The sequence below is a fragment of the Nicotiana tabacum genome, chromosome 8, assembly GCF_000715075.1.
Source record: "Nicotiana tabacum cultivar K326 chromosome 8, ASM71507v2, whole genome shotgun sequence".
Lineage (NCBI taxonomy): Eukaryota > Viridiplantae > Streptophyta > Magnoliopsida > Solanales > Solanaceae > Nicotiana > Nicotiana tabacum.
Genome location: NC_134087.1, coordinates 77,107,163 through 77,179,251, shown reverse-complemented (window position 1 = coordinate 77,179,251; position 72,089 = coordinate 77,107,163). Strand labels below are relative to the sequence as shown.

General features: G+C 40.0%; 3 protein-coding genes across 3 annotated transcripts; 1 reads left to right on the top strand and 2 right to left on the bottom strand.

The window, feature by feature from the left end:
• Positions 1-7,306: 7,306 nt before the first annotated feature.
• LOC107794849 (uncharacterized) lies at positions 7,307-12,112 on the bottom strand. The gene is made up of 9 exons (XM_016617387.2): positions 11,794-12,112; positions 11,150-11,354; positions 10,427-10,517; positions 10,184-10,329; positions 9,661-9,904; positions 9,463-9,567; positions 9,111-9,293; positions 8,750-8,954; positions 7,307-7,926 (listed from the first exon to the last, which is right to left on the bottom strand). Exons 1-9 carry the CDS (start codon positions 12,011-12,013, stop codon positions 7,442-7,444), a joined length of 1,884 nt encoding a protein of 627 aa, XP_016472873.2. The 5' UTR covers positions 12,014-12,112; the 3' UTR covers positions 7,307-7,441.
• Positions 12,113-41,562: 29,450 nt separating this feature from the next.
• On the top strand, positions 41,563-43,534 carry LOC142163175 (uncharacterized). The gene is made up of 5 exons (XM_075220435.1): positions 41,563-41,887; positions 41,993-42,240; positions 42,406-42,508; positions 42,564-43,015; positions 43,070-43,534. The coding sequence occupies exons 1-5, from the start codon at positions 41,563-41,565 to the stop codon at positions 43,532-43,534; spliced, it is 1,593 nt and encodes a 530-aa protein (XP_075076536.1).
• Positions 43,535-47,308: 3,774 nt separating this feature from the next.
• On the bottom strand, positions 47,309-51,623 carry LOC107816048 (uncharacterized). The gene is made up of 3 exons (XM_016641722.2): positions 51,139-51,623; positions 50,996-51,072; positions 47,309-47,664 (listed from the first exon to the last, which is right to left on the bottom strand). Exons 1-3 carry the CDS (start codon positions 51,621-51,623, stop codon positions 47,309-47,311), a joined length of 918 nt encoding a protein of 305 aa, XP_016497208.2.
• Positions 51,624-72,089: the final 20,466 nt, after the last annotated feature.

The window sequence follows — 72,089 nt, the reverse complement described above, 5'->3', positions numbered from 1 at the left end:
TGTACTATATTCTTGAAGTTATGTAATAATGGTTCGTGCATTATCACTATTAGTTGAATGATTGCGTCAAACCAATCAATCTTTTTAAAATTTTCTCCTTTGTTCTATTCCACTTTGTCGTTACAAATAGTTACATGATTGTTCCTCGAATCTTCTCCTTCCAATGTACATTTAGTTTATTTTTTCCATCATTTTGTTGGTTTTTGGTGAATTTTTGGTTTTGATGTTAGAACTGATGTTTGATAATTGATAAACAACTCTAAATCGAAAGTTTTCAATTGTGATTTTTGTTTAAAATGTCTCATATATGATCATTGGTTTATGTCTCATGTATGATCATTGGATTAAACTCACTTACGAATATTGTACAAGTTGTTTGAATCATTACATTCATCATATAAAATTGGTTAGGTATTCTAACCCATATCAAGTTAATAAATTTAAGATTTTATCACTCTATGGCTGATATATATTTTTAATTACCAATTATTATTCCACACTCTACGGTTGATATATAATTTTAATTATTAATTTTGATACCAGCTGAAGTTCCTCATATTTGTGATGACCCGAAAGATCATCACTTGTTCTAGAAATAAATCTTGTGTCCCGAGGCCTTAAAACCTCCTTTTTACCTCATCTCGTTTTGTGTACGTGGTCCGAACCTATATCCGGAAAGTCTTTTTGTGAAGATATGAGAAATTAAAATTTCTAGAGTTAAAATTTGAATATGATTGACTTTGGTCAACATTTTGAGCAAACGGACCCGGATCTGTGATCCGACGATCTCGGGAGGTCCGCAGTAAAATATGGGACTTGGGTGTATGCCCGAAAATGAATTCCGAGATCCCAAGCCTTAGAAATTAATTTTTGAAAGAAATTATTTTGCTGAATTATTTATGAACTAAATAAAAGAATTAATGTTTGAAACCATTGGTATCGGGCCCGTATTTTGGTTCCGGAGCCCGGTACAAACTTGTTAAAGTATTTAAATGATAATTGTGAAATTTGGTGAAAATGAAGTTTATTTGACGTGATTTGGACCTCCGGTCGAAGAATTATGAACTTTAAAGTGTTCTTGATGAAAATGATGAGTTTTGGGGTTTAATTCATCGTTTTACATATTATTTTCATGATTTGATTATACGAGCAAGTACGTATGATGATTTTAGGTTGGTGTGCATGTTTGGTTTGGAGCCCCGAGGGCTCGGGTGAGTTTTGGATAGGACACGGAGTGGAATTTAACTTAAGGAGTTGTAGGTTTTTTTAGCTGGTATGTTGCAGGTCTGTAGGCTTCGCAAATGCGAAGCCTGGCTCGCAAATGCGAAAGTCTATCGCAAATGCGAAAAGACCTGGTATGCCTTAGGGTCGCATATGTGGCTCGGTGTTTGAATTGTCAACAGGTTAAGTACGAGCATCAGAGTCCTGGTGGTTTGTTCCAGAAGATTGAGATTCCTGAGTGGAAGTGAGAGCGTATCACTATGGACTTCGTTGTTGGACTCTCACGGTCTCAGAGGAAGTTCGATGCAGTGTGGGTTATTGTTGATAGGCTGACCAAGTCAGCTCATTTCATTCCTATGGCAGTCTCTTATTCTTCCGAGAGGTTAGCTAAGATCTATATCCGGGAGATTGTTCGTCTTCATGGTGTGCCCGTGTCTATCATTTCAGACCGAGGTACGCAGTTTACCTCACATTTCTGGAGAGCAATTCACCGGGAGTTAGGCACACGGGTTGAGTTGAGCACATCATTTCACCCTCAGACGGACGGGCAGTCCGAGCGGACTATTCAAATTTTGGAGAATATGCTCTGAGCTTGTGTCATTGACTTTGGAGGCTCGTGGGATTAGTTTTTGCCTCTAGCAGAGTTTGCCTACAACAACAATTACCAGTCAAGTATCCAGATGGCTCCTTATGAGGTTTTATATGGTAAGCGATGTCGGTCGCCGGTTGGATAGTTCGAGCCAGGGGAGGCTCGATTGTTGGGTACGGATCTAGTACAGGATGCCTTGGACAAGGTCAGGATCATTCAGGATAGGCTTTGTACGGCCCAGTCCAGGCAAAAGAGTTATGCCGACCATAAGGTTCGAGATTTTGCATTCATGGTCGGTGAGCGGGTAATGCTTCGGGTGTCGCCTATGAAGGGCGTGATGAAACTTGGGAAGAATGACAAGCTTAGCCCTAGGTTCATTGGCCCGTTTGAGATTCTTGATCGGGTGGGAGAGGTGGCTTACAGACTTGCTTTGCCGCCGAGCTTGTCAGCCGTGCATCCAGTGTTTCATATGTCCATGCTTCGGAAGTACCACGGCGATCCATCCCACATGTTAGATTTCAGCACTATCCAGTTGGACAAGGACTTGTCCTATGAGGAGGAGCCGGTGGCTATTCTAGACTGGCAGGTTCGTCAGTTGAGATCGAAGAGTTTCCCTTCTATTCGTGTTTAGTGGAGAGGTCAGCCTGCTGAGGCATCGACCTGGGAGTCCGAGTCCGATATATGGAGTCGTTATCCCCATCTTTTCCCCAACTCAGGTACTTCCTTCTTATGTCCGTTCGAGGACGAACGGTTGTTTTAGAGGTGGAGGATGTGATGACCCGAAAGGTCATCACTTATTCTAGAAACAAATCCTGTATCCCGAGGCCTTAAAACCTCCTTTTTATCTTACCTCGTTTTGCGTGCATGGTTAGGACCTATATTCGGAAAGCCTTTTTGTGAAAATATGAGAAATAAAAATTTCTAGAGTTAAAATTTGAATATGGTTGACTTTGATCAACATTTTAAGCAAACGAACCCGGATCTGTGCTCCAATGATCCCGGGAGGCCCGCAGTAAAATATGGGACTTGGGCGTATGCCCGGAAATGAATTCCGAGGTCTCAGGCCTTAGAAATCAATTTTTGAAAGAAATTATTTTGCTGAATTATTTATGAACTAAATAAAAGAATTAATGTTTGAAACCATTGGTATCGGGCCCATATTTTGGTTTCGGAGCCCAGTACAAACTTGTTAAAGTACTTAAATGATAACTGTGATATTTGGTGAAAAATGGAGTTTATTTTACGTGATTTGGACCTCCGGTCGAAGAATTATGAACTTTAAAGTGTTCTTGATGAAAATGATAAGTTTTGGGGTTTAATTCATAGTTTTACATGTTATTTTCATGATTTGATTGCACGAGCAAGTCCGTATGATATTTTTAGGTTGGTGTGCATGTTTGGTTTGGAGCCTCAAGGGCTCGGGTGAGTTTTGGATAGGGCATGGAGTGGAATTTAACTTAGGGAGTTGCAAGTTCTTTTAGCTGGTATGTTGCAGGTCTGCATGCTTCGCAAATACGAAGCCTTGCTCGCAAATGCGAGCCCGTAAATTTGAAAGTCTATCGCAAATGCAAAGAGACCTGGTATGCCTTGGGGTCGCAAATGCGAAGGACGCATCGCATTTGCGAAGTGGCCTGGAATCCCTCAGTGTCGCAAATGCGACAATCCTATCGCAAAAGTGAATTTGCAATTGCGAACTTTTATCGCAAATGCGATGATAGTAGACTTCTGAAGGGTTCGCAATTGCGAACCCTGGTCGCAAATGCGACATCTGTGACCTGCAAATTCATAACTTAGCCGAAAATCATTCACTTTTCAAACCCTTTCAAAACCAAAACACTCTTAGGTGATTTTTCAAAGACAAGTACTCTTCCAAATCGATTGTAAGTCATTTCTAACTTGTTTTTACTAATCTTTAACATCTTTTCTCATGATTTCAACTCTAAATCAAAGGTTTTCATAGGGGAAATTGAGTGTTTTGGGTAAAACCTAGGTTTTTCAAATTTTGGGGATTTGGACCTCGATTTGAGGTCCGATTTCAAAATAAATTATATATTTGGGTTTGTGGGGGAATGGGTAATCGGATTTTGGTTCGAACCTCGGGTTTTGACCATGTGGGCCCGGATGCGATTTTTGACTTTTTAGGAAATACTTTAGAAAACCTATTTTCATGCATTGGAATTGATTCATTTAGCATTTATTGATATAGTTAAGTAACTTGTGGCTAGATACGAGCGAATTGGAGGTGGAATCAAGAGGTAAAACAATAGTTGAGACTTGAATTTTATTCGTGGCATCGAGGTAAGTGTTTGGTCTAACCTTAGCTTGAGGGATTAGGAGTTGTGTCCTATTTGCTATGTTTTATTTGTTGAGTACGACATATAGGTATGGTGACGAGTATTTATACGTTGGTGTCAAGCATGACCGTGAGTCTTATTCTATGACTAATGTGACTATGTTTGTATTGTCATGCCTTATGTGATGATTTCTATTGTGGAGCAAATCTTGTGGAAGTAATAGTGGAATTTGAACATTGAGGAGTGTTGGCTCAAGTTGTATAATAAATTGTGGAAGTATAATTGGCAATTGAACCTTATAGAGCATTGGCTCAAGTTGTGAAGTGAGTTGTGAAGTAAAAGTGAAAAAGAAAAGAGAATTATCATATTGCCTCCATTGCCGGGATGTTGATACTTTTGATATTGTTTCCTTGCCGGGATTTGATTGTTCAACTATTGTTCCCTTGCCGGGATTTTATTGTAATTTTATTTATTCCCTTGCCCTATTATTTGTGATTGTTGTTTGGGTGAGGTCTGTGTTAAAGCACGAAGGGTGATGCCGTGTAATATTTTGGTGAGAGAGTGTTAAAACACGAAGGGTCATGCCGTGTATGATTTTGTGAGGAAAAGTGTAAAAGCACGAAGGGTGATGCCGTGTCGCACGATATACCATTCTGTGCTTTTATATGAGTGATAATGCACGAAGGATCATTCCTTGTCATAATTATGTGAGGTAAAAGCACGAAGGGTGATGCCGTGCCATTTATATTGATTTTATGGTGAGGACGAGAGTAAAAGCACGAAGGGTGATGCCGTGCACTTGTCCCTGATTTTCCTGATTCTTGTTGATAATTGAGTTATGGTGTCCTTTACATTTATTTACTGATTTTCTGTTGTTACTTGACTTTATTGTAATGTTATTGATTCCCTTACCCTAATTGCTTTGTGATTGTTGCTTGGGTGAGGAAGAGTGTAAAGCACGAAGGGTGATGCCGTGTATTATTTTGGTGAGAGAATGTTAAAGCACGAAGGGTGATGCCGTGCACTTGCCTTTGATTTCCTAAATTTTTATTGATAACTGAGTTATGTTTTCTCTATATTTAATTGTTGGTTTCCTGTTGATACTTGTTGTACCCCGCAGCATGATTCCCCCTTCATATTTCAATTGAACTGTGGTGATCCTCATATTTATTTGTTGTTCTTATGTTATTATTCGATGTCCCCGCAGCATGTTTCCCCCCTCCCATCCTTAACTGTACATTTCTGCTTTTATTTTCCGTTGTATACGCTATATTGCACAGGTTTATTTGGTAGTCTGGTCCTAGCCTCGTCACTACTTCGCCGAGGTTAGGCTAGGCACTTACCAGCACATGAGGTCGGTTGTGCTGATACTACACTCTGCACTGTGTGCAGATCCCGGCGCAGCAGCTTTTGGACCTTAGCTTGGGTGGTTGCCTTCAGTCCATACGAAGATCCAAAGTAGTCCTGCATGTGTCCGCATGCCCTGGCGTCTCCCTCTGTCCTTTCATCCTGTTTCATTTATGTATTTCAGAAACAGTATCGCATTTATTTTTCGGACCTTGTTTGTATTATTCCTAGACCGTCTGTGAAGTTGTGACACCAGTTCTGGGTAATATTTGTTTAAGAAATGGTATTGAAAATATTTAAATGGTTTTATTTATTTCTTCCGCTTGTTTAAATTCCGCTATTATAAACTGTTGGTTCCTAATTAAGGATTAAAAATGAGAAAGAGGTAAATTGTTCAAACGGTTGGCTTGCCTAGCTTTCACTAGTAGGCGTCATCACGACTCCCGAATGTGGGAAATCCAGGTCGTGACAATATTTTCTCACAAAATTAAATTTGGCTACCTCTTTTAATTGACTATAGTACCATATCACAATTTTAAAATTGTGTCTTAAAGAATAGCCCTTGACAATTGGCTTCGTTCAATCTACCCAAAATTTTGACAATTTTTAGTGGTTCAGGTGAACAATTCTCCTTATCGATCTCATAAATAATATTTTATATAATTTTCTTGTTATCATGTAATATATTATGTTCTGAAAGTTATGTAGCTTTCTTACAGTTCAACTATCATTTTTATGTTACTCTTTAAAATCTGAGAGATATTCTGTAATATCAATTTACATAAACTATATGCTAATTTAACTGCTTTAGCTTTATTTAATATTTATGCTACTATTGAAAAGTTGGTTTTACTGTGCATAAAAAATATGCCTGATCAATGAGTTGTGTTCTTGTATATGTCATAACAATTTTGAGACGTGTTCTTGTATGTCATAAAAAGCTTATTAATCCTCAATTTTAGTAGTAGGCACATTGTGGTTGGATTAAAATGCGTTAATACATTAGGTATTCTTATTATTGGTCTAAATAATTCTTTTAAATCTTTTTTTAAATAAAATTTTTAAAACTATGAATATCTTCTATGAATTTAGTACCCTTTTGATTACACATAGTTCATTCACGTGATAATAATTTTCTTATAAACAGATGTGGATTACATGTGCAACACACGTGTATCATTAAGTGGAGGAGAGGGGATTAATCCTTTTGTAAACCAAATTAGATTCACAATATTTTTTTGGTTTAAAAAAAGCAGCCGTTTTTTAAAATTATTACTATTATTCTAATTGAGATGTTTTTCTTAAAAAATATATAAGAATATAAAAAATATCTAATATGGACCGTGGTCGGTGGGAGTATTTCCTCCATTTCACCACAATGAATACAATGGTGCTTTTCCTTGTCTTTTACTACTACACTTTCCTCCTAAACATTATTACTTTCTCTAACAGTAATATTTTTGTCAATTTCATAATACCACTTTTTGTTATTGTACATATCAGTCTAGTGACAAACGGTGGGATCGGATCAAATATTGTTCGGATCGGGTAATAAAAAAAGGCATAAATTATCCGACCCGATTCATATTTAATACGAATAAAAAACGGTATAGGTAACTATTTTATCTATGCATTCTTGCATATGATCATTTTTGGAAGAATTCTTAGTTTCCCTAACTTGAGCAACCCCAAATTTGATGCTTTATGTAAAAGTTAAATCCATTGATTATCCATTGGTTACCCATTGATTATCCATTTTCTAAATAGATAATATGGTCCTTATCCATATTTGACCCGTTTTTAAAAAGTTCATTATCCAACCTATTTTTTAGTGGATAATATTGGTGGTTAACTATTTTCTTTTAACCATTTCGCCACCCCTATTCTTTTTCTTCTTCTATTCTTGGGGAAAACTAGAACTGTTCGATACAAGGCATAAATAAAGCTCTACGTTACAATTGAACAGCAAGTGAAAGACAAGAGGAGGAGATTAGTTCTGGACAGGCTCAGTTGTGAGACCAAATCCAAAGGGAAATAGAGGATCATAATGCGGATCGCCAACATTCATGGGAAGCTGGTCAACTGACTTGAACCAAGTGCGCGCAAGTTTTCCTGTGAATCCATAGTCACCAAATAAGACATCAGCGACACCTTGGCCTTCACTTCCCGGAAGCCATGCAGCTACGAGGGCGTCTATATTTGCAAGATACGGCTCAATCACAACTGGACGCCCCGACATGACAACTACCACACATTTCACGACCCCACAGACGTTAGTGATGGTACTCGGACCAGGTTCAGCTATAGCAAGTTTTGCACTATCACCAAACATCTCCGCATAGGGTGTCTCACCCACGACAACAATGGCATACGAAAAATGGCTGGACTTTACAAAGTTTGCATCTGGGTTGTCCTGGTAGACGACTTGCGTAGATGGATGGACTGTGTTTTTCACAGCAGATAAGATTGTGGTTCCTGTATGCGTCCAAATATATGAGAGCTTGTTTGGTAATCACTAAGCATAATCTCAAAAATAAAAACCAAATAATGCATTAATCCTTACATGCAACTTTATTAACATGAGAGGAAAACGGTTTAGATCATTCTTCAAACAGTGCATAACTCGGAACTCTTCCTACAAGCCTAAAATATATGGTCTAAAGTTTGTAGAAATGGCCAGGCAATATTCAAGTCCCGCCAAGACTTAAGTTATCAAAACCTATATTTAATTCACCTTCCCAGTTTACTTCATCCCAATTTACATTATACTTCCCTAAAGGAAAATCTTGACAAGTCTAAGAATAAAATAAAAGATAAGGCCATGTAGTTATACTGTTGATGTCACCTTTCGAGAAAGTACCAGTCTCACCCATTCTTTACCAATATTTAGACATTCTTTAATTAATTCAACTAAAACAAATGGTGCTAAGATTCTTTCTGAATCTCGGCTCTAATCAAACAGCCATTAAGTCAAAGTTGTTCTTTAATTTATCACCTGGCTGAAGCCACGTGTATGTGTCCAACAGAGTTCTTAGGTGTCAAAATCAGTTGAACTTTGATGTGCACTGCTCAAAGCGCACAGAAGACATTGAATTTTGTTTGTACTGAATAGAAATGTCAGAGCGACAACAAATAGAAAACTGTCACGGCCACCTCTAGAGGTTGCAAAGCAGGAGTCTCAATAGTTCACAATAACTGCTAATCAAGGTGCTATGTTGAGGACAGGATTTTGATTCACACTGGCTCATATACACTGGGTAGAGTGAAGAGAAAGAACCGTTAGGAATCAGAAAGATACCTGTGGTAAGATCGTTGCCTCCAATTCCCTGCCACCCTATAGTCCAGCCTCCGCACTGGTAACCCAAATTGTCAGCGTGACTGCCAGCCACAAGTATCTTCGCCACTTTTTTTGGAAGAGGAAGTAGTGGCTGGCTAATAACTTTTCCATTCTTCAAAAGTACAAGCGATTTCCTCACTGCTTCTCTTGCTAATCCTCCGTGTTCCTACAGAAATAATTTAAGTTGAAAAAAACAAGGAACTAAGTCAAGAAAGAACCAGGTGAAGAGAACCGGAATGGAAACTTATGATTTTGACAGAAGTTGTCTCGCATCCCCTTGAGCGAAGCTTGTCATGATAATTTTTGTGAATGGGGAAATTACCTGGCTTCCCAGTTGGTTCGCTAAGCTGAGATCAGCCAATGGGTTCTCAAAGAGACCCATGACAAATTTAACCCTTAATATTCTTTTAACTGCATCGTCAATCCTGCTCATGGGAATGATATTGTTCCTGACTTGGAAAGCCAGATCATCAAGAAATTCGGTCAAGTTTTCCTGACCCATAATCTGAGACAATCAATTACTAAATACATTAGGAAAGTAATTTGATTACAACTTGAGTTGACTAATAATGATCTAATTGTGTCAGTTTGACAAGATGACAATTTAGAGGGAAAACAATGGGTAATTACATATTCTATAACAGACAATTTTGGTAGTCATCCTTTAGACTGACCATGTCAATTCCAGCAAGAACTCCAGCCTGAATAGAGTAAGAGTAATTGGCACGGGGTGGATCAGTGATCTTGTCTATAGCCTCCCAATCTGAAATGACAAAGCCCTGAAATAAAGGCCAGCAGAAAATATGATGATCAGCAATCTCGCCACTATGTTCCAATCAATTGAACTCTTAGAAGAGAGCCAGCTCTTTTACCCTAAACTTGAGCTTTCCCTTGAGAAAGCCAGTGATTAGACCACGGTTAGCATGCATCTTCATGCCATTCCAGCTTGAGTAAGATACCATTATTGTCGAAACTCCCTTTACAATGGAATCAATATAGGCAGGCATGTGGATGTTGATTAGCCCATTCACATTGATAACAGTGTTATTTTCATCAATGCCCTTGTCAGTGCCACCATCGCCCACAAAGTGCTTAGCACAGGCTGCTACTTTAGTCCTTGAGCACATTTAGATATAGAATCATGTCACTGGATAGCAAATACCAGATAGAACGGCTAAATATGGCTGAGAAAGTGTAATGAAATGAAGAAGGTTACAACTAGATGCAAGTTAAATCACAATTCTTTGCAGTCAAATAAAGTTACAATTTTCTTCAATTCGACCATCCAATTTCCTTTAGACAAGAATATTTAATTCTAGTCTTAGCTGGTCATGCCAATGAGTTCACCAAACAGAGTCAAAAAGGACAAGGATGTGAAAGACTAGAGTTCCTTACTTTCCTGCGACAAAAGGAACACCCTTACGGGAGTTAGCTGGAATATCTCCTTGTAAACCAGGAATGATCTCAGTCATTGCTCGAACAATTCTATGGTCTTCACTGTAGCTTTCGTAGCACCGACCCCATCTTGGATCTCTACAGACCTATGATAACAATCAAGCAAAGACAAACTCATATTTATAATGGAAGCTATCAAATAAAGACAATATATGGGATTACATATGATGTTACGGTACTCACTGCGATGCATGGTGCAAAAGTATAAGGGATCCCTGTGGCTCTGACTTCAAGGGCAGTCGCAGCCCCAATCCGCTTCACAAGCTGCGGGTCTCTATTGCGAAGTTCAGATAATTCCAAGTATCAGCAAATGAGATGAAAGGACTTCAAGAGCAAATTGTAAAATAACCAACTAAATAATCAAATTTTTTCTGCATTAAGGAACAGGTCAGTAAAATATATCTTCAGATTTCCCTTATTTGACTATGATCTTACCAAATTTCCTGCAAAGAACATTTAAGGCACAATAAAGTTCTATCCAGAATTTTGAAGACATGCTTCCCTCTCGTACGGATCGGTATAGGGCAGGAAGTCTCAGCATCACCCCCGTTTATGTAATACTGGTTAAAGGTTCAAGGACACAAATTTCCAACACAAGATGTAAATTCAATTTTAGTCAATATTAGGGGTCAATTAGTCAACCTCTCGAAACTGCTCCTAGTGATAGATGTTTCTAGCAAAATTTCCTAAATTAAAACGTCAGCCATCTCTCAGCCCCTCCTCCAACACTCACGCAATGTGAACTTAAAGAATCCCCGGCATATAACCATAAAGACAGAAGACCAAATTTTCAAGTTATTGGGTCCAAAGTTGAAGCATTAGACTTTATATCACAAGCACTAACCCTGTAAAGTATGCTGCTCTAGTGAAGACGTCGAGAATAAGCGTTAACATAATTTGCTTTACCTTGTGACTCCAAGGCCAACATTGTGTGGAAAAATTGTAGCTTTGTAGACATTGTTGTGCCCATGGACTGCATCAATTCCATAAATCATGGGAATACCAAGGCGTGTTGAAAGAGAACCCTTCTGAATCTCATTAACCATCCTTACCCAGTCCGCAGCAGTAGCCTTAGGCACTGGTGCACTTCCTCCACCACTCAGTACACTCCCTGCCAAAATAAAAATTATTCACACTTCACTAAAACCAGAAAAAAGGTAGCCTTTCATTCAACCACCACAACGACGGCCAATCCAAAATTTTAAGTCTAAGAATGCAGAGTTACACGTCACCTACTTAGTTTACTACTCTTTTGTAGCAATTGATGCCTGTCTGCACACACACACACCCCCCACACCACAGGCTGATGGACATATTTTCAGTGGGTTTAACAAAACCCAGTATTTTTTACCAGAACATAGATAATATGCACGCACTAAAATTTCAATAAATACTACTAATTTTGAACTTAAAGATTGAACCATCAAGTTCAAATCCTGGATTCGCCTCTAAAATACACAATAGACACACATTTAGTAAAATGATTTCACCTTAATGATAATGTAAAACCTCAAGATTTTTGTAAAAAAAAATTAAAAAAAAAAACTTACCAATGAAGTATTTCTTCATGATCTCAGGTGCAGCAACATGTCTTTCAATCTGGGTCATCTGACCAATTTTCTCTTCAAGACTCATTCTGTTCATTAAATCCCTTATTCTAACATTCAATGGCTGTTTTGGGTCCTTGTACTTCATGTACACTGCTTCAGTAACACCAGCACACAAGAACAAAAGCAGAAAACTCATCATTGTTGCTGCAAATTTCCCCATTGTTAATCTCCCTTGGTGAGCTTTCTGTTAATGTGAAGAGCTCAAAATGAGTAGCTTTAACAGTACGTCAAAAAGAAAAATAAGAAAGGAATAATAGAATCATAATTGAGTTTGCAGGAATTGTTACTTCTCATTAATTGTTAAATAATACTCCATCTAGTCTACTTTAATTAATTTTTTGATTATTTTCACAGGTATTAAAAAATTCACTTTTTAGTATTAATTAATAATAATATTAATTATATTAATCTTATTTTGTTTCTTGAAAATATAATAAATACTTTTACACTCTTAACTCCAAGGGCGACAACTTTATAAAAAAAGATACTAATTACTTCTTAATATTTGAAAAATAATAGTGTGGACTACAAGAAAAAGGTCCAAAAATTAATTAAAGTAGATCGGAGGGAATAAAAGTTTTACTAGTAACAGTTTTCAAATTATTTTAATTTTAAAAATTACTTCTCTTCATTTTGAAAGAGTTGAGAGGTTAGGACTTGGGAGTAGGAGAATATGTTGATTTTATGCTTAAAGTAATATTATATAATTAAAAATTAGATATAAGTACTACTATAAATTAATTTTTATTATTAAATTGTTTCATGAACTAAATAAATAAGATACGATAAAAAAATATTTGATTCTTCAAATAATATTGTATAAATAGAGCTAAAAAGAGTCATATCTAAATACATTATACTATCAATCAACTAAAGGATATTTTCTTAATTTTAATATTATAAATAATCATAAAGGCCTATTTTCTCGAAGTTTGATTATGTTCGTCATTCGACGGACTATCATACTACAATTACTTTTGGGAGGAGCTAATTTATTGGAAGTTTGCAACTCGTTCATTTACCTATTTTACGTACTGTACTCTATACAAACTGGTAAAGTCCATACTATAGTTTCATTATAAATTTTAATTTTTAAAATAAAAATACTATACTAATATTCAAATCCGCATTAAAAAGTAAGGAATATTTTGAATTTTGTATTACGAAACCGTAAAGAAGGTGTAGTAAAGCAGAACAAGGAACAGATCTGAGTACGGTTAATTGACACATATACAGCTTTTCTCAAAATGGAGCCCACCGGGCCCCGCGGAATTTTTCTTTTTCCCGGGGGAGGGGCGGTGGGTGGGAACTGAATGAGGTTTTTGTTTTTTTGCTGGGTCCGTCAGACTATAATTTAATATTTTGTAATTACGTACTGTTGTGATGTGAAATGTGAATCAGTAAAAATAGTGAAAAGTATGGTATACCCCCTCTAGTGTAAGAACTGGTACATTTTGCCCCGGAAATTTCAGTTTATACACTTCTTTCCCTTTATTAAATGTCAATTGTCAACTATAGCAAAGATTTACATGTATGAGTTCATAAATATAGATGTTAAATGCAAAATCACGTTAAGTTCCTACTTGTCTAAATTATCTTTAATTGTAATCGTGTCCAATGCAAGTTAGTTAATGCAGTTTTACTAGTAAAATAACATCCTTAAGAATCATGTCAAATCTTTAGAGTTTGGTCTAAGTATTTGATCTTTGAATTTAGTTTATGTATATAAGTTATATACTAGGTAGAAAAATCATTTCTCTTGGAATTAAGAATATTAAGTCAACTCTTAGCAAGATAAGTTTTACTACTAGATATGTTCTCGTTTATTCGTTGCTTATTTTTTGCCTACTATTCTTTTGCCTTGTGACATTAGTGATAAGAGGCACAATTTCATTGGCAAAGCTTTAGGTGGCCAAAAAGTATGTTGTTTCAGTATTATCTTGCTATGAAATGGTGGCTACGTGAAGCTTCTAAAATCTTATACATTTATACTGACATTGGGATCGTAGGTGATATGTGAAGAAGGATTAATTAGGCCAAAAACCAAAAAGTATGCTCATCTTCTTAAAAGGAATTTTTAGCTATACATGCTAAATAATTGTCACGACCCAAAACTAGCCAGTCGTGGTGGCGCCTAACGTGGTACTAAGCAAGCTGACATTTACGAATTTACGCCAACGCTTTTAATAGAAATGGATTTAAAACATTTTAAATAGTAGACCTTCTCATAAACAGGATAGAAAATTCAAAACACAATGCGGAAACTCCCAACATCAGGGTGTCACTGAGTACATGAGCATCTAAATATCACAAGTAGGGAAAATACTGTCTGACATAGTCTGAAACTAAATACAATAAACGAAAAAGATAGGGAAGGAGAAGCAAGGTCTGTGAAGCGTCGAGCAGCTACCTTGGAATCTCCCAAAAGATCAACTATGCAATGCAATCAACACCTACCGTGTCCGAAAATATCTGGATCTGCATACAAAGGGCAGGGTGTAGCGTGAGTACAATCAATCCAGTAAGTAACAGGACTAAATAAAGAACTTAAAGTAGTGACGAGCTTTGCAATTATAGTTCAATATCAATAATTTCAACATAGGAAAGTAGGCATGTTTTCAAGTTCGACAATTTCAGGTGAAGTCAGTTACCTCATGCCAAGTTCAAGTAAAACAGAATAATATATCTTTCAGAAACTTCAAGCCAGTGATATATGGAAGCTAAGTACATCAATAAGGAAATCAAAAGCATCCTCTCGGAGCGACAGTCACTCAGTCTCTCTCAATAGCTCAGCACTTGACACTCACACTCAGTAGGTACCCGCGCTCACTGGGGGTGTATACAGACTCTGGAGGGGCTCCTTCAGCCCAAGCGCTATAATCCGTACGGATAACTCACGTGCTGCACGGACAACTCACGTGCTATATATAAATATCTGCATCTACACGGACAACTCACGTTCTATAGTATAAATATTTGGATCCGCACGGACAATTCACGTGCTGCATGGACAAAGCACGTGCTATAGTATCAATATCTCACAATCAGGCCCTTGGCCTCACTCAGTCATCAATCTCTCCAGTCTCTCGGGCTCTCAGAAATCATAAAAATCATCCCAGACAGAAACGATATAATGTATCAACAAGGAACAATAGAGACTGAGATATAATATGCAAGTAAAACTGAGACCGAGTACAACACAACAATTTTAGCATATAGATTAACATGTACACGACCTCTGAGGGCACCTTCAGTACCAATACATTGCCTAAACATGATTTCTAACAGGGTTTGCTATTCAATTACTATATCACATGAAGAATTTACAGATACCAACAGATTAATCATCTATACAGTTCTATGGAATGGACCAAGTCCCAGTTCCTACGGTGCACGCCCACACGCCTGTCACCTAATATGTGTGTCACCTCAGAACCAATCACATGACACATAGTTTGGGGTTTCATACCCTCAGAACCAAATTTAGAACTGTTTACCTCAATTTGAGCAAATCTCTACTCCGACACACATTTGCCTCGCGAAACGGCCTCTGGATGCCTCGAATCTAGCCATAAATAATGCAATACAATCAACACGGGCTAAAGGAATCAATTCCATAAGGAAATACTAAGTTATAAATAAAAAGTTAAAAATCGGCCCAAAGTCGGCCCCGGGCTCACATCTCGAAATCCGATAAAATTCACAAAACTCGAAAATTCATTCAACCACGAGTCCAACTATACCAATTTTACCACAAAATCTCGATCAAAACCTCAAAATCTAACCTAAGAACTTTTCTTCATTAGTCTAATTTTCCATCCCAAATCATAAATTTAATGATGGAATTAAAGGCTTAATCGTGGAAATTAACCAAAATTAGGTAGGAATCACTTACCCCAAACACCCACGTGAAAATTTATCCAAACATTGCCTTTCACCGAGCTCCCAAATTAATTTTTGTGTTATGACCTCAAACCCTCATTTTTGAATCTTATAATTCTGCTCAGGTGCGCCTTCTTCGCGAATGCGGAAATAGCCTAGCGTTTATGAAGCACAAACTTGAATGCCCGGAAAAACTCTCTTTAGCGAACGTGAACTCCACCTCGCGAACGCGATGCCTTGCCTAGCTTGGCATACGCGAACGCGTCCACCTAGCTGTGAACGCAACGATTTAGGGCCTGGTGTCCAAGCCTGCTTCGCCCTTCTATGCGAATGCAAGCTTTCTCTCCTGATCGCGATGCACATCAACCCCCAACATTCACAAATGCGGCTCCCTCTTTGCAAACGAGAAGAAAAACTCCTGGACTTTCCCCGGATACACTTCACGAACGTGAGACCTTTCTCGCGAACGCATAAGAGGAAACTAGTAACAGCAAAACCAACAGTCTTCAGCCATAATGCCAAGTCCAAAATTGATCCGCTAACCATCCGAAACTCACCCGAGAGCCCTCGGGACCTCAACCAACATACCATAAAGTCCCAAAACATCATACGAACTTAGTCGGGTCCTCAAATCACCTCAAACAATATAAGAAACACGAATCGTGTATAGATTCAAGCCTAATGAATTTTGAAATTTTAATTTCTACAAACGACACTGAAACCTATCAAATCGCGTCCGATTGACCCCAAATTTTGCACACAAGTCACAAATGACACCACTAACATACTCCAACTTTCGGAACTCCAATCCGACCCCGATATCAAAAAGTCCAGTCCCGGTCAAACTTTTCAAAAAATCCAACTTTCATCATTTCAAGCCTAATTCAACTATAGACCTCCGAATCACAATTTGGATACGCTCCTAAATTCAAAATCGCCCAACGGAGCTAATGGAACCATCAAAACTCCATTCTAGAGTCATTTACACATAAGTCAACATCCGGTCAACCTTTTCAACTTAAGCTTCTAACTTTGAGACTAAGTATCTCAATTCATTCCGAAATCTCTTCGGACACGAACCGACTAACCGGCAAGCCACATAACAGCTATAAAGCAAAAAATAAGCAGTAAATGGGGGAACGGGGCTACAAATCTCGAAACGACCAGCCGATTCATTACATCTTCCCCCTCTTAAACAAATGTTCTTCCTCTAACGGGTCTAGAAATGTACCTGGAGTCTAAAAAAGGTGTGGATATATGCTCCGCATCTCTCGCTCGGTCTTCCAAGTAGCCTCTTCAACTAGCTGACCTTTCCACTGCACCTTCACTAAAGCTATGTTCTTTGACCTCAACTTTCGAACCTGCCGATCCAAAATGTCCACCGGTTCCACATCATAAGTCAAATCACTATCCAACTGAACCGTGCTGAAGTCCAAAACATGAGACAAATCACCGACATACTTCCGGAGCATAGAAACATGAAATATTGGATACATAGTCGACTAGATAGGTGGCAAAACAAGCTTGTAAGCCACCTCTCCAACCCTCTGAAGTACCTCAAACGGCCTGATATACCGAGGTCTCAACTTTTCCTTCTTCCCGAACCTCATAACACCCTGCATGGGTGAAAACTTGAGCAGAACCTTCTCCCCAACTATGCAAGCAACATCACGGACCTTCCTGACAACATAACTCTTCTGTCTAGACTGCTCCATACGAAGCCGCTCCTGAATAAATTTAATCTTGTCCAAAGCATCCTGAACCAAGTCAGTACCCAATAGCCTAGCCTCACCTGGCTCAAACTAACCCACCGGAGATCTGCATCGTCTCACATACAATGCCTCATATGGAGCCATCTAAATACTCGACTGGTAGTTGTTGTTGTAGACAAACTCCGCGAGTAGTAGAAATTGATCCCATGAACCCCCGAAATTAATGACACAAGTGCGTAGCATGTCCTCCAATATTTAAATAGTACGCTTGGACTGTCCGTCCGTCTGAGAGTAAAATGTTGTACTCAACTCAACCTGAGTGCCTAACTCCTGTTGTATTGCTCTCCAGACCCGTGATGTAGACTGCATGCTCCAATCTGAAATGATGGACACTGGCACACCATGAAGGCGAACAATCTCGCAGATGTAAATATCAGCCAACAGCTACAAAGAATAAGTAGTCCCAACTGGAATAAAGTGCACGGACTTGGTCAGCCGATCCACAATCACCCAAATAACATCGAACTTTCTCAAAGTTCGTAGGAACCCAACTACAAAGTTCATAGTGATCCGCTCCCACTTCCACTATGGAATCTCTATCTTCTAAAGCAATCCACCCGGTCTCTAATGCTCATACTTCACTTGTTGGCAGTTAAAGCACCTAGCTACAAACTCCATTATATCCTTCTTCATCCTCATCCACCAACAGTGTTGCCTCAAGTCCTAGTACATCTTCGCGGCACCGGGGCGAATGGAATACCGTGAATTGTGGGCCTCCTCAAGAATCAACTCACATAGCCCATCCACATTAGGCACACAAATTCGGCCTTGCATCCTCAATACCCTATCATCCCTAATAGTCACATCTCTAGTATTACCATGCTGAACCTTGTCCTTGAGGACAAACAAATGAGGATCATCATACTGGAGCTCTCCAATGCTATCAAATAAGGAAGACCGAGAAACCATACAAGCTACAACCAGACTGGGCTCCGAAATATACAATCTCACGAACTGGTTGGCCAAGTCCTGAACATCAACTGCAAGAGGTCTCTCACCAGCAAGAATGAATACAAAGGTACCTATACTCATTGTCTTCCTACTCAAGGCATCGGCCACCACATTGGCCTTTCTCGAATGATACAAAATGGTAATATCATAGTCCTTTAGCAGCTCCAACTATCTTCGCTGCCTCAAATTTAGATCATTCTATTTAAATAAGTGATGGAGACTCCGATGATTTGTAAATACCTTGCAAGACACACCATAGAGATAGTGCCTCCAAGTCTTCAATACATAAACGATGGCAGCCAAATCCAAATCATGAACAGGGTAGTTCTTCTCATGAGGTTTCAACTAACGCGAAGCGTATGCAATCACTCTACCCTCCTATATCAAGACACACCAATACCGATTCGAGAAGCATCACAATACACTGTATAAGAGCCTGAAGCTGAAGGCAAAACTAGAATTGGAGTTGTGGTCAAGGCAGTCTTGAGCTTCTAAAAGCTCTCCTCACACTCATCCGACCACCTGAAAGTAGTACCCTTTTGAGTCAATTTGGTCAAAGGCGATGCAATCGATGAGAAACCCTCTACGAAGCGACGATAATAACCGGCCAAGCCGAGAAAGCTCCGAATCTTTGTAGTCGAGGATGGCCTGGGCCAACTCTAAATCACCTCTATCTTCTTCGGATCCACTGAATCCCCTCACTAGACACCACGTGCCCCAAGAACGCTACTGAACTAAGCCAAAACTCACACTTGGAAAACTTGGAATAAAGTTTCTCCTCCTTCAACCACTGTAACACAATCCTCAAATGCTGGGCATGCTCCTCCTGGCTACGAGAGTATACAAGGATATCATCAATGAACACTATGACAAACGAGTCGAGATAAGGCTAAAACAGATTATTCATCAGATGCAGGAACGCTACTGGGGTGTTGGTCAGCCCAAAAGACATCCCAAGGAACTCATAATGACCATAATAGGTCCTGAATATTGTCTTTAGAATATCCGAGTCCTGAATCTTCAACTGGTGGTACCCAAACCTCAAATCAATCTTGGAGAACACTTTCGCTCCCTGAAACTGGTCAAATAGATCATCAATACGTGGCAAAGGATACTTGTTCTTGATTGTGACTTTGTTCAACTGCCTATAATCAATGCACATTCTCATAGTACCATCCTTGTTCTTCACAAACAGAATCCGTACACCTTATCAAGGAGTTCATGAAGCCGCTCATTCAATTTCTTCAACTCAGGTGGTGCCATACGGTACAGTGGAATAGAAATGGGCTTAGTGCCCGCCACCAAGTCAATGCCGAAGTCAATATCCCTGTCGGGCGGCATGCTTGGCAAGTTTGCAGGAAACACATCTGGAAATACTCGCACCACCGGAACAGAATCAATAGTAGGAGTATTGGCACCAACATCCCTCACAAAGGCCAAATAAGATAAACAACCCTTTCTAACCATCCGTTGGGCCTTCAAATATGAAATCACTCTGCTGGGAACATAGTTTAGCGAACCTCTCCACTCAATCCTTGGCAACCCTGGCATCGCCAATGTCACGGTCTTAGCGTAATAATCTAGAACAGCATGATATGGAGACAACCAATCCTCACCCAAAATTACGTCAAAGTCTACCATACTAAGCAATAAGAGATCAACTCTAGTTTCAATCCCCCAATTGTCACTACACACGACCAGTATACATGGTCCACAACAATAGTATCATCCACTGGAATAGATACATAAACATATGAGACTAAGGACTCATAGGGCATATCCAGATAATGAGCAAAATACAATGATACATAAGAATAAGTGGAACCAGTGTCAAATAATACAGAAGCATTCCTGTGGCATACTGAGACAATACATGTGATCACTACATCTAAAGCAACGATGTCCGGTTTGGCAGGAATATCATAGAATCGGTCCTGACAGCCACCTAATTGGCCTATCCCTCTAGGACGACCCCTAGCTACCTGGGCCCTACCCCGAGCTGACCGAGTAGGTGGTGTAATTGCTGGTGCTGGCACCATCAGTCGAGAACTCTGCTGTAGAGCCCCACTCAACAATTTAGGGCAATCTCTCTTGATATGACCCAAGTCCCTGCACTCGAAACAACCCCTCCTATGACAGATTGTTGCTCCTAATAACCCGAGGAACTACTTGTAGAAACTTGAGCGGACGAGGCATGGTGAGAACTCTGGATGGTAGTGCACTAAATAAAGACTGGCCTGAGCAAGAACTGTAAGAACCGTAGCTAGCTGATGCACCACGATGAGCTGGATGAGCCATCTACGCGGGCCTATAAGGACGACCCTTGCTATGGTTGGACTGCCCCTAGAAGGTACACCACCGAAACCACCCAAACCTCACCATGCTCCTGGCTACAGACCATCTCTATATGTCAAGCAATGTCAACTACCTCATCAAAAGTAGCACCAGATACCCTCTCCCGAGTCATAAACCACAATTGATATGTGAGGCCATCAATGAACCTCCTAATCCTCTCTCTATTAGTGGGGACCAACAAACTACGTGACGAGCCAACTCAGAAAACCTCATCTTGATGTAACTGCTCAAACTATTTGCGCAGCTCCTCTCTATGAGATTGCAGCACGAACTTCTCCAAGAAGAGAATGGAGAACCCCTACCATGTAAATGGTGCTGCACCAGCCGACATGTACCTCTTATAAGCCTCCCACCAGCTGAAGGCAGCGCAGTGAACTGAAAAGTAGTGAACGAGACCCCACTACTCTCTAAAATACCGGCCGTGCAAAAAATCCGCTGACACCTGTCCAAAAAGCCCTACATCCTTTGACACTGCCCCCTTGAAAGATGGAGGTTGGAGCCTCCCAAATCTTTTTAGTCTCCTTTGCTTATTATCAGTCATAGTAGGAACCACATGGGCCTGAGCAGCTGCAACCGGCTGGGTTGGTAGTGCCTCCCGGTGTTTGGAGTTCCTGCATCACCTGATCTGGTGTACGGGCGGCGGGAGTCTGAGCACCTCCCCCAACTTGAGAAGTGGTTGTTGCGGCCGGAACTGAGATTGCCTGAGCAAGGCTAGTGCACATGGTCAGAATCTGAACCAAGGCCTCCTGAAGGCTTGTAATCACACTGGGCACAGCTGGTGCCTGAGCTGGCCCCACTGGCTCAACTGTATCTAATACCAGCTCTTGATCTGGAGCGACTGGTAGGTCTTAAGGTGTTGCCCTATCTGTTGTACGAGCTGCACCTCTGCCCATACCGTGACCTCGGCCTCTTGCGGCCCTAACTGGTGGTACTGGTGGTTGTCCATCCTGCCTGGTAGCACGCGTCCTCACCATTTGTGAGAGAATAAAATACAGAAGTTTAGTTACTGGAATCAACAAACCTGCACGACAAGAATACAAGAATGCAAAATTTCCTAAGGGTTCGGCAGCCTCTCGAAGATAAGTACAGACGTCTCAGTACCGATACGCAAGACTCTACTAAACCTGCTCATGACTCGTGAGACCTATATAACCTAGGCTCTGATACCAACTTGTCACTATCCAAAACTAGCCAATCGTGATGGCGCCTAACATGGTACTAGGTAAGCCGATATTTACGAATTTACGCCAACACTTTTAACAGAAATGGATTTAAAATAGTTTAAATAGAAGAACTTCTCATAAACAGGATAGAAAATCCAAAACACAATGCAGAAACTCCCAACATCGGGGTGTCACTGAATACATGAGCATCTAAATATCATAAGTCTGGAAAATAATGTCTGACATAGTCCGAAACTAAATACAATAAACAAAAAGGATAGGGAAGGAGAAGCAAGGTCTGCGAAGCACCGGGCAGCTACCTTGGAATCTCCCAGAAGATTAACTGTGAGATGCAATCAACACCCACCGTGTCTGAAAACGCCTGAATCTGCACACAAAGCGCAGGGTGTAGCGTGAGTACAACCAACCCAATAAGTAACAAGACTAAGTAAAGAACTGAAAGTAGTGACAAGCTTTGCAATTATAGTTGAATATCAGTAATTTCGACATAGGAAAGTAGGCATGCTTTCAAGTTCGGCAATTTTAGGTCAAATCAGTTACCTCATGTCAAGTTCAAGTAAAACAAAATAATATATCTTTTAGAAACTTCAAGGCACTAATATATGGCAGCTAAGTGCATCAATAAGGAAATCAAAAGCATCCTCTCAGAGCGACAGTCACTCAGTCTCTCTCAATAGCTCAGCACTCGTCACTCGGCACTCATACTCAGTAGGTACCCGCGCTCACTAGGGGTGTGTACAAACTCCGGAGGGGCTCCTTAAGCCTAATCGCTATAATCCGCACATACAACTCATATGCTGTGATAAGTAGGATTTTAACATGTTTTATACCCATACTTGCCTGCGCTTTGAGTGTAAATTGCTACAAAATAGTCCCAAAAAGCTTACAGATTGCGCTTGATTGCATATTTGAGCTATAAAGTGACAAATCGTCAAAGATCAACTCAAATTGGAGTGAAACCTGCTCAAGTGCCAAAGATCAGTAGAGTGAAGACATTTAGAACTTGGTGCGGACTGCACCATCTTATCATGCGGCCGCACCATAGAAGTTCGGAGACTGTGAACTTACAAGCCATGCCCCATGCGGCCGCGTCCCAATTCATGCGGCTCGCGTCTCACTCATGCGGGCGCACAATTTTGCTATGCGGTCGCGTCCAATAAGTTCAGAAAGTATTATATTCCAATAGCAAACCACGCGGTCGCGTCCAACTTCATGCGGCCCGCGCTCCCTCCCATGCGGCTGCACTCTATGGTCACGCGGCCTGCATCAGCGAAGTTCAGAGAAGCTGCAAAACCTTTTATGCGGCCGCACAACAACTTTGTGCGGTCCGCGCCAGTTTTCATGCGGCCGCACCCCAACTTTGTGCGGTCCGCATCTCCATTTTAAGAGAGCAAGATTCAGAGGTCAAACAACCCAGTGCGGCCGCGTGCCATCTTTGTGCGGTCCGCATTAACCCCGCAGGGGCATTTTTGTCCAGTTTTTCCAGCCCACTATAAATAGAACATTTTACCATTTTTAGGTCAAGTTTTGTATAATTGACAGCTGCTGCACTTGTGAGACTTATGTTTTGGCTTATCTTGGGCCTTTTTAGCTTAGTTTCATCATAGATTATTGTAGTTTGGCATTAGCAATTAATTAATATGGTTGTTTCATCTTCTATTTCTTCATTTTCTGCTTTAATTATGTCTAGCTAAACCCATTAGCTAGGGTTGTGGCTCAACTCTAGTGTGGGTAATTAATGGGTGTTGCTTCTTACTGATAGATTGATATTGGGTGTTTGTTATTTGGGTTAATCTTATGGTTTAATTAAGGATTGATGGTTACAAACATTGATTCTAGCTTAGTGGGTCTTGACCTTTCTTGAGAAAGAGAGTCTATGACCCCAGAATTGACCCAACAAGGAATTGGGGTGGATCCATGAGAAATGGTAGTCCCAATTAACGGGTTAAACCTCGAGAGAGTAATCACCCTACTTGAACCCTAGTTGTTTGGTCTAGTTGGCCTACCCAATTGATCTCGAGAGAGTCAATTGGGCAAAATCGCTCTCTCTACTGAGAGGTGTGAGAGTGAGTACAAATGTGCACGGTTATAATATTGATCCCAAATATGTCAATCTATTATTAGTAACCTCTACCCGTTAGTTAACCACCTAGGTGATGCCACGACCCTAGTGCCTTTCTCTATATTAATCACAACTTAGAGCATACCTTTTTAGCATAAATTAGCTTAAACTTGTAGTTGATAATAGTAGTGATTAAACAAAAACCAAAAAATGGTAGAAGTACAATTAGGAGCAAACACGCATTCCTAGTCTAAACAAATACGCAACTCCATTCCAAACTCCTTGTGGAAATTGACCCCGATACCACTATTCGGGTAAAAGTATTAGCGCCCGCTCCTCCTACCGTTGTGTAAGGTTGAGTTCGCCGCGATCAACTTTTTGGCGCCGTTGCCGGGGGACCTTACGGTGTTGACTATTTATGTAGCTAGAATTGTGTTTTGCTTCTCTTTCCTTCTTGTTTACTAATTTTGTTTGTGTCGATCAATCAGGTACAATGGCTCTTAATGCAAATGACCCTCTCGGTAATGTGATAGCGGGGGAGGAGGTAGAGGATCTAGAACAAGATGAGGTCTTACCTCAACTTCCACGGAGAGGGCGACATGTCAATATAAATGCAAATGAGAACAACAACATTCCAGACCCTCCTCCGGCACTGCCGAGAGTGGCTCCCAGAGTTTTACCAAATCAAGGATACGCCAGTGCTATTGTTCCTCCCCGAATCCGGGCGGGGAACTTTCAAATCACAAATGTTATGCTGACCTTGCTCGAGCAAAGAGGTTATTTCATGGGTGCCTCCGATCAAAATGCCTACAAGCACTTGAAGGGGTTCGTGGATACATGTTGGGGTAGCAAGCAGACAAACGTGTCCGAGAATGCATTGAGATTGAGGCTTTTCCCGTTTTCTCTTCGGGGTAAAGCATTGGATTGGTTAGAAAGGCTCCCCAATCATTCTATTACAACATGGGATGAATTGGCGAACAAATTTATTGCCAAGTTCTTCTCTCCAAGTCATATGGCAGCTCTTCGGGATGAAATTCTAGTTTTCAAGCAAGATCCAACGGAACCTTTGCATGAGATATGGGAAAGATATAGAACAATGGTGAAAGAGTGCCCTAATAACGATATAACCGAGGCTATGATTCAACAAACCTTTTATCGGGGCATCAACACCACAAATCAATGCATCGTGAACCAATTGGCCGGGGGGAACTTTATGAAACTTTCTTACCAAGAGGCATGTGATGTACTTGATGAAATGGACGACACCTCTTCGGCATGGCAAAGCCGAGAAAATGTGCCCCAAGGTGACCCCACGGTCATCCATTTGCAAAGGAATTGCATGGTCATAGCCAAGCTATCGCCGAGCTTACAACAACTATGAATCAATTGGCAAAGGCGCAATTGCAACAAGTCCAAAACCCGCGCCAAGTCAACGCAATGGAAGGTGTTTCTATGTTGAAAATGAGGCAAAGAGGACAACAACCTCAAGCTAATTGTGAACAATATGACAACAACAATGATGGTGGTAGTTATCCAAATGAGTGTTATGATGATCAAAGCGAAGAGGTCCAATATGTCAACAACTATCAAGGGAATAGAGGTAAATCTTCAAACCAACAATGGCATCCTCAAGGTAATTGGGGCAATCAACAACAAGGCGGAGGTAATTGGAATAACAACAACCAAAACAACAATTGGGATAATCAAGGCAACCAAGGAAATTAGCATGGTAATAACAATAATTGGGGCAACAACAACAATCAAGGAGGGTGGAACAATGGCGGGAACCAAGGCAACCGGGGGCAAGGCTTTCAAAGGCCCCCCATGTACCAACAACCGAACAATCCACCCCCCTTTCCTTCTTAAGGTCTGAGTTCGTCTGGAAGCGAGATGGGGAGAATTGAAAGCATGTTCGAGCAAATGATGAAAAATAACCAAGATTCCGAGGCCCAATTAGTTTCGCATAACACATCTATTTGGAACTTGGAAGTGCAATTAGGCCAAATCTCTCAGTCTTTAAATACTCGCCCAAAGGGTGCTCTACCAAGTGATACGGTAGTAAACCCCAAGTGCGGGCACAATAATCATGTGATGGTAGTGGAAACGCGAAGTGGAAGAGGCGGTAATGTGCATGCCTCAAGAGGAAACCAAGTTACGGTGGATGAAGATGAGTTACGAGATAACAAAATACATTTGGTGGTTGAAGATGTAGTTGAACCAAGTGTGAGAGATGATGTGCGGATTGATGTTCATGAGGTTGAGGAAGAAACACAAGAGGCCATGAACCCATCTAGGGAACACGTGATTGATATGCCCAAGCCGGTGGTGACCAAAGCTCGAGCACCCTTACCTCGACCTCCTCCGCCCTATCCTCAACGGTTGGCCAAGCAAAAGGGTGATAACCAATTTAAGAAATTCATTAAGATGATGAAGAGTTTGACTATCAACGTGCCTTTGGTGGAGGCACTCGAGCAAATGCCGGGATACGCAAAGTTCATGAAAGATTTGGTTACAAAAAAGAGATCAATGGAGTGTGAGACAATCAAGATGACCCATCAAGTGAGCGCAATTGTACATTCTATGGCTCCGAAACTCGAGGACTCCGGTGCATTCACTATCCCATGTACCATTGGAAGTGCCGACTTTGCAAAAGCCCTTTGTGACTTGGGGGCAAGTATCAATTTAATGCCATATTCGGTCTTCAAAACCTTGGGAATCGGACAACCTCGTCCAACTTCTATGCGGCTTCAAATGGCGGACCGGTCAATGAAACAACCTTTGGGGATTATTGATGACGTCCTTGTTCGTGTTGATAAGTTCATATTGCCGACCGATTTCGTTATCTTGGATTGTGAGGTGGATTTTGAGGTTCCAATTATCCTTGGAAGACCTTTCCTAGCTACTGGGAAGGCTTTGGTAGATGTCAAGGCGGGAGAGTTGACCTTCCGTGTTGGTGATGAAAAGGTGGTGTTCCATGTATGCAAATCTATGAGGCAACCGAATAGCACCGAGGTTTGCTCGTTTGTTGACATTGCCACGGCGGTGATAGTGGATGACACAAGTGCAATGGTGAATGTTGAAGACCCACTTGAAGCCGTTCTCTTGAACATGGATGTTGATGATGATGCTGGGAGAGTTGAATGTGTAAACATTTTGCATGGTATGGGCTCGTATTCTTATGAGCCTAGGAAGTTATCTTTGGATCTTGAGAATCGCAAAACTCCCCCAACCAAGCCATCTATTGAGGAGCCGCCGGTGTTGGAGTTGAAACCACTTCCTCCTTACCTCAGGTATGAATACTTGGGCCCTAATTTCACTTTGCCTGTTATTCTTTCATCTTGTTTGACTAACGTGCAGGTTGACGCCACTTTGGCGGTTCTACAAAAGCACAAGAGGGCAATTGGATGGACATTGGCGGATATATGAGGCATAAACCCCGCCTTTTGCATGCATAAGATCATATTGGAGGAGGATGTGAGGCCCTCACTTGAACACCAAAAGAGACTCAACGAAGCTATACAAGAAGTGGTCAAAAAGGAAGTTATCAAGTGGCTTGACGCCGGTGTGGTGTATCCTATTTCTGACAGCTCATGGACTTCTCCGGTGCAATGCGTACCGAAGAAGGGCGGGATGACTGTGGTAACCAATGCCAACAATGAGTTGATTCCTACTCGGACGGTGACAGGATGGAGAGTTTGTATGGACTATAGAAAGCTTAACAAGGTGACTCGAAAGGATCATTTCCCGTTGTCGTTCCTCAACCAAATGCTTGATCGTCTTGCGGGTCGGTCGTTCTATTGCTTTTTAGATGGGTACTCGGGGTACAATCAAATTCTCATTGCCCCAAAAGATCAAGAAAAGATGACCTTTACATGTCCCTACAGCATATTCGCATTTTCGAGGATGCCGTTTGGATTGTGTAATGCCCCAGCGACCTTTTAACGATGTATGATGGCAATTTTCACCGACATGGTGGAAGATATATTGGAGGTCTTTATGGATGATTTTAGCATGGTGGGAAACTCCTTTGAGGAATGTTTGACAAATTTGGACCGAGTGTTGGCCCGATGTGAAGATACAAACCTAGTCCTCAATTGGGAAAAATGCAATTTTATGGTAGAAGAAGGTATTGTATTGGGTCATAAGATTTTGAAGAAAGGTATTGAAGTTTACAAAGCCAAGATTGAAGTCATTTCAAGGTTACCTCCCCCTACTTCTGTCAAAGGGGTGAGGAGCTTTTTGGGGCACGTGGGTTTCTACCGAAGGTTCATCAAAGATTTCTCTAAGGTAGTTAATCCGTTGTGCAAGTTGTTAGAGAAGGAGACCAAATTTGTTTTTGATGAGAAGTGCATGGAGGCTTTCGAGCTGCTAAAACACAAGTTGACAACAAACCCTATCATTACCGCACCCAATTGGACCTTGCCATTTGAGCTCATGTATGACGCTAGTGATGTTGCGGTAGGGGCGGTCTTGGGCCAAAGAATCAACAAGATGTACCATCTGGTGTACTACTCAAGCAAGACGATGAATAAAGCTCAAAGAAACTATACAGTCACCGAGAAGGAATTGCTAGCTATTGTGTTTGCCATGGAAAAGTTTCGACCATACCTTATGGGGGCCAAAGTAATTATCCATACCGATCATGCTACCCTTAGGTATTTGATGACCAAGAAAGATTCAAAAGCAAGGTTGATGAGATGGGTGCTTCTTCTTCAAGAGTTTGATCTCGAAATTGTGGATCGAAAAGAAAGTGAAAATCAAGTGGCGGACCACTTGTCCCGCTTGGAAGAAGAGGGGAGGCCTTCTGACGGCCTTGAAATGAATGATGCGTTCCCGGATGAACAACTCCTTGCGGTATCTATGCATGATATACCGTGGTTTGCTGATGTGGCAAATTATCTTGTGACCGATATAATCCCGTATGAGCTCTCTTCTAACCAAAGGAAGAAGCTCAAGCGGGATAGTTTGGATTATTATTGGGATGAGCCATATTTGTTCAAGATTTGCACCGATGGTGTGATTCGCCGGTGTGTCCAGAAGAAGAACAATTGAGTATTTTGGAGGCTTGTCATTCCTCTCCCTATGGTGGCCATCATGGCGGGGTGAGGACGGCTTCTAAGGTTCTTAGTTGCGGTTTCTATTGGCCCTCCTTATTTAAAGATGCCAATGAACCGGTGAGATTTCTAAAAAGGATGAGATGCCTCTCAACACAATTCTAGAGGTAGATATTTTTGATGTGTGGGGTATCGACTTTATGGGGACGTTCGTGTGGGAACACCTATATCTTGGTAGCGGTTGATTATGTGTCGAAATGGGTCGAAGCCGTCGCTTTTCCCAACAACGAATCTCGAAGTGTGGTGGCATTCTTGAAAAAGAGTATCTTCACAAGGTTTGGCACTCGACGTGCTATCATTAGTGATGGTGGCTCTCATTTTTGCAACCAGGCTTTTGATTCATTGCTTGCCAAGTATGGTGTAAATCACAAGGTGACCACTCCTTATCATCCTCAAGCGAGTGGCCAAATTGAGGTTTCCAACCAAGAGATCAAGTATATACTGTCCAAAACTGTCAATGCCAATAGGACCGATTGGTCGAAGAAACTAGATGACACTCTTTAGGCCTATCGGACAGCTTACAAGACCCCGATTGGTATGTCTCCGTACCGGTTGGTGTTTGGGAAAGCTTGTCATCTTCCGGTGGAATTTGAGCATAAGGCTATGTGGGCTTTGAGAAAATTGAACTTAGAATGGGATGTCGCTGCGAATCTCCGGGTTGAGCAACTCAATAAGCTAGACGAGTTTAGATTTCATGCCTACTCCAACTCGTCCTTGTACAAGTACAAGATAAAGTATCTTCACGATAAGTATGCTCGGGGGAAGGAATTCAAAGATGGTGACATTGTTCTTCTTTTCAACTCCTGGCTGAGGTTATTTCCGTGAAAGCTTAAGTCTAAGTGAAGTGGTCCATTTGAAGTTGTCGGTGTAACCCCATTTGGTGCTATTGATCTCAAAAACAAAAATGGTGAAGTTTTCCGGGTCAATGGGCATCGTGTCAAGCATTACTTGGGAAAGTTTGATGACAGTACCGTGGTGGCACTCATTCATTTGAAGTGACTTTGATGGTAACATGCGTCATGTCGCGACGTTAAATCAGGCGCTTCTTGGGAGGCAACCCATGTCTTTTTCTTTATTTTTGATTTCTGTGGTAGATTAGGATTTTTGAGCTAATGGTTTGTGAGATGTTGCAGGAATTGTGATTGAACCAGTGCAAAAACAACTGTGTAAAACAACAGTCTCTGAACAGTGACCGACGCGGCCGCAATCCCACTTTGCGCGGTCCGCACTGGCCAAAGAAATTACTGCCAAGTCTCTGAACTGTGTTCACGCGGTCGCGTCGCACTTTGTGCAGCCCGCGTAGTACTCATGCGGCCGCATCCCATTTCATGCGGTCCGCGTGCTTTCGCTGCAGCTTCAGGTAAAAAGGTTAAATCCTAGTGTCGCCCGCGGTCGTGTTCACGCGGCCGCACTGGACGGTAAGTGATGCCCCCCCTTGTTTCCTATAAATAGACCATTAGGGTCTTCAGTAGAACTTTTCGCCAAAATTCACTCCTGAGCCCTAAAAGTTACTGTTCACATTTAGAGATCCTTCTTAGTGTTAATATCAACGGAATTTCTTCGCTTTCCTAGTAACATATCTCTCACATTACTTTTTACTTAGCATTAATTTAAACTTTATACATGTTCCCCTAGTCATAACTTCTTCAATTCTTTCTTTTTGATTTTTATTTTTTCATGATTAGAATAGTTCTATAGTGTTCTTGTTGCTCTTTTAAATCATGGGCATGTTATAAATGAGTAGGGACAAAGTAGGATGCTAAAACATGAAAAATTTGAGCCCAGTAATTAAAGCCCTAGTTGCCCCTGTATTTTCAGCTCAGCGCGGCCGCGCACCCTGTTTGTGTGGTCCGCACCATACCCTACACGGCCGCATCAGTCTGTTACGCGGTCCGCGTAAACCTTGAGCCCAAAGGTTGATTCTTTCAGCGCGGCTGCATGCCGGGTTTGTGCGGTCCGTGCCATGCTCCATGCGTCCGCATGCCATGTTTGCGCAGTCCGCATGGGTGAGGTTCAGAGGGTACCACTTTTCAATATTATGGCCAATGCGGCCGCATGACCAGTTTGTGCGGACCGCATTAGCTCCCATGCAGCCGCACACCCTGTTCATGCAGTCCGCATGATCCCTAATCAGAGAGGTGTTGAATTCCAAAGTTGGTCAGTGCGGTCCGCATGCCTAGTTTGTGCAGTCCGCACTGCTGTCAGCTATTCTCTATCTGTGTTTCTGTTAGAATTATTTGTGTGCAGAAAATGATTAAACAATAAGGTCGTGGAACTAAACAACCCGGACGAGGAGGTGACCCCTCCCAGGGAGGTAAAGCTAAATTGAAGAAACTCACTCCCCAATCAAAGCTAAAAACAAGAAAGCAGGTGGTGAGTGATGAAGAGCAGTCGGGGAGTGAGTACCTCCCCTCCCAGGATTTCTCAACGGGTTCGTGGAAAGCCCCCGTAGGCCCTGCTAAATCTCCAATTGTTATACAACCTGAGTCGTCTCAGGTCTCAGAAGCAGGCAGTACCAAATACTCCACCTGCCCCATAGCTTCAGGATCCGGGGAGAGTGCAGAAGACAAAAACAAGAATGATGAGGAGGTCCCGGACAGTGGGGTACCTAGAGTTGGGGGAATTGAAAGAAGTAGAAACCCAGCTATATGGCAGGACAGATTTGTCAGCGAGGTAGCCTTTCATAAATTTGGGAAGTGTGGCCAAATAAGAAGCTAATTCCAGAAAGAAGAATAGTCACCCGGGATTTGTTACCTTTCCTTCCCAGAGTCTATGATCAATTTCTTACTAGAGTGGGGTGGGATTTCTTTAAAGATGTGCTGATCGATGCAAATGAACATATGGTGAAGGAATTCTACTGCAATGTAGCCTACACCAAAGAAGGGTCAATTGCAACCAAAGTGCGAGATAAGACGATAGTGTTTTCGGCAGAGGCGTTGAACGGATATTTGGGTTTCAATGAGGAGGATGATGCTTTGTACAGAGAGAAATTAGCGTTGAAAGAGGAAGCTCGTCCTTGGGTGGCATAGTAACTCAGCCGGGTACCATTCCGGAATGGATTCAGGTGGGGAAGAAATTACTGAGAAAGGACCTTAATTTTGAGGCGAGAGGATGGTTAACTTTTGTATGCAACAGGTTGGACCCTTCGTCCCATGACCAAACCATTCCAATCGCCCGAGCGGTTCTCATTGCGTCCATCATGGCAGGTTTTCCCCATCAATGTGGGGAATGTTATGTACAGTGTGATCACATCCATTGGCATTGATACGAACAGAAACTACCTCTACCCGAACACCCTCACAATGTACTTTAAAGATGCAAAGGTAAAAAAATACCCCTTCGATGTTGAAGTCCGGCCGGTGTCCCCGTTCTCATGGTTTAATATTCATGGGCCGGACAACCCGAAGGGGGATAAGAAGGGAAAAGCATCCACCTCTGCCCCGACTGGCCAGTCTGAGGAGCCAGTTGCGATAGAAGCCTCTGTTGAGCCACCCACTCCCACTGCCACTACTGTTCCGGACATCCCATCCTCCTCTGCGGGTCCCAGCTCTTCAACTAGCCCAGTGGTTCCCACCTCCAGATCTAACCCCCTCACAGCCCAGCAATTAGCAAAGACATTGGCCAGTTTGAACAACTGGATGTCAGTCTCGACATCCAAGTTGTCCACTTTGGCTACCACAGTTGCGGCCCAGTCTGTTCCAGCCACAGTTGAGATTCCTCAGTCCATTGAGGAGACACTCCTAGCCAACCAGGAGAAGATTTTGGCTACTCAGGCTGCCTTGACAAAGGCAGTTGATGCACAGGGCAAAGCTCTAAAGGAGCTTGCCCGAGAACACAAAAAGATGAGAAAATCCCGGGCATCCAAGGATGAGGTGAAGGAGCTCCGAGATAGACTTGTTCTTTGATGAGTCAGCACCTCCACCATCAGTAGTTGTACCGGAGCCACAGCAGGAGGAGGAGCCTAGGCACCCAAGGAAGAAGAGGAAACTTCCTAGTACTGAGGGTGTTGTGATAGAGGTAGCACAGGTTCAGAAGGATACTTCCAGTGCTCCATCAGATGTTCAGCCGGTCCATGACTCGGCCCCTGTCCCAGCAGCAGAGCAGCAGCAGGCCGGAAACCAGTCTGAGGTTCCCGCCAGTACAGAGGACCAGGGGACCACTAATCAGCCCATGACAAAGGATCAGGCTTGAGGAGCCACTCTATATCCTTTCTCTGTTTATATGCTTATTTTGGTAGTTGGCATTGGGGACAATGCCAGCTTTTATTCGTGGGGGTGCGCCCTACTATTTTGTATTTTGATGGTTGATACATTTGGGATGACTGTACATATTTATTTGATTCTTAGCTTATGTTGCTAGTTGATAGTTGGCCTGTATATAACTTTTCATTCTAGTTACTTTTCTACTTTATGTACATATTCATTCCCCCCGTTGTATATTCTACTCCCCTATTGTACATATTCATTCGGGTTTTTTTATTTTCGTTAAAAATTTTCGTTTGTAGCTTCATAGTAAGCTCGTAGCCTTTTTGTTTTGTTTTGGCATTTGCAATAAGCCCTTGGTTTTCTTAATGCCACGGTTCTTTCCAAGGGTAGAGTGTTGTGCGAACCGGGTGGCTCTTCCCAATGATAGATGGCGTGACAACCTTCTTAAGGGTTTGAGTCCATTTTTGATTTTTCGTTTTTTATTTTATTTTCAAGTTTTGCAGTCAAGGATACCTCAAACAAAGCTTCATTTGGGCCTAACATATTTGCCTTTGATCCCATGGTCAAAGACATAATGTTGTGCTTAGGATGGTGAAAGTCGTGGCCTTGAGACTCTTGTGTTGACCAAACAGTCATCATGTGGTCGTATTGAACCATTGTGCGCTTGAATCGTAACTAAGGTCGTTGTGGGCCTTCGACTCGACATCTTTAGCAATCCTTGAGTGTGTGTGGTGAGAATTCGATTTGCGAGTCCAGGTCCCGAGCCGATGGTCTAGAACTTTCCCCGAATGTTTGTTGAGGCGAAATCTTAGGTGAAATTTGGCTTGAGAAGTGATTGTAGGCTCTCCTTGATCCAAAATGCTAAGATTGAAAAATTCCATGACCTACCAATGAAATGATCCCTAGTTAACCCTTTTTGAGCCTTGAACCTTCTTCTTTCAAGAACCGAAGCTACAAGCCCATACCCGTTCTTAACGATACCCTCTCGTGGCACCCAAATCTTCCCTTGAGTAGATGGCAAACGTCTAAGTTTGGGGGGGAGACAAGAAAGAAAACAATGTGGTAAAAAGGTACAAAAGCAAAAAGAAAAAGAAAATATAAGACAAAAAGAAAGACCCAATTGAATAAGGTCAAAAAGGGGGTTCAAAGAAAACAAAAGTGAAAAAGGGTGTGGAAAAAGTAAAAAAGGAGAAATGTGTTGAATTGCATGAAAAAGGGTGACAATGTGTCTCTCTAACCCCTTGAAAAAGAAGTGAATACTCAAATGAGTCAAGAAAGTGTGCCGAAATGAATCAAAAGAAGTGCTTAAGGGAAGATTGAACCCACTTGAACAAAACTATGTCCTACCCTTACCCAAAAGTCTTCACAATGACTCCATAAAAGCCCTACATGATTTTGAGTTGAAGGGAACCTACATTAGTGTATACTTACATAAGGGGCAAGCATATGGTACTTAGAGACGGACTTGTGGCCTCTTCCTTGAGAGAGATGAGTGAAAATCTATCAACCTCGGTTTGTGTGATAATACTCAAAAAGGTGAGGTTCGCTTAGGGAGAGTTGAGGGTGTTTGAGTTTGGGTTCCACAATGGCCAAGGTAATTGAGAAAAGTTCTTTGATGAAATGTGTCAACTCTTGAAGCTCTTGTGTCACACTTGATCCACAAGCTTTTAAAGTCTAAATGTGTTAATGATGCATTCGCATTGAGGGCAATTGTTAGTCCCAATTGACGCTTATTGAGGTTACTTTAGGATAAGTTGAAATTGCTTGGATGTTGCCTTTGAGGGGTGGTTTTGTTTTGTTCGCTTGAGGACAAGCAAAGGTTTAAGTTTGGGGGAGTTGATAGGTAGGATTTTAACATGTTTTATACTCATACTTGCCTGCGCTTTGAGTGTAAATTGCTACAAAATAGTCCCAAAAAGCTTACAGATTGCGCTTGATTGCAGGTTTGAGCTATAAAGTGATAAATCGTCAAAGATCAGCTCAAATTGGAGTGAAACCTGCTCAAGTGCCAAATATCAGTAGAGTGAAGACATTCAGAACTTGGTGCGGACCGCACCATCATGTCATGCGGCCGCACCATAGAAGTTCAGAGACTGTGAACTTACAAGCCATGCCCCATGCAGCCGCGTCTCACTCATGCGGCCACACAATTTTGCTATGCGGTCGCGTCCAATAAGTTCAGAGAGTATTATATTCCAAAAGCAAACCATGCGGTCGCGTCCAACTTCATGCGGCCCGCGCTCCCTCCCATGCAGCCGCACTCTATGGTCATGCGGCCCGCATCAGCGAAGTTCAGAGAAGCGGTAAAACCTTTCATGCGGCCGCACAACAACTTTGTGCGGTCCGCGCCAGTTTTCATGCGACCGCACCCCAACTTTGTGCGGTTCGCGCCAATTTTCATGCGGTCGCACCCCAGCTTTGTGCGGTCCGCATCACCATTTTCAGAGAGCAAGATTCAGAGGTCAAACAACCCAGTGCGGCCGCGTGCCATCTTTGTGCGGTCCGCATTAACCCCGCAGAGGCATTTTTGTCTAGTTTTTCCAGCCCACTATAAATAGAACATTTTACCATTTTTAGGTCAAGTTTTGTATAACTGACAGCTGCTGTACTCGTGAGACTTATGTTTTGGCCTATCTTGGGCATTTTTAGCTTAGTTTCATCATAGATTATTGTAGTCTAGCATTAGCAATTAATTAATATGGTTGTTTCATCTTCTATTTCTTTATTTTCTGCTTTAATTATGTCTAGCTAAACCCATTAGTTAGGGTTATGGCTCAACCCTAGTGTGGGTAATTAATGGGTGTTGCTTATTACTGATAGATTGATATTGGGTGTTTGTTATTTGGGTTAATCTTATGGTTTAATTAAGGATTGATGGTTGCAAACATTGATTCTAGCTTAGTGGGTCTTGACCTTTCTTGAGAAAGAGAGTCTATGACCCCAGAATTGACCCAACAAGGAATTGGGGTGGATCCATGAGAAATAGTAGTCCCAATTAATGGGTTAAACCTCGAGAGAGTAATCACCCTACTTGAACCCTAGTTGCTTGGTCTAATTGGCCTACCCAATTGATCTCGAGAGAGTCAATTGGGCAAAATCGCTCTCTCTACCGAGAGGTGTGAGAGTGAGTACAAATGTGCACGGTTATAACATTGATCTCAAATATGTCAATCTATTAATAGTAACCTCTACCCGTTAGTTAACCACCTAGGTGATGCCACGACCCTAGTGCCTTTCTCTATATTAATGACAACTTAGAACATACCCTTTTAGCATAAATTAGCTTAAACTTGTAGTTGATAATAGTAGTGATTAAACAAAAACCCAAAAAATGGTAGAAGTACAATTAGGAGCAAACACGCATTCCTAGTCTAAACAAATACGCAACTCCATTCCAAGCTCCCTGTGGAAATTGACCCCGATACCACTATTCGGGTAAAAGTATTAGCGCCCGCTCCTCCTACCGTTGTGTAAGGTTGAGTTTGCCGCGATCAACTTTTTGGCGCCTCACATGATATAGTATAAATATCAGGATCTGCACGGACAACTCACGTTCTACACGGACAACCTACGTGCTATAGTATCTATATCTCACAATCAGGCCCTCGGCCTCACTCAATCATCAATCTCTCCAATCTCTTGGGCTCTCAGAAATCATAAAAATCAGCCCAAACAGAAACGATATAGTGTATAAACAAGGAACAATAGAGACTAAGATATAATATGCAAGTAAAACTAAGACTGAGTACAACACAACAATATTAGCAGATAGATTAACATGTACATGACCTCTAAGGGCCCCTTCAGTACCAACACATGGCCTAAGCATGATTTCTAACAGGGTTTGCAGCCCAATTACTATATCACAAGAAGAATTTACAGATCTCAACAGATTAATCATCTATACAATTCCATGGATGGACCAAGTCCCAATTCCCACTGTGCTCACACATCCGTCACCTCAAAACCAATCACATGACACATAGTTCGGGGTTTTATACCCTCAAAACCAAATTTAGAACTGTTACTTACCTTAATCCGAGCAAATCTCTACTCCGAAACACATTTGCCTCGCGAAACGGCCTCTGAATGCCTCGAATCTAGTCATAAACAATGTGATACTATCAATATGGGATAAAGGAATCAATTCAACAAGGAAATACTAAGTTATAAATCAAAAGTCAAAAATCGGCCCAAAGGCGGTCCCCCAAGCCCACGTCTCGAAATCCGACAAAAGTCACAAAACCCGAAAGCCCATTAAACCACCAGTCCAACCATACCAATTTTACCAAAATCTGACACCAAAATCTCTATCAAAACCTCAAAATCTAGCCTAAGAACTTTTCTTTATTTTCTCCAATTTTCCACGCTAAATCACAAATTTAATGATGGAATTAAAGGCAAAATCATGGAAATTAATCAAAATTAGGTAGGAATCACTTACCCCAAACACCCACGTAAAACTCTCTCCAAAAATCGCCTTCCACCGAGCTCCCAAATTAATTTTTGTGTTATATCTCAAACCCTCATTTTTGAAACTTATAATTCTGTCCAGGTACGCCTTCTTTGCTAACATGGAAAGAGACTCGCGTTCTCGAAGCACAAACTTGACTGCCCGAAAAAACTCTCTTTTGTGAACGCGAACTCTACTTCGCGAACACGATGCCTTGCCTAGCTTGGCCTACGCGAACGCGTCTACCTGGCTGCGAACACGATGCCTTAGGGAATGGTGCCCAAGCCTGCTTTACCCTTCTACGTGAACGTGAGCTCCCTCTCGCGATCGCGATGCACATCAACCCCAAACCTTCGCTAACACGGCTCCCTCTTCGTGAACGAGAAGAACAACTCCTCGCTTGTCCCCAGATACACTTCGCGAACGCGAGACCTTTCTCGGGAACGCATAAGAGGAACCACTAACAACAAAACCAGCAGTCTTCTGCCATAATGCCAAGTCCAAAATTGATCCGCTAACCATCCGAAACTCACCCGAGGCCCCCGAGACCTCAACCAACATACCATCAAGTCTCAAAACATCATATGAACTTAGTCGAGTCCTCAAATCACCTCAAACAACATCAAAAACACGAATCACGCATAGATTCAAGCCTAATGAATTTTGAAATTTCAATATCTACAAACGACGCTAAAACCTATCAAATCATGTCCGATTGACCCTAAATTTTACACACAAATTACAAATGACACCACGGACCTACACCAACTTCCCAAACTCCAATCCGACCCCAATATCAAAAAGTCTACTCACAGTCAAACTTTCCAAAAAAATCCAACTTTCGTCATTTCAAGCTTAATTCAACTATGACCTCCGAATCACAATCCGGACGCGCTCCTAAGTCCAACAGAGCTAACGGAACCATCAAAACTCCATTCCGAAGTCGTTTACACATAAGTTAATATCCGGTCAACCTTTTCAACTTAAGCTACCAACTTTGAGACTAAGTATCTCAATTCATTCCGAAATCTCTTCGGACTCGAACCGACTAACCCGGCAAGCCACATAATAGTCATAAAGTACAAAATAAGCAGTAAATGGAGGAACAGATTTACAACTCTCGAAACGACTAGCCGGGTCGTTACAATAATAAGAAAAAATGACACTAGTGGCTCTTAAAATAATAGTCGAAAAATATATTTTTGTATATATATATACACGTTATATATAAAAAAATATACAAATTTTATATACTTTAGTGGCTACCAAATATAAATAGTTTCGGCCACTGGCTAAAAACGATATTTGCCCAAATAGTAAACCTAATTATCACTATTAGGAAGGCTCTTATTTAATTATGTAACATAAACATATTTATTGATTATACACAAAGTAAGGGATTATCGTTCAGTCTTCTTCATTTTCTTTTCCTTGTTAACAAGGGATCTACATCATACTCAAAACAATTTGATGATGCTAAGCTAAATTAAGAAAATAATACATTAATGGAAAATTTTAACAATCGCAATAGCAAATGAAGAAGAAAAGTGAAGATTGGAACGCCTTATTTCAAATTACAAGATGTAGAAACCCTTGCTACGCACAGGCTTAAAGCCCGATACATTCGGACATATGTCATGTGTTATTTGTTCAGCTACAAGTTTATTAAAAATTAACACCAGAAAATACTTTCATACAACATATTAAAGTTTCATATCATTTACATGCATTGAAGGGCAAAGTTCTGCAGTAATCTATACAACATACTAATGTTTCATACATTTACAAGCATTGAAGGATACATGTATTTTTGCTCACCCCCTTAGTTTGTGCATCAATATTGGCACTTCTCTCGACCAATTCATCCATAACTTATTGCCTTAAGAAACACACGAAGTGGAGTCACACCCAGTGACTTCAAGCTCACTTCAGTCACAAAACAACGCAATCAATCAGAACAAGATCAGAATGTAAAGCTACATTTAGAGCTACATGAGACTAACTTCAAAGAATATATATTTCTTAACAGTACATACAAAAATCTCTCTTCTGGTAGAAGATTCCTTATTGAATTCAATATGGAATAAAACAAAGGTCAGTGCAGAATGTAATGAAAATTGATAGTTTAATAGGATAAATAATTTAAAAAGAATAAAATAAATAGTTCATTGTTGTAATTCTGACCCCATGAATCAAAGCAACAAACACAAACAACTAAAGCTAATAGGATAGCCAAAAATCTACTGTCCTTGGACCTTGGTGAATTAAGGGGAAAAAAAGGAAAAAAATGATAATTCTCTAACTGATTTCCTTGAGAGACGAAATAGAGCATGGGAAAATATCCAAAATAATTTACTACTTCAAGAGAAAATTAAATCAGTGATATCTTTCCAAGTTAAAGTTGATTATTTTATCAGAAAAAATAGAAATATTAACATAAGATAATGGTAAATGCCATTTAAGTTCATCTTCTAAATTAAAGAACATTAGCATAATACATAATCAGACGTGCAATTGGATTAAAAAAAAAATTATTTCTTAATCAGATGAAAAAGTTATAAGAGTGTGTGTGATCAAAATGAAAAAGAAAATTAGAATCACTATGTGTAATTCACTATTGTATACAACCATGATCAAAAGTCAAAATAGGGAACTTTATAAGCCTATAGTCCTGAACTTTATATCAATTTCTCAACATTGACTATTTGCTCTTTCAAAAAAGATGTTGATAACACAGCCACTTGCTGTTTAGGAACCTTACATAAGGAAAATAAGTGAAGCAAGCCACAATATCCAGAAAGATCCAGAAAGAATATTAAGAACCTTACATCAAAAAAAAGTAGCCAAAATAGCATAAGATCAGAGACGGATTTAGCAAGAAAAGCGAGAATTGTATATCTTACCCCTCAAATACGAGTCACCTACGAATCACTATCAAATGACTTCTCCATTATAGGCCTTTCCAGTTTCTGTTGGGCTATCAGAATATTTGGCCTCAAGCCCAATAAGGCAATCTTAGTGTTTTGGCCAGATATTATTTTATTGTACATAGCCATTAATTAATTAGTTAGTTAGGCTTCTTTTGTAAGGAGTACTTCTTTTGCAAAGGTCACACAATATAAATAGAAAATGGCTGAAAGGCTAATCAGATTTTCATGCCACAAATTCACTCTTTCTTATTGTCTCTCTTCTCGAACACTCTACAGAACCCTAATCAGATTCTTTCCAAAATATCGTTCGATTCAAGATGTTCACATGGTATCAGAGCACGGATCCTGATTGATCTCGTCATGCTGAATCGAACGATGGTACCCTCGTTCATTTTAGAGAAGAAAAATTCAGAATCGTTTTTTTCTCTCGCAAAGTATTTTCTTCGATTTTCTTCGAATTCTCTGCAATTTCAGCTTATATCTTCAATATCTCGGTTGATTTGAAGTTTTCTCTTGGTTTCGAGTTGGCGATTGTCGTTATTGAAGCTAGGGTTCTCGTATTCGTTTGAAGCTAGGGTTCGATGTCACTGTCGAAGTTAGGGTTTTCGATTTCCGGCTTTCAAATCCTGGTTTTTCTAGAGACTCTCGTGATTATCAAGGTCGTACTCTTTTTGGTTGCAAAAGAGGCTGGTAATATCGTTTCTTCTCAAAATTTTGTGTTTTATACTAGAGTCGTTGTATTCCTCGAACTCAGAGGGTTGTTGTGATATTTTGTGTTTGGTGTATTTTGGATTGTGAACAATGGGTAGTACTGATGAAACCAGTAATGTTACTGCTATTGATTCCTCCAGTCGCATATTCCTCCATCCTTCTAATATCCCTAGGATTTTCTTAGTCCACACACCTTTCTCTGGTACTGGTTTTGGTGGGTGGAAAAGGAGTATAATTGTATTTTTGTTTGCTAAGAATAAAATTGATTTCGTAGATGGTACTTGCCCCAAACCTGCTGAAAATTCTCCACACATTAAACAATGGAATAGATGTAATAATATGGTCATCTCTTGGTTGACCAGTTCACTTTCTTCAGAAATTGCTGAGAGTGTTCAATATTCAGAAATTGCTGAAAGTATTTGGGAACAATTAAATAAAAGATATGGGACAGTTAATGAGACAAAAAATTTTGAAATAAAGAAAGAACTTGCTTCCACTATGTAAGGGGCTCTTGACATAGCTTCCTATTTCAACAAACTTAAGAAATTATGGGATGAATTGAGGATAATGCGTAGTAATAAGGTAAATGCGTGTGCATGCCCTATTAGAGCAGAACTTCTGAAAGAAGAAGAAGAGGATAGAGTTCACCAATTTCTAATGGGTCTAAATGAGATATATGTTAAGGTTAGGAGTAATATTTTGATGATGCAACCACTTCCATCACTTGATAACACTTATAACATCCTTTTACAAGATGGAAAAAAAAAGGCAAGTAAATCCTGGTCCAAATTTCAGTTCTGAATCTGCATCCTTTAATATGTCTGGCCTCAACAACAAGGCATCTTTTGTCAGCCTCAAAGATAGTATACTCAAAGGGTTAATTTTTACCAGAGTAAAGGTAACTTGAGTAATCTTTTTTGCAAATATTGCAAGAAGCCTGGACACTTAATTGATAAGTGTTACAAGCTTCATGGATTTCCTCCTAATTTCAAGTTTACCAAAGGCAAAAGAATTGCAGCCAATGTGACTACAGAATGTGAATTCTCCAATGATTCCAACCCAAATTCATCTTGCCACACTCCTAATGTCAGTTATTGTGGCTTCTGAGGGTCAAAAGTCTGCAGTGCCTGATCTAACACAACAGCAGTACACTCAGTTGATAAATCTTCTTCAGCAATCTCAACTATCTGATTCAATTCATCCACCTCATCTCATGGCATCTTCCAATTTTACTGGTATATTGTTGTCTGATCCTATAGTGTCTGGTTCTAGTTCTTGTATACTGATAAAAACTACCAATTCTACAAACTCTAAAAAATTAATCTGGATAATTGATTCTGGTGCTATTGATCACATGACCTCCAATAAAGATGTCCTTTTCAATATAATTCCCTTAACTATTCCTTATCTAGTCTCTCTTCCAAATGGCTATAAAGCCAAGGTCACAAGTACAGGATCCTACTCATTGAATGAATCTATCACCTTACACAATGTCCTTTATGTCCCTTCTTTTCATCATAATTTAATATCTGTGAATAGACTGGTACAATAATTGTATTGTATAGTTATGTTCACTTATATTGGATGTTTTATCCAGGGCCATTTTCTGAAGAAGCCTCTGGAGCTTGGTAGAGTGGATGATGGACTCTACAAGTCAGAGTTACCTTTGACATCTCTTCCACACAATTCTGTTGCTGAAAATTTTAATTCTTACAGCTTATATTTTGATGTTTCCCCCACTTCTGTAATTACTTTCATTTCCACTTGTAATAAAGCTACACAAGATAATATGGACATTGTTTGGCATCAAAGACTTGCACATGTTCCTTTTGTGAGAATGAAGACTATTTCTGTTATCTCTGTTTCTTCTAAACAATATTTTCCTTGTAATGTATGTCCTATGGCTAGACAAACTAGGTTGCACTTCCCTGACAGCAGCACTCAGACCAATAAACCTTTCCAACTTATTCACGTTGATATTTGGGGTCCTTATCACACCTCTACTTACTCTGGCTCTAGATACTTTTTAACAATTATGGATGATTTTAGCAGATCTACTTAGACTCACTTATTGGGGTCTAAAAGTAATGCCTTCTCTCTTCTCAAAGCCTTTGTTCTCATGGTCAAAACTCAATTTAATGTGAATGTTCAAACCATTAGAAGTGACAATGCCTTGGAACTTGGTTTCAGTCACATAGCCATTTCCTTCTTTTCTGATAATGGCATCATTCATCAAACCAGCTGCCCTCACACACCACAACAAAATGGTGTGGTGGAGAGGAAGCATAGAACTTTACTTGAAGCATCTAGAGCACTTATCTTTCAGTCCAAACTACCCCTTAGATTCTGGGGTGATTGCTTATTAACAACCACTTACATCATCAATAGACTTCCTTCTAAATTGCTCAACAACAAATCACCATTTGAAATATTATATGGGAAAGTCCCACATTATTCTCACCTAAGATCTTTTGGTTGCTTGTGTTATGCAACTGTACCAATTCCTCAAAGAGATAAACTCCAACCAAGGGCCATGAGATATGTGTTTCTGAGATACATCTTTGCAAAAAAGGGATACAAGTTATATTGTTTAGATACTCACAAATTTTTCATTTCTAGAGATGTTGTCTTTCATGAGCATGTGTTTCCTTTTGATAAATCTTCTTCTTCTCCATCTCCTCCTACACAGTCCCACTCTCTTCCTCAGAGTGTGGTGATGAATCTCCCTCCTGACACTATTACTTTTGTACATTCTCAGCCACCTAATCATGTTATATCCACGGCAGATATGTCTGTCAACGGCACCTCTCCATTCTCTCCTGTCAGTAGTTCCTCTCCTGTATCACCCTCAATCACTCCTACTATTCCCAATTCTGACTCTCCACCTACAACTTCTGCTCCTTTGTATTCTCCACCTAATTCTTCTGTTGTTTCCAATCATGTTTCCTCTATTCAACTCCCAGCTTTCAATCCTGACATTCTTTCTGTCACAGTAACTAATATCCCTCCATTAAAGAGATCTGACAGACCACATCATATTCCCTCTTATTTATAGGATTATCATTGTCAACTACCTGCATCTTTTTCTTGTTCTTCGGCTCAGCCTATTGAATCTGAACCATACACTTATGCTCAGGCAACTCCTATTCCAGCCTGGTAAGAGGCAATGAGAAAGGAGTTTGAGGCACTATATGCCAATAAGACTTGGGATATTGTTGAACTTCCTACTAGAAAGAAACACATTGGGTGCAAGTGGGTCTATAAAATAAAATATAGAGCAGATGGGAGTGTAGAAAGGTATAAAGCAAGCCTTATAGTTGTTGCTGTCAAGCAGGGTTGGTCTATGTTTCAACTTGATGTAAATAATGCTTTTTTTCATGGTGATTTACATGAAGAGGTTTATATGAAGCTTCCTCAAGGTCTTTCCATTCCTTCATCTTCCACATCTGCCCCCTTAGTTTGCAATCTAAAGAAATCCCTCTATGGCTTGAGGCAAGCTTCTAAACAATAGTATGCAAAGTTGTCTCAAGCTTTATGTTCAAGAGGATACACTTATTCCTTAAATGATTATTCCTTCTTTGTAAAAGGGTCTTCTGGTAACATTGTGATCCTTGCTGTGTATGTAGATGATATCATCTTAACAGGGAACAATCTTGTTAAGATTTCTGCTTTGAAGGAATTTCTGGACAATGAGTTTAAAATAAAAGATTTGGGTCTGTTACACTATTTCTTGGGCATTGAAGTAAATGCTTCTCCTACTGGTGTTTTCTTAAATCAAAGAAAGTTTGTCCTGGATTTACTTAAAGAATATAATTGTTTGGAGGTGACCCATGTTGTTTCTCCTTTAGATTTGAATTTCAAGTTGAAAGCTGATTCTGGGGAGTTGTTTGATCATCCTGAAAGGTACAAGAGTCTGATTGGTAAACTTCTCTTCTTGACTCATACTCGACCTGATCTCTCCTTTGGTGTGCAACATTTGAGTCAGTTTCTACAAGCTCCCTGGTTGCCTCATATGACTGATGCCCTCAACCTGTTGAGATACTTGAAAGGCACCATTGATGTTGGGCTATTCTACTCTAACTCGCCTGATTGTACTCTCACAACATATTCTGATAGTGATTGGGCAGCTTGCCCTGATACTCGCAAGTCTGTCTCTGGTTTTTGTGTCTTTTTGGGTGATTGTTTGGTCTCTTGGAAATCTAAGAAACAACCTATTGTTTCATTCTCCTCCGCTGAGGCAGAATATAGGGCACTCAGTAAATTGGTGGCTGAACTTACTTGGCTCACTAGGCTGCTTCTTGACCTTTTTGTTCATATTTCTTATCCTGTTTCTATTTTTTGTGACAATCAGGCTGCCATTCATATTGCTAAGAATCCGGTGCTTCATGAGAAACCAAGCATATCGAGGTGGATTGTCATTTTATACGGAAAAAGTTAGCAGATGGCTTGATTCAGTTGTTTCATGTCACCACCTCTAATCAGCTTGCCGACATCTTCACTAAGCCTCTTACTGGCATGCTTCATCAGTCCTTCTTGTCCAAGTTGAAGGTGTTCTCCCCCTCCAACTTGAAGGGGGGTGTTGGGCTATCAGAATATTTGGCCTTAGGCCCAATAAGGCAATCTTAGTGTTTTGGCCAGATATTATTTTATTATACATAGTCATTAGTTAATTAGTTAGTTAGGCTTCTTTTGTAATGAGTACTTCTTTTGTAAAGGTTGTCACGCCTTCTTTTTCTACCCCGGAAGGGGTATAAGTGAGTTTTTTCCAATTTAAGTGTCAATCGAAATAGGATTATTTTATTTAAAATTCAGAGTCGCCACTTGGGATAATTTATGGTGTCCCAAGTCACCGGTTTTAAATCCCGAATCGAGGAAAGATTGACTCTGTTTTATAGTCCACGAAATACAGAAATCCGGGTAAGGAATTCTGTTAATCTGTGAGAGGGTGTTAGGTATTCCCGGGTTCCGTGGTTTTAGCACGGTCGCTCAACTATTATTATTGGCCTATTTATCTGATTTTGAAACATTTTTGAAACCTATATGCATTTTATTACTTTTAAACCACTTTTAATAATCCAATTGTTATACAACTATTTATTTGATTACACATTGCGGATCATGTCACATAAATCGTACCCACGATCTACAACATGTTTAATTTATTAACAAGATTAAATTATGGCCGGGTCACATAAATGTACCCCGGATTTTAGAATTGTGTACCACAACTACTTCACAGGAACCGTACCCATAGCTATGATAATTTTATTATAGCACGCCTAAAGCAAGCTACGAATGCTTATGAATATTATCGGCCTAAAACATGCTACTAGCAAATATAGGCAAGTAACAAAGCGATAGACAATTAAAGGCTCAATTTTATAAACTTTAGCACCCGAGCCTCTTTAATCTAATTTGACGTAGTTCAGTTGATGAATAGCAACCCAATTTCTATACTGTGACAAAATCATGTTCAGCTATAACCAATTCGAGTAAACACGAGCAGACAACTACGCAAGCAAATTCAAAACTATGGAGAACAATTATGCAAACAACGACATCATATTACCAAACAAACAATTAACACTAAGTTTGAATAAAACGAATAGAGGATGAAAGGATTCGACCTCAATATAGTCGTAAAATTGATTGTTTCACTATTTTAAACTCAAAATGTGACGAACTGCGGACGGAACCACGAGCCAACTCCGAACAGCTTACACCTCAATTAAAACAAATTCATAATTTTAGAAGACGAGCACTATATTCAGACAGAATCCAAATCAAACAAGTCTAAGCTCCAGGAATCTAAGGTTCTGCCTCAGCAACGGCCTCATCAGCTGGTCGATCCAACTTCACGCCAACATATGACTTCGCTTCTGCGAAATCCCCACTTCTTCAGACATTGAAGACCTTGCTCAAGCCCTACGCCATCACCAACTTCTCGATCTTGGAGTTCAGCCAACTCAACAAAAACCTTGGCAGCTGGATGCTCAACTTCTAACATCCTCAGAATTGCACCACCATCACTAGTAATTGTTACGTTTGTTCCCTTAAGCAACTCTGTAGCTTTAATAATGACTGAGGTTGTTCTATCACCAACTTCTCGATCTATTTGTCCATCTCGACAGTAACTTCTAAATCGAGCTGGTGACTGAAGAAGCAGTACTTCTCGTTGATGCTTTCCCACCGCTGTTAATTTTTGGATGGAGAAGAAATCCCTAGCTGATGTTCCTTAGGGTGTAGGTCTGTTCGTTTTTTGTTTTTTGTTTTTTGTTGTTTGAAGAAGATGAAGCTTAGGTCTTGTGTGCTTGGAGAAGATGAAGTTCAAAGGGAAGGGGGTCTGTCAAGTTCCAAAACGGCTCCTAATCCTCTTCAGGTCAAAAACGGCGGATAGATCCCTCAGTCTTTGCTGATTTAGTCTTAAGTCTAGGGGTCCTTTTATGCTTAGGGATTTTTAGGGTTTAAAAAGACTCCTGGGTCTAATGGATTTTTGGGCTTTAACATTGAAATTGGGTTTGGTCCATGTTTTATTGGGTTTTAATTTTGGGCTAAGAAGACTAAAATATAAAAATAAAAAACTTACTCTTAATTAATTAGAACACACTACTAAAATAAAACTAGATATTAAAAGTGAAACTATTTTTTGTATTTTCAAGATTATAAAAAGATAAAAATAAGGTACTATTTTTTGTATTTTTTTTTAATTTATGAAAGGTACATAAAATAAAATATTTTTTTTGTAATTTTATTTTTATGACGAAATAAAGTAAAAGAGTCAAAATTAGTTGAAATAACTATATTATACCTAAACTAAGTATTTAAATGCTAAAATATGTAAAATCTTGGGGATGGTCAAAAATCACATGTCTACAAAGGTCACACATATAAATAGAAAATGACTGAAAGGCTAATCAAATTTTCACGCCACAAATTCACTCTTTCTTATTGTCTCTCTTCTCGAACATTTTACAGAACCCTAATCAGATTCTTTCCAAAATATCGTTCGATTCAGGATGTTCACAGTTTCTTCTCTTGAAGTAAAAAAAAATCCGATGTGCAGCCGGAAATCTTCAATTGTTTGAACCATCTCTGATATGAAAGTTTAATTGAAGGTTCAAACCCCCGGTTTCAAATCCTATCCTAAAATCTCAAATTCTTGGATGAAATCATAGAGGATTCATTCGTACATCTTTCAGCACTATCTTTCCAAGCTTTCTGCAGTTCAGTAATCTTATACTATGCCAACAATACTTCATGGAACCACACTATTACTTTTAAGTATGTACTCTTTCATTCAACATTTCGGATGTTGTTGATTATGTTTTGAGATAAACCTTGATAGTGTCCTACTTTCATGAAAACATGTAGAAAACTAAAGATGGCAAAAGTCAAAGAAGCCAAAACAAACTTATGGATCCCATACCTTCTTTATGCCGCAAAATAAAAACGTGCAACATACATTAAAAATAATAGAGTTACATCTATAACTTACAACTTTGACTTCTTTAAATCTGGTTGAATCATTTCTTATTTCACTTTTGCAAATCTAACAACATTTGACCAAGTCACTTACTTTCATTTCAAAAGATATTGCTTTCTTTCAAATTTTCATGATAAAAGTAGAGGAGAGGGATTGTGTCCTTGTTCATATGGTATTTCACTTAATCACCCTTTTTCTTTATTGTTCATTTAATCCTCTTTCTACAAACCTGAAAAATAAGTAAGTGATGCCACTCTAGCTACCTAATTAGCTTTGTTTCAGAAAATAGTGGCAAGTATCCTCTAAATGCTATTACCTGGTTCATATACATGCATCAACCTTTAGGTTCATTCAATATGTGAAACTCTTAAACCTTTATGTGAAAGCATGAACAATAATTGTACATAAAATTGACTTCCGTTGATACTACTATAATTGGGTGATATTTGCTAGCCAGAATGCACATATAATGGGTTTAGGAATGTGAAAAAGAGATACAACAACAACAATAACATACCCAGTAAAATTTTACTAGTGGGGTCTGGGGAGAGTAGAGTATACGCAGACCTTACCCTTACCCCGAAAAGGGTAGAGAGAATGTTTTCGGGAGACTCTCGGCTCAATAGGAGAGACAATAATATCAAAAAAGAAACAAGAGAAAAGGCATAACAACAAAAGATGCCAAAAAGAAAAATAACAACAACGAATAAGTGAAAGGACAATAACACAAAACTATGCAAAACAACAATGTGAACACAACATAGACTGCTGACAAACCTAAACAAAACTCTATCAGACTACCAGGTACAAAGAGGGAGGAACTCTCGACTACCCTTATCCTATCACCCTAATGCTCGACCTCCATATGTTTCTATCAAGAGCCATGTCTTCAGAAATCTAAAGCCGCACCATGTCCTGCCTGATCACTTCGTCCCAATACTTCTTAGGTCGCCCTCTGCATCTTCTTGTACCTGCCAAAGTCAACCGCTCACACCTTCTAACCGGTGAATCTAGGCTTCTCCTCCGCATATGTCCAAACCATCTAAGCCGTGTTCCCGCATCTTGTCGTCCATAGGAGCCATGCCCACCCTCTCCCAAATATCTTCATTCTGAACATCCTCATTTCTGCTACTTTCATCTTCTAGAATTGTGAATTCTTGACTGGCCAACACTCAGCTCCATATAACATGGTCGATCTAACCACCGCTCTATAGAACTTACCTTTGAGTTTCGGTGGCACCTTCTTGTCATATAGGACTCCAGACATTAACCTCCATTTTATCCACCCTACTCTAACACGGTGCATAACATCCCCGTCGATCTCCCCATCCCCCTAGATAATTGACCCTAAGTACTTAAAACTTTCTCTCTTGAGGATGACCTGTGAGTCAAGCCTGACTTCTACATCCGCTTCCCCTATCATATCGCTGAACTTACATTCCACATATTTCGTCTTAGTCCTACTCAACTTGAAACCTTTAGACTCCAGAACATGCCTCCATATCTCCAGTCCCCTATTAACGCCACCTCGTATCTCATCAATCAGAACTATATCATCACCGAACAACATACACCATGGCACCTCTCCTTGGATATGGTGTGTTAGTGCGTCCATCGCCAGAGCAAATAAGAACGGGCTAAACGCAGATCCTTGGTGTAACCCCATAACCACTGGAAAAGGCTCTAAGTCACCTTCCACGGTCCTAACCCGAGTCATAGCTCCATCATACATATCCTTTATCGCCCTAATTTAAGCCACCGACACACCTTTCACCTCCAGACACCTCCAAAGGATGTCCTTAAGGACCTTGTCATATGCCTTCTCTAGGTCAATAAACACCATACGCAAATCCCTCTTCCTATCCCTGTATAGTTCCACCAACCTCCTGATAAGGTGGATAGCTTCCGTAGTAGAACGACCTGCCATGAACCCGAACTGGTTTTATGATATAGACATCGCCCTCCTTATCCTCTCTTCCACCACCCTCTCCCAAGCTTTCATGGTATGACTTAGTAACTTGATACCCCTATAGTTGTTACAATTCTGGATATCCCATTTGTTCTTGTACGCCGGAACCATTGTACTCCAACGCCACTCATCAGGCATCCTCTTTGTCCTGAAGATAACATTAAATAACCCAGTCAGTCACTTCAGGCCTGCTTTATCCGCATATCTCCAAAACTCTACTGGAATCTCGTCTGGTCCAGTCGTTTTGCCCCGACTCATCTTACTCATCACATCCATGACCTCCTCAATCTTAATACGCCTACAATACATAAAGTCTCGATGACTCTCGGAGTGACCCAATTGCCCTAACACGATGTTTTCATCCCTCTCTTCATTCAGAAGTTTATGAAAGTATGACTTCCATCTTTGCCTAATCTGGCCCTCTTCCATCATTACTCGACCGTCCTCGTCTTTGATGCACCTCACTTGATCTAGGTCGCGAGCCTTCTTCTCACTCGCTTTGGCTAACCGAAATAATTTCTTGTCTCCACCTTTATCCCCAAATTCCTCATAAAGCCGACCAAAAGCAGTAGTCTTAGTTTCTGTGACCGCTAATTTTGCCTCCTTCCTAGCCTCCTTATATGTTTCTCTGTTCGCTCTTATGTGATCCTTGTCGGTGCTCTCTACTAACTTAATGTAAGCCGCTTTCTTGGCTTCCATTTTACTTTGCACCACGTCATTCCACCAACAGTCGCCTCGGTGTCCGCCAGAGTAACCTTTCGAAACTCCCAACATCTCTCTTGCTGTCTCCCTTAGTAGTCTGTCGTCGTCCACATAGCTCTAGCATCCCCACCACTCTTCCAGGCACCCATATTCGTTAGTCGCCCCTCCAACTCCTGTGCATTATCCTTAGATAAAGCTCCCCACCTGTTCCTCAACTGACCCCGTATCAATTTAAATAGCTTATATTAATGAACAAGAACAATCAATACTAATTAAACAAATAGTTCACTAACAGAAAATAGCGACCCTAATTATGAACACACCTTTTGATAAGCAAGATGTCATTCTATGGAATAGACCAATAGACTTCTAAAGTACATTAAAAAATAACTTCAGGAGCTTCATTGAAAACTCTTTATATTTAGGCATGACATGTCATTGCTTCACCTTACCGAGGACATGACTCACGATATGAAGGTGTAGTCGAGGATTAAAGTGATAGGTTGACAGAAAGTTGTGAGTTTTTCTTAGATTTACCAGTAGTACTAGTACTATTCTTGTATTCTCTTATTCCTGGTTCTTTATTACTCCATATGGTCCACAATAAGTGACCAATTTGTTTTTTTATTTTGGTCCAAAATAAGTGTCCATTTATATAATCAAGACAAAATTTAATTTATTTTTTCAAAATCACCCTTATGTATGTATCCCTAAAAAGTCTTTTACTTCTCACATTAAATTATGATGTAACATTTAATTAAGGGTAGTTTAGTCACACTAACTATTTTTGTCTAGATTTTAGTATTTTCTTAATGGGTATGCCAAAAGCAAATTGGTCACTTATTGGACATGAGGGAGTACTTGTTATGTCATTCACTTCTATTACCATATTACATTACTGCTGCTATTGCTTGTTGCTTTATTTTTATTGTTCTTTATACCGAGGGTTTATCGGAAACAACCTTTCTGCCTTTATAGGGTAGGGGTAAGGTTGTGTACACACTAACCTCCCCAAAACCCACGTATGGAATTAAGTTGGGTTTGTTGTTATTGTTTTTGTTGTTGTTAATCTAGTGAGCTAATCCTTTAAAGATAAAACTTAACCCACTAAATTAACGGATAACAAAATTTAAAGAGTAACATAAAAAAGAAAAAATGGCATGTTATAACAACCTATTAAGAAAATTGGCATAAAAAAGCCCTAGTTTTAGATATTGGCACCCTATAGCCCTGCTTTAGATTTTTATTTGTTTTAATTGGTATAGCATAGCCAACTTTATCGTTATTCAAAATTAGAAATAACTTCAACACTTTCCCCTCTCTCCTCCCCTTTCTCCTTCTTTTACGCTTTTCTTCTGTATCTTCCCCAAATTTCAAAATTTTCAAATCCCCCAAATCTCTCCATTTTTATCTGCTTAATACTCTCTTTTGTGTCTTCTTAATGTTTTTCTTTACTATTTTTTTTTAAATCAAGTCCCTTTTGTAGAAATTGGAAGATAATATTCACATTCTTGCCAAGTTGACAGATGGATAAAAATTTAACTGGTAAGAAATCAAAATCTAAAGCAAATGTGGTCAAATCTTCATCTCTTCATGTTGCTTATGACTCTGATTTTGAAGAAACAGTGTTAAAGGGGTGCAAATCACCACATGCAATAGTCGTTCGAAAGGACAATCAAAGGGAAAAACGGGTTGAAGCATCACATACAAAAGACAAAAGGAAAAAAATCAAAAATGTGTCTGCTATGCAACAAAATATTGCTATTAAACCCAAAAAGAGAAAGCGCGTTAGCACGAAGGAAGTTCAATGTGATAAACTTCCTGTGAAGGTATTTTTAATCTCAATTGATTTAATGTATTTTATCCGATTTATAGTTTACATTAGCTATAAGCATTCATTATTTGTACTTGATGCTATGTAAAAGTGGTAATGGCTTTGAGCTAAATATTTGTCGTCTCCAACTCACTGCTTCTATGCTAAATATATGTGGTAAAAGAATGTTACTCATTCTTCGACTATGCTGTTATGTCAGCGTCACAGGGAGAAATCTGGGAGGAGCTAGTGTTGTAACATAGTAGTTATAGAGCATTGTTAAAAATAGCTTCTATTTGGGAACCGAGACAATAGACTGGTGTGGTAACACGAAATAAACAAGTAAATAAATAATTATTTGTCAAAAAAAAGTAGTCTGATTACTAACAAATAAATTCTAACTCAGTGCAGACACAGATTTGTGATTTCAATCTTTAGGATCCCGTACTTTATCTGATTTGAACCTTTTTTATTTAGTATTAGTATATTTTCTTTTATATTTAATTCTTTTAACATGCATCAGCTGTGAGATTGATGAAAATATGTAAAATTATTCTTCTGAAGATGTGTAGTTGAGGAAAATTTAATGATATTCACTGTTTGCATATATGGCTTAGTATAATTAATATTTTTTTAATGTAAAAATGGGATTTCTATGTCGCATTGGATACAAAATTATCCTGTTCTCATTGCAGCTCACATACCAATGTTGGGGTTGTTGATGAGTTAAAGTTGAAATTGACGGATGAGCAGATTCAAATGTTTAGGAAAACTTGTTTTGGCTATTTCCTCGATTTGTCTCCTGTTGTTGTACAGAATCAAGTTATACGGTTCTTAATGTCAAGGGAGTTAGTTCAAGATAGTGAGGATGAGTTTTACGTCAAGATCAATCATAGTACCCTGTGTTTTGGGATTAGAGAATTTGTAATTATATCTGGTCTAAGGTGTGTTGGTGAAGTCAATGATGAGGGAACTTATAGTGGATCAAATAGGCTCAAGGAAGCCTACTTTCCCGATCGTGATAGAGTATCAAAGGATGACCTTATAAATTGTTTTATGGAAAAAAGATGGCAGTCAGATAATGATGCTCTAAAGATTTCGTTATTGTACTTCATATACACCTTCTTATTTTTCACAATTAGTAAAAGATCCTTTGTAAGTAATCGAGATTTTTTTTTTGATGGAGAGTGGGGAATTCGAGCAGTTTCCATGGGGAAAAATTGTATTTGAAACTTTGATTGAATCTGTAAGAAATAAATTTAGATTTTTAAAGAAGTTTTGTAGGTTTGAGGGTTAACCACTTGCATTGCAAATTTGGATTTATGAGTGTTGTTTTGAAGTAGACCCTAATATTGCCACCCGTGTTGCAAGCCGAGTGACACGGATACTAAATTGGAATGTTATAGAAGGCCTAGGTTTGAGAAATTATGCAACGACATGTTGAGAGAATCAAGGAACAAGGTAACATTGTTAAATTCTTAAGTACTTTAAAGTTTTCTGTTATGTTAAAGTAATTGTTATATTTTTATAGTTCAACTAAAACAGAATGTTTCACATTTCTATGCATAATAATATTCTACTTATGATGCTTGATATACATGTACTTAGCATCATAAATTGTTGTCTTTTTGTTTATTGTAGTTGATGTTTACAAATATTTCGGCAACCGTGGATGAGTTAGGTGCATTATATTTGCCCATAAATGTTGAATATGCTGCACAAAAAGGTATTGTTTTTGAGGATGTTTGTCAATTTAGTGTCAATGAATCTGGTTACATAATGCCGCCTTTGAAAAGGAGCAACAAGCAGCAGCAACGAAATATAAATAGTAATGCCTCAAATGATCAAAGCTTTTTGGAGGAAAAATATAGTATAAGTGACTTTGAAAATGTATGTTTGTTTTCAAATTACATTTGTTGAAATACAGTGAATATTTTAGCAATAAATTTTTTTACTTTTGAACTCTGTTAAGCTGAGAAGGGAATATGAGTCTTTCAAAAAGTTTGTCATGGAGTCATTCGAGAAAGTGTTTAATGGTAATATACCCGCACATGATTACGATCAAACGTCCGATGAGAATGTTGAGAATGATTTTGAAAATGTAAAGAATTCTTTATATTTATTAGTTGTGAATCTTCATTCTTTTTTTTCTTATAAAAAGACCTTTTTATTATTTTGTGCTATTTGTGTTCAGCTTAGCAAAGATTTTTGTTTATTCAAGGAGTATGTGATGGATTCTTTTGCTAAATTATTTGATGAAAACAACAATCTTCATAACAGATTCTCTTAGAAGAGTGATGCAAAGGTATTCTAATCTAGAAAAGAACAATTTTATTTCAAAATTTAAAATTTCAACCATTTATATTGTTACGTATATAATTAATGAAATCATTATATTCACTAAATGTGTAACATAGTGATGGAATGGTTGACGGGCCAGGTAATGCAGACATCGGTTCTCCTAATAACAATCATGACCATGGTACTAATAATGTTATTCATGTGCATGCGACTACCCAAATGTATATAATAAGCCAAGTCAGCCAGGGAGATACCAATGTTCTTCATGGTATATTTGGAGTCATGTTTTATTTTCTTAATTATTATACATGTTTATACAATCAACAAGTAAACTTATTTTAATATCTTTTATGAATTTTTTAACTAGACCGGTTGGAAAGTGCGGCTGAATGTCAGAAAGATTTTCCTATGTTTGATGGTGGTGATTATCCGATTCCAAGCGAGTCTCAGATTGCTATAGTTGAACAAACTGCTATTCAAAAAGCCGTTGAGGTGGCAAATGACCCAATGCCAAAACAATCCACAAGAGTAAGACGTATTGGAAAATATGAGAAGTCTCCATATATGCCACTTGATTAAGAAGATTGCAGTTCTGCGGCACTAGTGCGTAAGTAATATTTTAACCTTAAGCATCCTTTTACCGTTGGCATCGGGGTTGAATCTGATCTTGCTTTGCGTTGGGCTTTTGAGCAATTTGTTGATGCGGGGACGTATAAGAAACCCAAGTAAGCTAATTTTTAATATTCAGCATAAATTATATTATTTTATTAATTTAATTTTTCTTTGATATTTAAGTTTTATATTTTATTTTTTAAGAGTGGGTGCGATCTACAAAAAGGGAAAGGATTTGATTGAGCCTTATGTCTCTGGAGATCATCATATTGTCAAGAAAGAATGGTTCCACACTTTGAATTACAGTGGTCGATCTTTGGACGACACGGTATGATTTTTGTACTCCTTTTACATTATATTATATCATTGTATATATATATATATATATGAATTTAAAACCCAATATATGTTTGTATACATATTCATTTTAATCCAATATGTATAACGCCATGTATATCATAAACTCGCATGTATATTCAGTATGTTTTAGTGATCCCTCACTTAACTGCCTCACTACTGTGGATTATTTGAATGCATACACTTTGGATTAATAATGTAAGGTTAATGCTTCAGGTCAATATCAAGCTTACCAAGTTCATTTTTTTATTATTGATTTGAAGGAGTTGAGAGCTCACATGAACTAACTTGATAACATATATCCTTAAAATAGGTATTGCACATTATGATAGGCTGAATTTGTGTATAATTGAAGATTGTTTGGTGCCTTCTTATGCCAAATTAATCGCTCCAGGGTCATTCTTTCGTGCAGTTATATGTGCTTTGTCTAGTGAGAAATTTGATATTTTTTATCTCCTTGTGTACAATACTTACGATATCATGTTTTCGGAGGGAAATTTTAGAATCTTGATTTCTAATAGTTATGGATGCCCATTATTTGATGTTTTACTGTGTGCTGAATTCCTAATTGTAGTTTCTGCAATCTGAATTCCTAATTATAGTTTCTGCAATCTAAAACCTATTTTTCCTAGTATTTTTTTTAGAAAACTCTATGTAAATACTTTAACTATATATATATATATATATATATATATATATATGCAATTAATTGTCGTACTGTCATTTATAACCATTTATAAACAATGAAAGTAACTGTATAACTGCCTAGTGTAATTGTATATTAAAACACTCAACTATACGGTTATGCTACATATCTACATGTATATCAAATCCAAAAATTATTAACTTCATTTATATCTTTAATTGTGAAGAAAAAGTTACCACTTATATAGGCATCTACCATAAGACAATGTATGTTGTCCTGTGTGTTGTACTGCTTGAACATTTGATCGATCCGGCATTATTTGTTGTTCAAGTGTTTAACTGTTTCATTGCATGATTCTTTTGGTGAAAAGATGCAACTAAAGTCCATTTAGTGCATATGCCTATTATGCCTAGTATGAACCACTTAAACCTCAGCAATATAAATGGAGATTATGGGCATTGTCTAATTTGTCTAACATGACATGTCATGCTATTGCTAATTAAAGAAATTACTTTGACTATGGTAAAGAATGGCCTTCTGTATATCTAGATTATATTGGTTTTTGGGTATTAATGGAAAGTCTGTGTCTTATTATGAATACCATAGCAATAATGTTAAAAACTTGAAAGGAATTTCTTGACTCTGGATAGTCTTTTACTTTTTGTCCTCAAAATATATTTTCTATGTTCTTACATGTATACTTGTTAAAAGTATATCCTGATATGTATATCTAATAGTAAAACACATAACTAAATATTTATATTAATTTATTTCATGTATATCAAGACATCAATTGTATATCATACAATGTTTAACTTGAAACACATCAGTTTTTGCTTAAATACTTAGTTTTTTTTATATTAAATCTTTAAGTGTTATATTTATTGACTGAAATCCGTTTTTATTTTGGCAGCATATTGATGTCATCTTCTACTATCTAAGGAAAAAAATAAAGCATGATGTTAACATTCCAAAGTCCTTCACCATGACAAATTTTCCATTTTGTGTTAAGGTAAAATCATTGTATGATCAGTTTCTGTCGAGCAATAGGGACTATGGTGTCATCCCTAAGGATCATGAAATAGCTGATTATATGTGAGGCTCATACATGTCGTGCAATGTTCCGTGGCACACTGTCGATCATGTACTAATTCTTATATGCTTAAAAGACGAATGACATTGGATTTTAGGTGTGTTGACTTTTAAGGGCAGGTGCCATACACGTGTATGATTCCATCAGAGGAGCGCAACATGATGCTAAAATTCGTGACGTCGTTCAACCATATGCATTGTTGATTGCTCGTTTCTTGGCTAGTACAGATTTTTACAGGAAGAGACATGATATTGATTTGACCAATGTACCATACAGCGACAGACCACTTGCTGATCCATTAGCTATTCACTTGGTTGATGATCTGCCACAACAAGAACACGTGTATGTTAAGTTTTCGTATATTTATTTCTTTAGATAATAATATTTTATTAAAGAGTGTTGATTCCTTCTAACTTATCTTCACTTTGTTTTAGTGATTGTGGTGTATATGTGGTATTTTTTTCGAGTATTTTATCCATCAAAGATCAATTCCAGCTGTCTTGGATGCAGAGCAACATCGCAAACGACTTGGTACATTGTTGTGGGATTATGGTAGATCCAAACAAGAGAATGAAGATGAAATGAGCCAGAGTTTTCTAAAAGAAGTTTCAGAATAAATGCTCTTGTAACATTGAAGAATAATTAGTCTTACTCTTTAGTTTAGTTATCTATTATTTTGGGATATGTAAATACATTTGTGCTTTATTAGTGGCTTATTATGTATCACGACCCGTATTTTCCACCCTCGGGAGTCGTGATGGCGTCTACTAATGCTAGACAAGCCAACCCTTAACTATCTAATTCCTTACCAAATTACTTCCTTTTAACAATTACGAGCAATAACATAAAAACAACAGAACGTTAAATAACTAAGCGGAAGATAACCATGAAATGTCTGAAGGCTACGTCTATTACAACTTTTAAAACCTCAAATACCCCAAAACCTGGTGTCACAGTATCACAGACTGTCTAAGAGTTTCTACATACAAGGTCTAAAGAAATGCAATACATTGTTTCTGAACAAAGGAAATGAAACAGGAAATAGAGATAGAGGGAGACGCCAGGGCCTGCGGACGCCTACAGCTCTACTTTGGGTCTCCGAGTGAACTGAAGGAAGCCCTCCAACTATTGTCCGAAAGCTACTTCGGGATCTGCACACAGTGCAGAGTGTAGTATCAGCACAACCGACTCCATGTGCTGGTAAGTGCCTGGCCTAACCCCAGCGAGGTAGTGATGAGGCTAGGACCAGACTCCAGATAAACCTGTGAAGTTCTACAATATATGCCGGAAAAGTAAACAGATAATAAGCAATTAAAGCTGGGGAAGGGGAACATGCCTCGGGGATAGTTGATAAAGCAAAATAGCAAGAAATAAATAAGGAAGCTGACAATATAACTTTTAACACAGATAAGGAAAAGTAAAGACAACATTTACTTTCAGTTTCCATCTTGTTGCAGGCATGCAACCCGATCCCATTTCTCATATCTTGTGGTGGGCATACCACCCGCTCCCATTTCATAATATCTTGTGGTAGGCGTACCACCCGCTCCCATTTTATTATCTTGTGGTAGGCGTACCACCTGCTCCCATTTCATAATATCTTGTGGTAGGCGTACCACCCCCTCCCGTTTCATAATATCTTGTGGTAGGCGTACCACCCGCTCCCATTTCATAATATCTTGTGGTAGGGGTACCACCTGCTCCCATTTCATCATTTCTTGTGGTAGGCGTACCACCCGCTCCCATTTCATCATATCTTGTGGTAGGCGTACCACCCGCTCCCATTTCATAATATCTCACAATTTCAAGAAATCTCGGCAAGGGAAAAATAATCAATATAATAACTTCCCGGCAAGGGAACACAACAATGTTATAATTTTTCCGGCAAGGGAACAACAATATTGAATTAGTCATCTCGGCAAGGGAGAATCAGCTATAACCAATCTCAACTTAACTTGTACTTAGTTCAATTATTGAAAATGCTCAATCATAGGAGTTCATTAAGTAAAGCACCCAAGTGTCATTTAAGAGCACAACAACTTTCAATTTAAGACTCACGGTCATGCTTGACACCAACGTATAGATACTCGTCACCATGCCTATACGTCGTACTCAACAAGAAGTAAGTAGCAAATATGACTCAACTCTTAATCCCTCAAGCTAGGGTTAGACCAAACACTTACCTCGATGCCTTGATCACCACTCAAGTCTCAACTATAGCTTTACCCCTTGATTCCACCACCAATCCGCTCGAATCTAGTCATAAGTTACTTAATTACATCAATAAGTGCTAAATGAATCAACCCCAATGCAAGAAAATGAGTTTTTCAAAGTTTTACCCAAAAGTCAAAAATCACCCCCGGGACCACGTGGTCGAAACCCGAAGTTCGAACCAAAACCCGATTACCCATTCTCCCACGAATCCAAATATATAATTTGTTTTGAAATCGGACCTCAAATTGAGGTCCAAATACCCAATTTTATAAAAAACCTAAGTTCTACCCAAAACACTCAATTTCCCCTATGAAAATCTTTGATTTGAAGTTGAAATCATGTTAAAAGATGTTAAGGAGTGAAGAAAATGAGTTAGAAATCACTTACCAATGTTTTTGGAGAAGAAAGATTGTTTGAAAAATTGTCTCTTATGATTTTGGGGTTTTGAAAAGTGAAAAATAACTGAAATTCCCGTTTTTTATACCCCTCTCAGACCCCCTGTGCGGACCACATCAAATGGACCGCGGCCACACAAGCCTCCCCTGAAGACATGTAGTTCAGCACCCTGTGCGGACCGCACAAAGGCGACTGCGGCCGCATAGCCTCCACCGCGGACCGCACAAAGGCGACCGCGGCCGCGCTGGCCCTCCGCGGTCGCACGCGATTTATCGCGGACCGCACTAGAGGGTTCAGAGACTGTAACTTCCTGAACCTGCAACATCTAACTTTCTAAGCCTAAGGCATCTCGGAACCCACTAGAAACTCACCCGAGCCCTTGAAACTCCAACCCAAGTATACACACAGCCTCAAAAACATCCTACGAACATATTCGTGTAATCAAATTACCAAAATAACATCACGAGTATCGAATTAAACCTCGAGATCAATAAAATTTCTCAAAACTCTTTTAAACATCAAATTTCTCAATTAAGGTCCGGATCACGTCAAACGACGTCCGTTTTTAACCAAATTTCACAGGAATGACTCAAGTTATATATAAGACTTGTACCGGGTGCCGGAACCAAAAATACGGGCCCGATACCATTTCTTTCTAATCAGTTTTCATTTCAAATTTCCTTAAACAATTTTACTTAAAAATTCATTTCTCGGGCTTGGGACCTCGGAATTCGATTCCGGGCCCCTCCGGGACCGTCGAATCACGGATTCGGGTCCGTTTACCCAAAAGGTTGATCGAAATCAAATTAACTCATTTTAAAGTCAAGACTTAACATTTTTCACATAATTTCATATTTAAGCTTTCCGGCTATGCGCCTGGGCAGCGCACGCAAATCGAGGCTACTCTAAATGAGGTTTCCAGGGTCTCTGAGGCATAGAATTTAATTAAAAACAGGTGATGGCCCTTTGGGTCGTCACATTCTCCACCTCTGAAACAACCGTTCGTCCTCGAACGGACAGAAGAAGGAAGTACCTGAGTCGGGGAAAAGATGAGGATAACGGCTACGCATGTCGGACTCGAACTCCCAGGTCAACGCCTCTAGAGGCTGACCTCTCCACTGAACACGAACCGAAGGAAAACTCTTCGATCTCAACTGACGGACTTGCTGGTCTAGAATAGTCATCGGCTCCTCCTCATAAGACAAGTCCTTGTCCAACTGGACAGTACTGAAATCTAACACGTGGGATGGATCACTGTGATATTTCCGAAGCATTGACACATGAAATACTGGATGCACGACTGAAAATCTAGGCGGCAATGCAAGTCTATAAGCCACTTCTCCCACTCGATCAAGAATCTCAAATGGACCAATGAACCTAGGGCTAAGCTTGCCCTTCTTCCCGAATCTCATCACGGCCTTCATAGGCGATACTCGGAGCAATACCCGCTCACCAACCATAAAAGCCACATCTCGAACTTTGCGGTCTGCATAACTCTTTTGCCTGGATTGAGCCATACGAAGCCTCTCATGAATGATCCTGACCTTGTCCAAGGCCTCCTGAACCAGATCCGTACCCAACAACCGAGCCTCCCCCGGCTCAAACCATCCACCCGGAGATCGACATCGCCTACCATACAAAGCCTCATAAGGAGCCATCTGGATACTCGACTGGTAGTTGTTGTTGTAGGCAAACTCTGCTAACGGCAAAAAATGATCCCACGAGCCTCCAAAGTCAATGACACAGGCTCGAAGCATATCTTCCAAAATCTAAATAGTCCGCTCGGACTGCCCGTCCGTCTGAGGATGAAATGTTGTACTCAACTCAATTTGCATGCCCAACTCTCGCTGAACTGCTCTCCAGAAACGCGAGGTAAACTGCGTACCTCGGTCCAAAATAATAGTTACAGGCACGCCATGAAGACGAACAATCTCTCGGATATAGATCTCAGCTAACCTCTTGGATGAATAAGAGACTGCCACAGGATTGAAATGCGCTGACTTGGTCAGCCTATCAATAATGACCCAAACTGTGTCGAACTTCTTCCGAGTCAGCGGAAGTCTAGTAACGAAGTCCATAGTGATCCGCTCCCACTTCCACTTGGGAAGCTCAATCCTCTGAAATAGTCCACCAGGCCTCTGATGCTCATACTTAACCTGCTGACAATTCAAATATCGAGCCACATATGCAACAATATCCTTCTTCATTCTACGCCACCAATAATGTTGCCGCAAATCCTAATACATCTTCGCGGCGCCTGGATGAATAGAGTACCGGGAACTATGGGCCTCCTCTAAAATCAACTCTTGAAGCCCATCCGCATTAGGCACACAAACTTGCCCCTACAATCTCAAAACTCCATCATCACCTGAGGTAACCTGCTTAGCACCTCCACGCTGCACCGTGTCTCTAAGGAACACAAATGGGGATCATCAAACTGTCGATCATGGATACACTCCAATAATGAAGATCGAGCGATCGTGCAAGCTAATACTCGGCTAGGCTCAGAGATATCCAGTCTCACAAATCGATTGGCCAAATCTTGAACATCCAACGCAAGCGGCCTCTCACCGACCAGAATATAAGCAAGACTGCCCATGCTGGCTGATTTTCTACTCAGAGCATCGGCCACCACGTTGGCCTTTTCCGGATGATATAAGATAGTGATATCATAATCCTTCAACAACTCCAACCATCTCCTCTACCTCAAATTTAACTCCTTTTGCTTGAACAAATACTGAAGACTCTTGTGATCAGTGAACACCTCACATGCCACGCCATACAGATAATGCCTCCAAATCTTCAATGCGTGAACAATGGCTGCCAACTCTAAATCATGGACTGGGTAGTTCTTCTCATGAATCTTCAACTGCCTCGAAGCATAGGCAATGACCTTGCTATCCTGCATCAACACTGCACCAATCCCAATACGGGAAACATCACAATAAACTGTGTAAGGCCCTGAACCTGTAGGCAAAACTGACACCGGTGCGGTAGTCAAAGTTGTCTTGAGCTTCTGAAAGCTCGCCTCACACTCGTCCGACCATCTGAACTGGGCACCCTTCTGGGTCAACTTGGTCATCGGGGCTGCAATAGATGAGAACCCTTCCATAAACCGACGATAGTAGCCTGCCAATCCCAAGAAACTCCGAATCTCTGTAGCTGATGCTGGTCTAGGTCAGTTCTTGACTGCCTCAATCTTCTTCAGATCAACCTGAATACCCTCTGCTGATATAATATGACCCAGAAATGCAACTTATCTCAACCAGAACTCATAATTCGAGAACTTAGCATATAACTGACTATCCTTCAGAGTTTGAATAACCACTTTGAGATGTTGCTCGTGCTCCTCCTGGCTGCGGGAATATATCAAAATATCATCAATGAAGATTATCACGAATGAGTCCAAATAAGGCCTGAACACTCGGTTCATCAAATCCATAAAAGCTGTTGGGGCATTTGTCAACCCAAATGACATGACCAAGAACTCATAATGCTCGTACCGAGTACGGAAAGCTGTCTTTGGGACATCAGATGCTCTAATCCTCAACTGATGGTAGCCAGATCTCAAGTCAATCTTTGAAAATACCTTGGCACCTTGAAGCTGATCGAACAAATCGTCAATCCTCGGTAGTGGATACTTATTCTTGATGGTGACCTTGTTCAACTGTCGGTAATCAATGCACATTCTCATCGAACCATCCTTTTTCTTAACAAACAAAACTGGCACACCCCAAGGCGAAATACTGGGTCTAATGAAACCCTTCTAAAGCAAGTCCTGCAACTGCTCCTTCAACTCTAGCGGGGCCATGCAATATGGCAGAATAGAAATGGGCTGAGTGCCCGGAGCCAAATCAATGCAAAAGTCAATATCCCTGTCGGGCAGCGTACCCGGCAGGTCTGAAGGGAATACCTCAGGAAACTCACGAACCACGAGCACAGAATCAATAGAAGGAACCTCAGTACTGGATTCACGAACGTAAGCCAAATAGGCCAAACACCCCTTCTCGACCATACGCCGAGCCTTCACATAAGAGATAATGCTACGGGTAGAATGACCAGGAGTTCCTCTCCACTCTAAACGAGGCATACCCGGCAAAGCTAAGGTCACAATCTTGGCATGACAATCCAAGATAGCATGGTAAGGTGATAACTAGTCCATCCCCAATATAACATCAAAGTCGACCATATCTAGAAGCAACAAATCCACACGAGTCTCAAGACCCCCAATCACAACTACACAAGAGCGATGGACTCGATCTATCACAATAGAATCATCCACCGGTGTATACACATAAACAAGAATACTCAACGAATCACTAGGCATGACCAGATACGGTGCAAAATAAGATGACACATACGAGTATGTAGACCCTGGATCAAATAACACTGAAGCATCTCTATCACAAACTAGAACCATACCTGTGATCACTGCATGTGAAGACTCAGCCTCGGACCTGGCTGGAAGGGCATAACATCGGGGTTGGGCCTCACCACCCTGAACTACCTCTCTAGGACGACCTGCTGCTGGCTGGCCTCCACCTCTGGCGGCCTAAGCTCCACCTCTAGGACCTCTACCTCCACCTCTAGCACCTCTACCCCCACCTCTAGCTGGCTGGGCGGTCTGTGGAACATCTGGTGCCTGAACCATAGCACGAGAACCCTGATGCGGAGAACTGCTCGAAGCTCGAGGGCAATACCTAGCAATGTGCCTCGGGTCTCCACAAGTAAAACAAGCTCTCGACTGTTGGGGCTGACGACCCTGAAAACTCTGAAGCGGTGGTGCACTGATAGGTGCTGGTGGTGCACTGAAGGACTGCTGGTCAAAATACTGCATCGGAGGACCACGACTACCAGAAGCACCGTGAGAAACCTGAAGAGCTGACTGAAAGGGCCTAGGAGAATGGCCTCTACCATATGAATCTCTACCTCCAGACGGGGTACCACTAAATCTGCCTGAATGATGGGGCCTCTTATCCGACCCATGACCACCTCCATATGACAAAATCATCTCAACTCTGCGGCCACATTGGCCGCCTCTTGAAAAGTGATCTCACTCCCGACCTCCTTGGCCATCTAAAAATGAATCGGCTAAATAAGACCGTCGATAAACCTCCTCACCCTCTCTCTCTTGGTAGGAAGTATGACAAGAGCATGACGAGCTAAGTCGATGAACCTGGTCTCATACTGGGTGACTGTCATGGAACCTTGCTGGAGGCGCTTAAACTGCCTCCGATAGGCCTCTCTCTGAGCCACGGGAAGGAACTTCTCCAGAAACAACACTGTAAACTGCTCCCAAGTCAAACATGGCGACCCGGCTGGCCTAGCTAAGAAATAATCCCTCCACCAAGTCTTGGCGGATTCAGACAAGCGGAATGTAACAAAATCGACCCTATTGGTCTCAACAATGCCAATGTTTCTAAGAACCTCATGATAGCTATATAGGAAATCCTGGGGATCCTCAGAAGAAGCACAGCTGAAAGTAGTAGTGAAGAGCTTGGTGAACCTATCCAGCCTCCACAAAGCATCGGCGGACATAGCCGCTCCATCGCCGGTCTGATCTATGGCACCCGGCTGAACTGCTCCAACTGGCTGAATCGCTGGAGTTTGAATCTAGGGAGCTACCTGCTCCGGAGTGCCTGTAGTAGGAGTCTGAGCCCCTCCTCCAGCCTGAGAAGTGGTTGGTGCTACAGGAAGCAAACCCGCTTGGGTGACACTCTCCATGAGGCCCACCAATCGGACCAGAGCATCCTGAAGAACTGGGGTAGCAATAAACCCCTCTGGGACCTGAGCTGGGCCCACCGAAACTGCTGTGGCCGGAACCTCCTCCTCAAAATCAACCTAAGGCTCCGCCACTAGTGCTGCTGCTCGGGGCTAAACTCTGCCCCTACCTCAGCCTCTAGCATGGCCTCGACCTCGCCCTTTGCCCCTAGTGGAAGCTGCTGCTGGGGCTCGAGCTGCTGAGCGGTAGATGAGGAAGCGTGTGTTCTCGCCATCTGCAAAAGAACGGAGTAGAAATTTAATCAGTATTGGGAATAAAACTGCACGACAAGAAAGAACAAATGTGAAGTTTTCCTAACTCTATAGCCTCTGGTGGATAAATACAGACGTCTCCGTACCGATCCCTCAGACTCTACTAAGTTTGTCTGTAAACTGTGAGACCCATGTAACCTAGTGCTCTGATACCAACTTGTCACGACCTGGATTTCCCACCCTCGGGAGTCGTGATGGCGCCTACTAATGAGAGATAGACAAGGCAACCCTTAACTATCTAATTCCTTCCCAAATTACTTCCTTTTAACAACTACGAGCAATAACATAAAAACAGCAGAACTTTAAATAATTAAGCGGAAGATAACCATGAAATGTCTGAAGGCCGTTTCATGGTTTTAAAACCCCAAATACCCCAAAACCTGGTGTCACAGTATCACAAACTGTCTAAGAGTTTCTACATATAAGGTCTGAAGAAATGCAATACACTGTTTCTGAACAAAGGAAATGAAACAGGAAATAGAGATAGAGGGAGACGCCAGGGCCTGCGGATGCCTACAGGTCTACCTTGGGTCTCCGAGTAGACTGAAGGAAGCCCTCCAACTACTGTCCGAAAGCTACTCCGGGAACTGCACACAGTGCAGAGTGTAGTGTTAGCACAACCGACCTCAATGCTGGTAAGTGCCTGGCCTAACCCCGGTGAGGTAGTGACGAGGCTAGGACCAGACTCCAGATAAACCTATGTAGTTCTACAATATATGGCGGAAAAGTAAATAGATAATAGCAATTAAAGCTGGGGAAGGGGAACATGCCTCGGGGATAGTTGATAAAGCAAAATAGCAAGGAATAAATAAATAAGCTGACAATATAACTTCTAACACAGATAAGGAAAAGTAAAGACAACTTTCATTTTCAGTTTCCATCTTGTTGCAGGCGTGCAACCCGATCCCATTTCTCATATCTTGTGGTAGGCGTACCACCCGCTCCCATTTCATAATATCTTGTGGTAGGCGTACCACCCGCTCCCATTTCATAATATCTTATGGTAGGCGTACCACCCGCTCCCAATTCATTATCTAGTGGTAGGTGTACCACCCGCTCCCATTTCATAATATCTTGTGGTAGGCGTACCACCCCCTCCCGTTTCATAATATCTTGTGGTAGGCGTACCACCCGCTCCCATTTCATCATTTCTTGTGGTAGGCGTACCACCCGCTCCAATTTCATCATATCTTATGGTAGGCGTACCACCCGCTCCCATTTCATAATATCTCACAATTTCAAGAAATCTCGGCAAGGGAAAAATAATCAATATAATAACTTCCCGGCAAGGGAACACAATAATGTTATAATTTTTCCGGCAAGGGAACAACAATATTGAATTAGTCATCTCGGCAAGGGAGAATCAGCTATAACCAATCTCAACTTAACTTGTACTCAGTTCAATTATTGAAAATGCTCAATCATAGGAGTTCATTAAGTAAAGCACCCAAGTGTCATTTAAGAGCACAACAACTTTCAATTTAAGACTCACGCTCATGCTTGACACCAACGTATAGATACTCGTCACCATGCCTATACATCGTACTCAACAAGAAGCAAGTAGCAAATATGACTCAACTCTTAATACCTTAAGCTAGGGTTAGACCAAACACTTACCTCGATGCCTTGATCACCACTCAAGTCTCAACTATAGCTTTACCCCTTGTTTCCACCACCAATCCGCTCGAATCTAGTCATAAGTTAGTTAATTACATCAATAAGTGCTAAATAAATCAACCCCAACGCATGAAAATGAGTTTTCCAAAGTTTTACCCAAAAGTCAAAAATACCCCCAGGCCCACGTGGTCGAAACCCGAGGTTCAGATCAAAACCCGATTACCCATTCTCCCATGAATCCAAATATATAATTTATTTTGAAATCGGACCTCAAATTGAGGTCCAAATACCCAATTTTAGAAAAACCCTAGGTTCTACCCAAAACACCCAATTTTCCCCATGAAAATCTTTGATTTGAAGTTGAAATCATGTTAAAAGATGTTAAGGAGTGAAGAAAATGAGTTAGAAATCATTTACCAACGTTTTTGGAGAAGAAAGATTGTTTGAAAAATCGCCTCTTATGTTTTTGGGGTTTTGAAAAGTGAAAAATAACTGAAATTCCCGTTTATTTATACCCCTCTCAGACTCCCTGTGCGGACCGCATCAAATGGACCAAGGCCGCACAGGCCTCCCTGAAGACCTGCAGTTCAGCACCCTGTGCGGACCGCACAAAGGCGATTGCGGCCACACAGCCTCCACTGCGGACCGCACAAAGCCGACCGGGCCACGCTGGCCCCTCCGCGGTCGCACACGATTTCTCGCTGACCGCACTAGAAGATTCAGAGACTGCAACTTCCTGAACCTGCAACATCTGACTTTCTAAGCCTAAGGCATCCCGGAACCCACTCGAAACTCACCCGAACCCTCGAAACTCCAACTCAAGTATTCACACAACCTCAAAAACATCCTACGGACATATTCGTGTAATCAAATTACCAAAATAACATCACGAGCATCGAATTAAACCTCGAGATCAATAAAATTTCTCAAAACTCTTTTAAACATCAAAATTCTCAATTAAGGTCTGGATCATGTGAAACGACGTCCGTTTTTAACCAAATTTCATAGGAATGACTCAAGTCATATATAAGACCTGTACTGGGCGCCGAAACCAAAAATACGGGCCCGATACTTTCTAATCAGTTTTCATTTCAAATTTCCTTAAATAATTTTAAAAAAAAAACAATTTCACTTAAAAATTTATTTCTCGGGCTTGGGACCTCGGAATTCGATTCCGGGCCCCTCCGGGACCGTCGAATCACGTATCCGGGTCCATTTACCCAAAAGGTTGATCAAAGTCAAATTAACTCATTTTAAAGTCGAGACTTAACATTTTTCACAGAATTTCATATTTAAGCTTTTCATCTAAGCGCCCGGACTGTGCACGCAAATCAAGGCTACTCTAAATGAGGTTTTCAGGGCCTCGAGGCACAAAATTTAATTAAAAACAGGTGATGGCCCTTTGGGTCGCCATATTATGGCACAATATTTGTAATATATTATTTATATTTTGCAGGTTAAACGTATCTTTTTCCTTTATTTCGTCAAATTAAGAAATTTCTAGTATGTTTATGCAATTTTTTTTTACTTTGTTTACTGTTTATTCTTTTTTTAAAAAAAATTTAACATGTGTATGTCTAAATTTTCTTTAGCATGCTCATGTCTTTATAACATGTGAGTCACCACTCAATAGTGTGTAAATTAAGTTAGACAACAAATGAATATCGTGGTCATTATGCAAGATAGCAGACAAATATATGTTTCACAGCATGAGTAGATGCCAAAATTAGAAATTCGAAACAAAGGTTGCAGAGTAAGAATGCATAGATTGAGTATACATAATCATAACTGATGAATTGCTAATCTTCTTTTTATTTCGGCTATTTTGATAACTAACATAAATGAATGTTGCAGTTCCTTCCCCCTAGCTAGTACACATTTACTATCTTTCTTTAATACTTAGTATAATTTAATATTGAATTATTTTGTGTCATGCTATAAATAACATGTATATCGTGAACTAGGTTATGAATATCCATAAACAAACACCACCATTATTGTGTATCTCTACCCACATGTATATCAATACATAATTGTACTACTACATGTATATATCTTGTTCTGTATATCTGTAAACTAACACACTAGCATTGTGTATATCTCTATCCACATGTATATCAATAATCAATTGTACAACTACATGTAAACATTTAAGTGTGCTAACTTGTATATACTGATATTTATATCCGTGAACTAACTACACCAGTGTTGTGTACATCTCCATCCCCATGTATATCAATAATTAATTGTCAAATACATGTATACATTTGTTTTAGCTAGCATGTATATCATGTTCTGTATATCGTTCAACTAACAACACCACTGTTCTATGATATCCCCTGTATATCAATACTTAGTTTTATAAATACATGTATACATTTAATAGAGATAACATGTATATCTTACTATGTATGTGAACTAACTACTCCAGTTTTGTGTATATCTCTATTCCCATGTATATCAATACCTAGTTGTACAAATACATGTTTACATTTAATTGAGCTAACATGTATATCCTGATGTGTATATCCTTGAACTAACAATACCAGTATTTTGTGTAACTCTATCCCTATGTATATCAAAACTTAATTGTTCAAATACATGTATACATTTTATTGTATATTTGTATGTGTAACAAGCACAAGGATGTATATTCAAACTTGTATATCCTTAAGTAATGTTAAATCTTTTCGTGTCAATAAAATTCAGTGTTCAGTATGACAACATAGTAATTCAACTTCATATAAAATGATTAAATTGTTAAAGATCATGTGCCATAATACTGTTTACATGTCTATGCAATAATATACATAATGATATACATGTCCTACACAACTTAATGTATTGACCTTGTCCAACTAATTTATATGATATATTTTGATATACATATGAAAATGCAGCCTCTATTAAATTAAAACTTGCATATACAAGTGCAAAATTTAAATAACTTCTGAACATGAATAATACTTCAATCATTTAATAAACTTGATATATATACAAATTATTTATCTTTAAAATCATTCAGTGGTGATAAGGTATATTTCTACATGTTCTCCTATTGTGGCCCTCACGTCCATATTGTCCGCATGAAATCTTTGGCCTCTTAGCTTGTGATTCTGTAACCTTCTTGTATCTCACCTTCTTCGGTCTTCCAGGCATCTTATTCCAGACTAGTGACAGCACAGCTTGTTCTAATACCTCTACTGGAATTGTCCATGGGCTTTCATCTGGAAGAGGATAAATTAGAATGTCGTATGCTTTCAACATGTATTCATTGATGTAGTACATAGAGCAGTAATCTTCACCCTCCAAATTTTTTGACCTCAAAACCGCCCACACATGCGGACAAGGAATTTGATCGAGCTAGAACCTTTTACAACT

What these genes read in the sequence shown, in the direction of transcription:
- LOC107794849 (XM_016617387.2), bottom strand. Translation starts at nt 12,013, where the DNA reads ATGGGGAAATTTGCAGCAACAATGATGAGTTTTCTGCTTTTGTTCTTG. An exon ending in AGGGAAAGCTCAAGTTTAGG is followed by an intron (nt 9,568 to 9,660) that starts GTAAAAGAGCTG and finishes CCTTTATTTCAG; the next exon opens with GGCTTTGTCATTTCAGATTG. An exon ending in TTCTTGCTGGAATTGACATG is followed by an intron (nt 9,294 to 9,462) that starts GTCAGTCTAAAG and finishes TGATTGTCTCAG; the next exon opens with ATTATGGGTCAGGAAAACTT.
- LOC142163175 (XM_075220435.1), top strand. Translation starts at nt 41,563, where the DNA reads ATGGGTAGTACTGATGAAACCAGTAATGTTACTGCTATTGATTCCTCC. An exon ending in TACAAGATGGAAAAAAAAAG is followed by an intron (nt 42,241 to 42,405) that starts GCAAGTAAATCC and finishes AAATATTGCAAG; the next exon opens with AAGCCTGGACACTTAATTGA. An exon ending in AGCCAATGTGACTACAGAAT is followed by an intron (nt 42,509 to 42,563) that starts GTGAATTCTCCA and finishes TCCTAATGTCAG; the next exon opens with TTATTGTGGCTTCTGAGGGT.
- LOC107816048 (XM_016641722.2), bottom strand. Translation starts at nt 51,623, where the DNA reads ATGGAAGCCAAGAAAGCGGCTTACATTAAGTTAGTAGAGAGCACCGAC. An exon ending in CCAGACGAGATTCCAGTAGA is followed by an intron (nt 51,073 to 51,138) that starts GTTTTGGAGATA and finishes TGTTATCTTCAG; the next exon opens with GACAAAGAGGATGCCTGATG. An exon ending in CAAATGGGATATCCAGAATT is followed by an intron (nt 47,665 to 50,995) that starts GTAACAACTATA and finishes AAAAATTAACAG; the next exon opens with CGGTGGGAAAGCATCAACGA.